This window comes from Pleurodeles waltl, chromosome 5, assembly GCF_031143425.1.
Source record: "Pleurodeles waltl isolate 20211129_DDA chromosome 5, aPleWal1.hap1.20221129, whole genome shotgun sequence".
Lineage (NCBI taxonomy): Eukaryota > Metazoa > Chordata > Amphibia > Caudata > Salamandridae > Pleurodeles > Pleurodeles waltl.
In genome coordinates, this window is record NC_090444.1 from 7,987,074 (window position 1) to 8,058,688 (window position 71,615).

At 50.8% G+C, this 71,615-nt stretch overlaps 1 protein-coding gene across 1 annotated transcript; it reads left to right on the plus strand.

Moving 5' to 3' along the window:
* The first annotated feature begins 11,893 nt into the window (after positions 1-11,893).
* LOC138295238 (zinc finger protein 420-like) lies at positions 11,894-47,877 on the plus strand. The gene is made up of 2 exons (XM_069233430.1): positions 11,894-12,002; positions 43,359-47,877. The coding sequence occupies exon 2, from the start codon at positions 43,776-43,778 to the stop codon at positions 44,808-44,810; it is 1,035 nt and encodes a 344-aa protein (XP_069089531.1). The 5' UTR covers positions 11,894-12,002; positions 43,359-43,775; the 3' UTR covers positions 44,811-47,877.
* Positions 47,878-71,615: the final 23,738 nt, after the last annotated feature.

Consider the following 71,615-nt stretch of genomic DNA (forward strand, 5'->3'; position numbering starts at 1 on the left):
CTCCTCTGCCCTCCTCCCCAGCCCTCCTCCTGTGCCCTGCCTCCTGTGCCCTCCTCCCCTGCCTTCCTCCTGTGCCCTGCCTCCTGTGCCCTCCTCCCCTGCCCTCATCCTGTGCCCTGCCTCCTGTGCCCTCCTCCCCGACCCTCCTCCTGCGCCCTCCTCCTGTGCCCTGCCTCCTTTGCCCTCCTCCTGAGCCCTTCCTCCTGTGCCCTCTTCCTGTGCCCTCCTCCTGTGCCCTGCCTCCTGTGCTCTCCTCCCCTGCCCTCCTCCCCTGCTCTCCTCCCCAGCCCTCCTGTGCCCTGCCTCCTGTGCCCTCCTCCCCTGCCCTCCTCCTGTGTCCTGCCTCTTGTGCCCTCCTCCTGTGCCCTGCCTCCTGTGCTCTCATTCCCAGCCTTCCTCCCCAGCCCTCCTCCTGTGCCCTGCCTCCTGAGCCCTCCTCCCCTGCCTTCCTCCTCAGCCCTCCTCCTGTGCCCTGCCTCCTGTGCCCTCCTCCCCTGCCCTCACCCTGTGCCCTGCCTCCCCTGCCCTCCTCCTGTGTCCTGCCTCTTGTGCCCTCCTCCTGTGTCCTGCCTGCTGTGCTCTCATTCCCAGCCCTCCTCCCCAGCCCTTCCCCTGTGCCCTGCCTGCTGTGCCCTCCTCCCCTGCCTTCCTCCTCAGCCATCCTCCTGTGCCCTGCCTCCTGTGCCCTCCACCCCTGCCCTCACCCTGTGCCCTGCCTCCTGTGCCCTTCTCCCCGACCCTTCTCCCCAGCCCTCCTCCTGTGCCCTCCTCCTGTGCCCTGCCTCCTGCCCTGCCTCCTGTGCCCTCCTCCCGTGCCCTGCCTCCTGTGCCCTGCCTCCTGTGCCCTGCCTCTTGTGCCCTCCTCCTGTGTCCTGCCTCCTGTGCTCATACCTAACCCTCCTCCCCAGCCCTCCTCCTGTGCCCTGCCTCCTGTGCCCTGCCTTCTGTGCCCTCCTCGCCAGCCCTCCTCCTCTGCCCTCCTCCCCAGCCCTCCTCCTGTGCCCTGCCTCCTTTGCCCTCCTCCCCTGCCCTCCTCCCCAGCCCTCCTCCTGTGCCCTGCCTCCTGTGCCCTCCTCCCCTGCCCTCATCCTGTGCCCTGCCTCCTGTGCCCTCCTCCCCGACCCTCCTCCTGCGCCCTCCTCCTGTGCCCTGCCTCCTGTGCCCTCCTCCCCTCCTCCTGTGCCCTCCTCCCCAGCATCGTCCCCAGCCCTCCTCCTGTGCCCTGTCTTCTGTGCCCTCCTCGCCAGCCCTCCTCTGCCCTCCTCCCCAGCCCTCCTCCTGTGCCCTGCCTCCTGTGCCCTCCTCCCCTGCCTTCCTCCTGTGCCCTGCCTCCTGTGCCCTCCTCCCCTGCCCTCATCCTGTGCCCTGCCTCCTGTGCCCTCCTCCCCGACCCTCCTCCTGCGCCCTCCTCCTGTGCCCTGCCTCATTTGCCCTCCTCCTGTGCCCTTCCTCCTGTGCCCTCTTCCTGTGCCCTCCTCCTGTGCCCTGCCTCCTGTGCTCTCCTCCCCTGCTCTCCTCCCCTGCTCTCCTCCCCAGCCCTCCTGTGCCCTGCCTCCTGTGCCCTCCTCCCCTGCCCTCCTCCTGTGTCCTGCCTCTTGTGCCCTCCTCCTGTGCCCTACCTCCTGTGCTCTCATTCCCAGCCTTCCTCCCCAGCCCTCCTCCTGTGCCCTGCCTCCTGAGCCCTCCTCCCCTGCCTTCCTCCTCAGCCCTCCTCCTGTGCCCTGCCTCCTGTGCCCTCCTCCCCTGCCCTCACCCTGTGCCCTGCCTCCCCTGCCCTCCTCCTGTGTCCTGCCTCTTGTGCCCTCCTCCTGTGTCCTGCCTGCTGTGCTCTCATTCCCAGCCCTCCTCCCCAGCCCTTCCCCTGTGCCCTCCCTGCTGTGCCCTCCTCCCCTGCCTTCCTCCTCAGCCATCCTCCTGGGCCCTGCCTCCTGTGCCCTCCACCCCTGCCCTCACCCTGTGCCCTGCCTCCTGTGCCCTTCTCCCCGACCCTTCTCCCCAGCCCTCCTCCTGTGCCTCCTCCTGTGCCCTGCCTCCTGCCCTGCCTCCTGTGCCCTGCCTCCTGTGCCCTGCCTCTTGTGCCCTCCTCCTGTGTCCTGCCTCCTGTGCTCATACCTAACCCTCCTCCCCAGCCCTCCTCCTGTGCCCTGCCTCCTGTGCCCTGCCTCCTGTGCCCTGCCTCCCCAGCCCTCCTCACCAGCACTCTTCCGCAGCCCTCCTTCTGTGCTCTCCCTCCCTCCTGTGCCCCCCTCTCTGTGCCCTGCCACCCCTGCCCTCCTCCCCAGCCCTCATCCTGTGCCCTCCTCCCCAGCCCTCCTCCTGTGCCCTGCCTCTGTGCTCTCCTCCCCTGCCCTCCTCCAGTGCCCTGCCTCCTGTGCCCTCCTCCCCAGCCCTCCTCCTGTGCCCTGCCTCCTGTGCCCTCCTCCCAGCCCTCCTCACCAGCCTTCTTCCCCAGCCCTCCTCCTGTGCCCTCCCTCCCTCCCGTGCCCTCCTCCCCTGCCCTCCTCCCCAGCCCTCTTCATGTGCCCTGCCTCCTGTGCCCTTCTCCTGTGCCCTGCCCTCCCTCCTGTGCCCTGCCTCCTGTGCCCTTCTTCCCTGCCCTCCTTCTGCGCCCTGCCTCCTATGCCCTCATCCTGTGCCCTGCCTCCCCAGCCCTCAGTCTGTGCCCTGCCACCTGTGCCCTGCCTCCTGTGCCCTCCTCCCCTGTCCTCCTCACCAGCCCTCTTCCGCAGCCCTCCTTCTGTGCCCTCCCTCCCTCCTGTGCCCCCCTCTCTGTGCCCTGCCACCCCTGCCCTCCTCCCCAGCCCTCATCCTGTGCCCTCCTCCCCAGCCCTCCTCCTGTGCCCTGCCTCCTGTGCCCTCCTCCCCTGCCCTCCTCCTGTGCCCTGCCTCCTGTGCCCTCCTCCCCAGCCGTCCTCCTGTGCCCTGCCTCCTGTGCCCTCCACCCCTGCCCTCACACTGTGCCCTGCCTCCTGTGCCCTTCTCCCCGACCCTTCTCCCCAGCCCTCCTCCTGCGCCCTACTCCTGTGCCCTGCCTCCTGTGCCCTGCCTCCTGTGCCCTCCTCCCGTGCCCTGCCTCCTGTGCCCTGCCTCCTGTGCCCTCCTCCCCAGCCGTCCTCCTGTGCCCTGCCTCCTGTGCCCTCCACCCCTGCCCTCACACTGTGCCCTGCCTCCTGTGCCCTTCTCCCCGACCCTTCTCCCCAGCCCTCCTCCTGCGCCCTACTCCTGTGCCCTGCCTCCTGTGCCCTGCCTCCTGTGCCCTCCTCCCGTGCCCTGTCTCCTGTGCCCTGCCTCCTGTGCCCTGCCTCTTGTGCCCTCCTCCTGTGTCCTGCCTCCTGTGCTCATACCCAGCCCTCCTCCCCAGCCCTCCTCCTGTGCCCTGCCTCCTGTGCCCTGCCTCCTGTCCCCTCCTCCCCTGCCCTCCTCACCAGCACTCTTCCGCAGCCCTCCGTCTGTGCTTTCCCTCCTGTGCCCCCTCTCTGTGCCCTGCCACCCCTGCCCTCCTCGCCAGCCCTCATCATGTGCCCTCCTCCCCAGCCCTCCTCCTGTGCTCTGCCTCTGTGCCCTCCTCCCCTGCCCTCCTCCAGTGCCCTGCCTCCTGTGCCCTCCTCCCCAGCCCTCCTCCTGTGCTTGCCTCCTGTGCCCTACTCCCAGCCCTCCTCACCAGCCTTCTTCCCCAGCCCTCCTCCTGTGCCCTCCCTCCCTCCCGTGCCCTCCTCCCCTGCCCTCCTCCCCAGCCCTCTTCATGTGCCATGCCTCCTGTGCCCTTCTCCTGTGCCCTGCCCTCCCTCCTGCGCCCTGCCTCGTGTGCCCTTCTTCCCTGCCCTCCTTCTGTGCCCTGCCTCCTATGCCCTCATCCTGTGCCCTGCCTCCCCAGCCCTCAGTCTGTGCCCTGCCACCTGTGCCCTGCCTCCTGTGCCCTCCTCCCCTGCCCTCACCCTGTGCCCTCCTCCCCTGCCTTCCTCCTCAGCCCTCCTCCTGTGCCCTGCCTCCTGTGCCCTCCTCCCCTGCCCTCATCCTGTGCCCTGCCTCCCCTGCCCTCCTCCTGTGCCCTGCCTCTTGTGCCCTCCTCCTGTGTCCTACCTCCTGTGCTCTCATTCCCAGCCCTCCTCCCCAGCCCTCCCCCTGTGCCCTGCCTCCTGTGCCCTCCTCACCTGCCTTCCTCCTCAGCCCTCCTCCTGTGCCCTACCTCCTGTGCCCTCCTCCCCTGCCCTCACCCTGTGCCCTGCCTCCTGTGCCCCCCTCCCCGACCCTCCTCCCCAGCCCTGCTTCTGCGCCCTCCTCCTGTGCCCTGCCTCCTGTGCCCTGCCTCCTGTTCCCTCCTCCCCTGCCCTCCTCCTGTGCCCTGCCTCCTGTGCCCTGACTCTTGTGCCCTCCTCCTGTGTCCTGCCTCCTGTGCTCTCATTCCCAGCCCTCCTCCCCAGCCCTCCTCCTGTGCCCTGCCTCCTGTGCCCTCCTCTCCTCCCCTCCTCCCCAGCCCTCTTCCGCAGCCCTCCTTCTGTGCCCTCCCTCCCTCCTGTACCCCCCTCTCTGTGCCCTGCCACCCCTGCCCTCCTCCCCAGCCCTCATCCTGTGCCCTCCTCCCCAGCCCTCCTCCTGTGCCCTGCCTCCTGTGCCCTCCTCCCCTGCCCTCCTCCTGTGCCCTGTCTCCCCTGCCCCCCTCCTGTGTCCTGCCTCCTGTGCTCTACTTCCCAGCCCTCCTCCCCAGCCCTCCTCCTGTGCCCTGCCTCCTGTGCCCTCCTCCCCTGCCCTCCTCCCCAGCCCTCCTCCTGTGCCCTGTCTCCAGTGCCCTCCTCCCCTCCCCTCATCCTGTGCCCTGCCTCCTGTGCCCTCCTCCTGCGCCCTCCTCCTGTGCCCTGCCCCCTGGGCCCTGCCTCCTGTGCCCTCCTCCCCAGCCCTCCTCCTGTGCCCTGCCTCCTGTGCCCTCCTCCCCTGCCCTCCTCCTGTGCCCTGCCTCCTGTGCCCTCCTCCCCAGCCGTCCTCCTGTGCCCTGCCTCCTGTGCCCTCCACCCCTGCCCTCACACTGTGCCCTGCCTCCTGTGCCCTTCTCCCCGACCCTTCTCCCCAGCCCTCCTCCTGCGCCCTACTCCTGTGCCCTGCCTCCTGTGCCCTGCCTCCTGTGCCCTCCTCCCGTGCCCTGCCTCCTGTGCCCTGCCTCCTGTGCCCTGCCTCTTGTGCCCTCCTCCTGTGTCCTGCCTCCTGTGCTCATACCCAGCCCTCCTCCCCAGCCCTCCTCCTGTGCCCTGCCTCCTGTGCCCTGCCTCCTGTGCCCTCCTCCCCTGCCCTCCTCACCAGCACTCTTCCGCAGCCCTCCGTCTGTGCTCTCCCTCCTGTGCCCCCCTCTCTGTGCCCTGTCACCCCTGCCCTCCTCGCCAGCCCTCATCCTGTGCCCTCCTCCCCAGCCCTCCTCCAGTGCCCTGCCTCCTGTGCCCTCCTCCCCAGCCCTCCTCCTGTGCTTGCCTCCTGTGCCCTACTCCCAGCCCTCCTCACCAGCCTTCTTCCCCAGCCCTCCTCCTGTGCCCTCCCTCCCTCCCGTGCCCTCCTCCCCTGCCCTCCTCCCCAGCCCTCTTCATGTGCCATGCCTCCTGTGCCCTTCTCCTGTGCCCTGCCCTCCCTCCTGCGCCCTGCCTCGTGTGCCCTTCTTCCCTGCCCTCCTTCTGTGCCCTGCCTCCTATGCCCTCATCCTGTGCCCTGCCTCCCCAGCCCTCAGTCTGTGCCCTGCCACCTGTGCCCTGCTTCCTGTGCCCTCCTCCTCTGTCCTCCTCACCAGCCCTCTTCCGCAGCCCTCCTTCTGTGCCCTCCCTCCCTCCTGTGTCCCCCTTTCTGTGCCCTGCCACCCCTGCCCTCCTCCCCAGCCCTCATCCTGTGCCCTCCTCCCCAGCCCTCCTCCTGTGCCCTGCCTCCTGTGCCCTCCTCCCCTGCCCTCCTCCTGTGCCCTGCCTCCTGTGCCCTCCTCCCCAGCCCTCCTCCTGTACCCTGCCTCCTGTGCCCTCCTCCCCTGCCCACCTCCCCAGCCCTCCTCACCAGCCTTCTTCCCCAGCCCTCCTCCTGTGCCCTCCCTCCCTCCCATGCCCTCCTCCCCTGCCCTCCTCCCCAGCCCTCCTCCTGTGCCCTGCCTCCTGTGCCCTCCTCCCCTGCCCTCACCCTGTGCCCTCCTCCCCTGCCTTCCTCCTCAGCCCTCCTCCTGTGCCCTGCCTCCTGTGCCCTCCTCCCCTGCCCTCATCCTGTGCCCTGCCTCCCCTGCCCTCCTCCTGTGCCCTGCCTCTTGTGCCCTCCTCCTGTGTCCTACCTCCTGTGCTCTCATTCCCAGCCCTCCTCCCCAGCCCTCCCCCTGTGCCCTGCCTCCTGTGCCCTCCTCACCTGCCTTCCTCCTCAGCCCTCCTCCTGTGCCCTACCTCCTGTGCCCTCCTCCCCTGCCCTCACCCTGTGCCCTGCCTCCTGTGCCCCCCTCCCCGACCCTCCTCCCCAGCCCTGCTTCTGCGCCCTCCTCCTGTGCCCTGCCTCCTGTGCCCTGCCTCCTGTTCCCTCCTCCCCTGCCCTCCTCCTGTGCCCTGCCTCCTGTGCCCTGCCTCTTGTGCCCTCCTCCTGTGTCCTGCCTCCTGTGCTCTCATTCCCAGCCCTCCTCCCCAGCCCTCCTCCTGTGCCCTGCCTCCTGTGCCCTCCTCTCCTGCCCTCCTCCGCAGCCCTCTTCCGCAGCCCTCCTTCTGTGCCCTCCCTCCCTCCTGTGCCCCCCTCTCTGTGCCCTGCCACCCCTGCCCTCCTCCCCAGCCCTCATCCTGTGCCCTCCTCCCCAGCCCTCCTCCTGTGCCCTGCCTCCTGTGCCCTCCTCCCCTGCCCTCCTCCTGTGCCCTGTCTCCCCTGCCCCCCCCCGGTGTCCTGCCTCCTGTGCTCTACTTCCCAGCCCTCCTCCCCAGCCCTCCTCCTGTGCCCTGCCTCCTGTGCCCTCCTCCCCTGCCCTTCTCCCCAGCCCTCCTCCTGTGCCCTGTCTCCAGTGCCCTCCTCCCCTCGCCTCATCCTGTGCCCTGCCTCCTGTGCCCTCCTCCTGCGCCCTCCTCCTGTGCCCTGCCCCCTGGGCCCTGCCTCCTGTGCCCTCCTCCCCTGCCCTCCTCCTGTGCCCTGCCTCCTGTGCCCTCCTCCCCAGCCCTCCTCCTGTGCCCTGCCTCCTGTGCCCTCCTCCCCTGCCCACCTCCCCAGCCCTCCTCAGCAGCCTTCTTCCCAGCCCTCCTCCTGTGCCCTCCCTCCCTCCCATGCCCTCCTCCCCTGCCCTCCTCCCCAGCCCTCCTCCTGTGTCCTGCCTCCTGTGCCCTCCTCCCCTGCCCTCACCCTGTGCCCTCCTCCCCTGCCTTCCTCCTCAGCCCTCCTCCTGTGCCCTGCCTCCTGTGCCCTCCTCCCCTGCCCTCACCCTGTGTCCTGCCTCTTCTGCCCTCCTCCTGTGCCCTGCCTCTTGTGCCCTCCTCCTGTGTCATGCCTCCTGTGCTCTCATTCCCAGCCCTCCTCCCCAGCCCTCCCTCTGTGCCCTGCCTCCTGTGCCCTCCTCACCTGCCTTCCTCCTCAGCCCTCCTCCTGTGCCCTACCTCCTGTGCCCTCCTCCCCTGCCCTCACCCTGTGCCCTGCCTCCTGTGCCCTCCTCCCGACCCTCCTCCCCAGCCCTGCTCCTACGCCCTCCTCCTGTGCCCTGCCTCCTGTGCCCTGCCTCCTGTGCCCTCCTCCCCTGCCCTCCTCCTGTGCCCTGCCTCCTGTGCCCTGCCTCTTGTGCCCTCCTTCTGTGTCCTGCCTCCTGTGCTCTCATTCCCAGCCCTCCTCCCCAGCCCTCCTCCTGTGCCCTGCCTCCTGTGCCCTACCTCCTGTGCCCTCCTCTCCTGCCCTCCTCACCAGCCCTCTTCCGCAGCCCTCCTTCTGTGCCCTCCCTCCCTCCTGTGCCCCCCTCTCTGTGCCCTGCCACCCCTGCCCTCCTCCCCAGCCCTCATCCTGTGCTCTCCTCCCCAGCCCTCCTCCTGTGCCCTGCCTCCTGTGCCCTCCTCCCCTGCCCTCCTCCTGTGCCCTGTCTCCCCTGCCCTCCTCCTGTGTCCTGCCTCCTGTGCTCTCCTTCCCAGCCCTCCTCCCCAGCCCTCCTCCTGTGCCCTGCCTCCTGTGCCCTCCTCCCCTACCCTCCTTCCCAGCCCTCCTCCTGTGCCCTGCCTCCAGTGCCCTCCTCCCCTCCCCTCATCCTGTGCCCTGCCTCCTGTGCCCTCCTCCTGCGCCCTCCTCCTGTGCCCTGCCTCCTGGGCCCTGCCTCCCCAGCCCTCCTCCTGTTCAGTACTACCTCACCCACTAAAGCGCATTAGTGCATGAGGACATTGATGCTCATAACTATTAGGAGTCACTGATGCTCACTACAACCCTGGGGCAATGAATGTCATTACTTCCTGGAATGGGTGATGCTCATTACCGCCTATGTTCATTGATGAACATTACTGCTTTGGGTCAATGAGGTTAATTACCACCTCGGGCCATTGGGGACTATTCACACGTGACAAAAATAATGTTATTTACTTCCTGAGCCCTACTAAGGGGAATTTACGTTTATTGCCGCCTGTGGACATTGATGTACATTACCATCTCCTGCTACTAAAGCTCCTTGGTTATCACTACTAGCTATGACACTGAGATTAATTAATACCTGTTGAGACTGAGGCCTGTTAGTGGATGGGGACATAAGGACAATGATGATCATTACTGCTTGTGCCCCTCACTACTGGTTAGAGCAGCTTCTGCTCAACCCATTACTGCCTGGGGCCATGGAACTCACTACTGGTTAGAACAGCTTCTGTTCAACCCATTACTGGTTGGGGCCATTGAGTTCAGTACTGGTTAGAGCAGCTTCTGTTCAACCCATTACTGCCTGGGGCCATTGAGCTCAGTACTGGTTAGAGCAGCTTCTGTTCAGTCCATTGCTGCCTGGGGCCATTGAGCTCACTACTGGTTAGAACAGCTTCTGTTCAACCCATTACTGGTTGGGGCCATTGAGTTCAGTACTGGTTAGAGTAGCTTCTGTTCAACCCATTACTGCCTGGGGCCATGGAACTCACTACTGGTTAGAGAAGCTTCCGTTCAACCCATTACTGGTTGGGGTCATCGAGCTCAGTAGTGGTTAGAGCAGCTTCTGTTCAGTCCATTACTGCCTGGGGCCCATGAGCTCACTACTGGTTAGAGCAGCTTCTGTTTAGTCCATAACTCGCTGGGGCCATTGAGCTCAGTACTGGTTAGAGCAGCTTCTGTTCAGTCTGTTACTGCCTGGGGCCACTGAGCTCAGCACTGGTTAGGGCAGTTTCTGTTCATTACTACTCCTAAGTACCGCAGTCCATTACTGGCTGACGCTATTGATACTCATTGCTACCTGTGATCAGTGATTTTCATTAATACCTGTTAACATTCAGCCCTGTTATTGCATGGGGACACTCGTGCCCATCACTGCCTGTGGCCATTGAAAGTCACTACTGGTTAGAGCAGCTACTGTTCAGTCTGTTACTGTCTGGGCCATTGACCTCAGTATTGGTTGGATCAGTTTCTGTTCATTACTACTCATGGGCATCTCAGTCCATTACTGGTTGGTGCTATCGATACTCACTGCTTGCTACCTGTGATCACTGATTCCCATTAATACCTGTTAACATTCAGCCCTGTTATTGCATGGGGACACTCATGCCCATCACTGCCTGGGGCCAATGAAAGTCACAACTGATTAGAGCAGCTTCTGTTCAGTCTGTTACTGCCTGGGGCCACTGAGCTCACTACTGGTTAGAGCAGCTTCTGTTCAGTCTGTTACTGCCTGGGGCCATTGAGCTCAGTACTGGTTAGAGCAGCTTCTGTTCAGTCCATTACTGCCTGGGGCCCATGAGCTCACTACTGGTTAGAGCAGCTTCTGTTCAGTCTGTTACTGCCTGGGGCCATTGAGCTCAGTACTGGTTAGAGCAGCTTCTGTTCAGTCCATTACTGCCTGGGGCCCATGAGCTCAGTACTGGTTAGAGCAGCTTCTGTTCAGTCTGTTACTGCCTGGGGCCATTGAGCTCAGTACTGGTTAGAGCAGCTTCTCTTCAGTCTGTTACTGCCTGGGGCCATTGAGCCCAGTCCTGATTAGGGCAGTTTCTGTTCATTACTACTCGTGAGTACTGCAGTCCATTACTGGCTGACGCTATTGATACTCATTGCTACCTGTGATCACTGATTCTCATTAATACCTGTTAACATTCAGCCCTGTTACTGCTTGGGGACACTCTCACCCATTACTGCCTGGGGCCATCGAAGGTCACTGTCGCCTATGGTCATTTGAAGTGCTCTGCTGCCTAAAATGAATGATCTTCCTGGGTCCAGTGGCAATTATTTTTCCTGGGGCCAGTGTCTGCACAGATCCATAGATATATATTTGACATGGTGATTGTTGATATTGTCTGTCTATCCTACTGGATTAGCCAATGCTTGTTTATTTATCAGTTTGGCGGCTCTCAGGTGTCTTTCACAGACTCAGTGGACACCAGTGGCCACATATAGGCCCTCATTCTGACCTTGGCGGGCGGCGGAGGCCGCCCGCCAAAGTCCCGCCGTCAGGTTACCGTTCCGCGGTCGAAAGACCGCGGCGGTAATTCTGACTTTCCCGCTGGGCTGGCGGGCGGTCGCCTTCAGACCGCCAGCCAGCCCAGCGGGAAAGAGGCTTCCACGATGAAGCCGGCTCGGAATCGAGCCGGCGGAGTGGAAGCTGTGCGACGGGTGCAGTTGCACCCGTCGCGTATTTCACTGTCTGCGCAGCAGACAGTGAAATACATGTAGGGGCCCTCTTACGGGGGCCCCTGCAATGCCCATGCCAGTGGCATGGGCACTGCAGGGGCCCCCAGGGGCCCCGCGACCCCCCCTACCGCCATCCGGATCTCGGCGGTCCGACCGCCGGGATCTGGATGGCGGTAGGGGGGGTCGGAATCCCCGCGGCGGTGCAGCAAGCTGCGCCGCCGCGGAGGATTCAATGGGGCCGCGGTACACTGGCGGGACCCCGCCAGTGGTGCCGGTCCGACCGCGGCTTTACCGCCGCGGTCGGAATCCCCATTGGAGCACCGCCGGCCTGTCGGCGGTGCTCCCGCGGTCCTCCGCCCTGGCGGTTGACCGCCAGGGTCAGAATGACCACCATAGTCTACATACTTCAGCAGGGAGTCTGAGCACCAGACTTCCCTTCACAATCCGATGTGAGGCCAAGAGCTTTCGGCCTCTACAGACTCAGGGGTGTCTCTTATAACATGGGGGGGTGTTCCTGGAAGGTTCAGAGTAAGTCACGTCCACATCGATGCTCAAAAGAAACAATTCACAAACTGCGTCTCCTACAAAGTCTGCTGGGAGGAGGCATCCGGCCTCTGTGTGGGGGCTTGCGGGTGGCACTGTGGCACCCTAGTCACCCCTGCAAACTATGAACCTGTTTATTGAAGGAGCCTTTTGAGGTCCGGGCACAGCAGTAAAAGGACATTCATTGTAGGGTAGAGTGGTTCCTGGGGTGGGATTAGTCTGGCGTTTACTTTAAGGTACATATCTGAGTGTTATGTTGGCATTTGCACTTCATACATGTAACATTGCAATAGCATGCCATGCTTTGGGAGTGTGGGGCTGAGATAGCAATGGTTGGGGTTCAGATAAACGGGGTCTAACCCTGCCTGTGCGTGTTATCAGTAGGTGGATGTGGTAACCACTGAGCTGTGAGTGAGATCTGCTGTTACTCCATAGGGGAACTTGGGGGCTGTGCCAAGTACATATCTTTTAGTGGGTTCCAGTGTGCTGCGGGCTGCCAGAGTAGTCGGTTGGTGAGGGTGGGGCAGGGCAGGAAGTTAAGACATTTGTACAGGATGCTGACAGCCCCTTCCGGTCTTGTGAGCAGCTGCACCACAGATCAGGAGGGGTGGGGGCCGCACACAAACCCTGGATGGACACAGACCGTGGATTATCACCCAGAAGTGCTGTGTGAAGGGAGCGCGCTGTGTGATCTGCTGCAGGTGAGTGAGTTGTGGCCGTGTCTGCTGCAGGTGAGTGAGTTGTGGCCGTGTGATCTGCTGCAGGTGAGTGAGTTGTGGCCGTGTCTGCTGCAGGTGAGTGAGTTGTGGCCCTGTGATCTGCTGCAGGTGAGTGAGTTGTCGCCGTGTCTGCTGCAGGTGAGTGAGTTGTGGCCGTGTGATCTGCTGCAGGTGAGTGAGTTGTCGCCGTGTGATCTGCTGCAGGTGAGTGAGTTGTCGCCGTGTGATCTGCGGCGGGTGAGTGAGTTGTCGCCGTGTGATCTGCGGCAGGTGAGTTGTCGCTGTGTGCTGCCCCTCTCTCCCTCCGTCTCTCCCCCCTCTGCCTCGTCCTTTCCCTCAACCCCCCATCTCTCCCCTCTACCTTCCCCTCTTCCCCCGTCCCTCCCCCTCCCTCTCTCCCACACACTTCCTTTTTCTCTCCTTCCCTCCTCCTCCCTCTCTCTTCCTCTCCCTCCCTCTCTCCCCTCTCTCTTTCTCTGTCTTCTCCTCCCTCCTCTCTCCCTCTTTCTCCCCCTCCGTCCTCCCCCCCTTTGTATGTTCCATCTTTATCTTTCATTTCTACATGCACCTATGTACCGGATTTTATCAGGTACAATAACTATTGCACCTAAAAGGGGCCACTCGTGATCAGGCCCACAGCCTTTGACCCCCAGCAGGGCTGTCTCAGCCTCTCATCCTTGTGAGGGGGATAGTAGTAGCTGCCATGATGAGGTATTGGGTGTGATGTCATCTTACAGTGGATTTGATGGAATGTGATGTTTGTTAAACACACATTTACCACGTACGTGTTGTGTTCGTGCTCCGGTGTTAGCTTGTCTGTGGTTGTGGGTTCACCCACGTCACGGGAATTGTGGGTGGGGTCACTGCATGTGCTCTCGTCCCAGGGGACTAAACAAGACCTGAACTTCAGGGGGGTGGGCCAGTGCAAGGGCCACTATGCACAAACTCCAGACACCACTCTCTGGTCTACGGGGCTTTCTTTAATAAACCTCAGAGCAGGATAGGTTTATCAGAGGGGCGTGTTAAGGATGTGTCAATAAATGGTACATACACTCAAGAAGGAAATCGAAGACTAATTTCTAATAGCAACACATATTTTTATACACCAGGATCATTAAAATCCGGTAAGTACTTTCGGAGTTTGCAATTATAGAAGAAAACGTTAAAATGCCCACTTGTCAGTTCTTGAGGCATGCACCTCGAACGCAGTAATGGTTCCTTCATTGGGGTACTTGTAGACAGAGTTCGGGGTGCCCTGTGGGACTTACGGTGCTGGGGGGCCAAGGTCCGAAGCCCCAGCAGCAGTTCGGGTTCACTGCCCGGGGGTGTCTGGGTGCAGAGGTGCTGGTCGGGTGATAGCCTCGAACGCTACAGGGGGGACCCGTGAAAACAGGACTTGGGGGGCTCAGCTCGTGAAGGCCTTGGGGCAGCAGGGCACAGTCGGTTGGGGTGCACCTTGGCTGTGGGTCTGGGGTGCAGGGGCGTTTGTCCGGCCGCCCCTCTGCGTCCGAGGCTCTCACGTTTCTTGAGGGAACGAGCAGAAGCCTGCGGGATCCCTCTCGGTGTCGTCTCGGCTCCGAAGCCCCGCGTCCTGCAGGTCGGGTTCAGTGCTGGGGTCCGGACTGGTTCCTGCCGGGCCTCAGGAAGTACATGAAATGTAGAGAATACACAGTCTCCGGGCCCCAAAATTCAGGGCCACATCAGCAAAATAGGTTTAGAGCAACCACTCACCAACTTGTATAGTGGGGTAGTGCCTTATTTGAAGAAAGCACCAGGCGCTATAGAAGTCCGCCTCCTTTGTCTTCATCATCTTCCAGCGTAGGTACACAGGCGAGAGGTAAGTATCTGAATGTTGGTGCCGGAGACCGTGTGTTCTGTACATTTCATGTACTTCCCGAGGCACGGCGAGCACAAAGTCAGCAGGGCCCCTTTCACTGGGAAGGTGGAGGCCGCTCTATAGGCGGAGTTGAAATGCACGTTCATTATTTCTATTGAGTCAGAGGAACTGGGAATTCATTCAGGAATGATGAATCACCCCATGCTCTATATATACATTGCCATTGCTAAATTCGAGGATGTTATCTTTAAGAACGTGACACTTCGAGCATGAAGTAAATCCGAAAATCTGAAACTTTGAATGTCACACATCATTTCAATGAACGTGGGGCGGAGAAGCGCCTGTATTTGGCTGGCGGGTGAAGGTCACGTGTGTACTATAAACACCAGCATCGCTGTCAGTCATGACGCAGAAAGCACCAGGAGAAGACGGGTGTCGAAACGCGTCGTGGTGCCACAGACAGCCTCAACTAGTAACGAGGAATAAATGTGCGGTGATTACTACCTCCAGGAGTGCAGCGTTCTGTTTCTTCCTGTTATATTTAGGGTTTGGTCCTTTACCCTAACGCAGCACCGGCACTGAGGCACATCGCTGTTGAGGACCGACAGCTTGGAATATATGTATATTGTATTGTATTGTAATCGTATTTATATAGCGCTTACTACGCCTGACGAGGCGTCAAAGCGCTTTTCGGTGAGTAGCACGCTACTCTGGAACCCAATAAGAATTAGTGAACCCAATAAGAATTAGTGATGGATCAGTATCGGGAAATAATAAGTACAGTTTTAGTATTATTATGAGTTAATGTGAGCCGCGGATATGAGAGTTTGTTAGTTAGATTGACTGGAGTAATAGAGGGGTGGAGGAGGGAAGAAATCCAGAACTGTTAATTGGGAGTATATCCTTCATTTACTCAACCCAAAGGCTTGGGATGAGTAAAGGGGGATGGAGGAGGGAAGAGTCTGTGGAAGGGTTAGGGAGAGCATAGTAGCAGGGTGAGATAAATGAGGGAGAATTTAGTAGGGTTGTGTGGGAGGTCACAGAGGTAGAGTGAGGTTTGGTGAGTTAGATGTGGAGGGAAGAGCTTAGGCAGAGTTATTTAGGAGATGAAAGTGGTAGAAAGGATTTGGGATGAGTCAGAGTGAGAATGGAGGATAGTTTGATAGAGACATGACATATGATGATGGGTAGATAAGTGTGATAAGATGAGAGCAGGAATTCATGGAGATCTAGTATAACAACCCACCCAGGAGCCATGCAATGACCCACGAACATGCCAAGCACAGAAACAACATATACACATACATACATAGATAGATATATATATATATATATACATACACACATACACACATACACACACACACATGAATACACACACATACACACATACAATACATAATTAGAACCATGGGTAAAATATACTTAGTCAAACAGTATGTGTCCCTCTGTGTGAGTTTAGCATAAGGAATGCTGGTGAAGCTCAAGTAAGAGTGTTCGGGGAACTGAAAAAGTCTGTGGCGAGTTAAGTTTACTCTGGGATAGCATGAGGGTGGAGGACAGGTATTCGGCGAATTGAGATTCAAATTCGGTCTGTTAGACCTGGCCCTTTTTTGCAGGGTTATCCCCAAACGTTTTGCCTTCTTCCTCCTATTTTTTCTGACCTGTTTTTGTTGGCTTTAGGACTCTGCCACTGCTAACCAGTGCTAAAGTGCATTTATTCTCTGTCTAAAATGTATTGGTGATTTGTTTTGCCATGATTGGCATATATGATTTACTAGTAAGTTCCTAGAAAAGTGCAGTGTGTGCGCCCAGGGACTGTAATTCAAACTCTACTAGTGGGCTTGCATCACTAATTGCGCCATCCACATGAGTAGTCCTGTTAGTGTGTCACAGACCTGTCACTGCAAGATCTGTGTGTGCAGTTTTAAACTGCCATTTCGATGAGGCAAGTGCACGCACTTACTCGGCCCAAACCTTTCCTTTTACTACATGTAGGTCACCCCTAAGGTAAGCCTAAGGCAGCCCCATGGGCAGGGTGCAGCTTATTTAAAGGTAGGACATGTACTGGTCTGTTTTACATGTCCTGATAGTGAAATACTGCCAAATTCGGCTTTCACTATTGCAAGGCTGATCCCTCACATGGGGGATTGCCTTGAAATATCTTTTAAGTGTAATTTCCCCATTTGGAGCAAATGGAAATATGGAGTTTGGGGTCTCTGAACTCACAATTTAAAATTACATCTTTTAGTGAAGTTGTTTTTTTAATTGTAAGTTTGAAAATGCCACTTTTAGAAAGTGGGCATTTTCTTGCTGAACCAGTCTATGCCTCTGCCTGTCTGCTGAATATACACCTGGGTAAGAATGACAGTTGGTCTGTTTGAGTATATACTCTAGACAGTCACACAGAAGCGCAGAAGCATAAAGTCCCAACTGGGTCATGCTGGACCGGATACCATCTGAAAGTTCAGGCTGAAAACAATGGAGCGCAGGTTAGATATCAGCCCCCTGCATAGTACTGTGTTTTGCGTTGATGTTGAGGGAGATGCGAGGAGCAAGGGAGGGGATATGTCATTGTCGATCATATGTCATTGTCGATGCTTAGGAAGGATGCAATACGTTGGTTCCGAGTTCCGAGCTGCGCAAAGTCAGAGATGTGTTGGAAATGGAGGCAATGGATCAGCATCGATGGGGATGCGCCAGTTCAGAGCAGCGCAATTTCATTGCTATAGATTCTTGCTGGAGCAGCACTTCATACCCACTTCAGAGGGCCCAGGCCTGGATTGGCAACATTTGGCAGGACAAGACCCACAGAGTCAGGTGCTGTAGCAGTGATGAGTTGGAAGTCTTTTATATCCCTGAGACTTCAGAAAATAGACCAGTCAATTGGCTCTTGGAGTCATTCATGGTGTTGGGTTCAAATGATGTGGGTCCAGTTCTCACCCGGGTAAGGAGGACAGCAGGTAAGCACAGCAAGAAAGCAGTTCTTCCAGAGCAGCAGTCCATGAGTGGCAGTCCTTGTGGTAGCACAGAAGTCCTTCTTCCTGGCAGAGTATCCCCAGGTCCAGAACTGTACTGAGTTTGTAGGGTCAGAAGTGCAGTTCCTCTACCCAGTGGTGCCGTTGAAGTGGAAGGAGACTTCAAAAAAGGTCTTTGAACTGCACAGATGTCCTCCCTCCCGGTTAAGCAGTCCTTTGTGTTAGGACAGGTTATTGAGGTGTAAGTGTGACGCTGTGTCCAGCTTCTCCCTCCCACTCTGCCCAGGATGGCCCATTAGGATGTGGCTGGCCTATGAGTCACACCTAAGCTCCTTTTGTGTGTGGCTGTCTAGAGTGAATACACACAACCCAGCTATCACCCATCCCACACACGTATTGGAGGCAGGATACAGGCACACAAAGCTAAGAGCAGGAAAATGCTAGCTTTCTAAAAGTGCCAGTTTCAAAATGTAACATAAATCTGACCTTACCATTAAAGAGGATTTATCATTACAGTTCCATAGATACTAAACATGACAGCTCTACCTCCCCCCTTTCAGGAATTACGGCTTATTAAATTTAATAAGGAATCCCCAATGTATCCTATGAGAGGGGTAGGCTTCACAGAAGTGAACAACGAATTTAGGAGTTTTTCACTACCAGGACGTGTAAAACCTAAAAGTACTTGCCCTACCTTTTAATTATACAGCACCCTGCCCTATGAGCTACCTAGGGCCTACCTTAGGGGTGACATATGTAATAAAATGGGTGTTTAAGGCTTGGCAAGGAGTTTTAAATGCCAAGTTGACATGGCAGTGTAAATTGCACATACAGGCTCAACAATGGTAGGCATGAGACATGTTTTAAGGAGCTACTCAAGTGGGTGGCACAATCAGTGCTGCAGACACTACTAGTAGCATTTAGTTCACAGGCCCTGGGCACATGTAGTTGACTTTACCAGGGACTCATAAGAAAATTAAATAGGCTAATTGGGTATAGCCAATCAAGCCTTGTTTTAGGGAGAGAACACAAGCACTTTAGCACTGGTTAGCAGTGGAAAGGTACACATAGCCTAAAGCAAACAAAAACAAATTCAGCAAAAAGTGGAGGGAAAAGGCAAAACATTTGGGGTTGACCCTGCAGAATGGGCCATTTCCAATGCCCACTTTTAACCATGTGATGCTATTAGGGGCTGTGATCACCCCACACATCCCTAATGAAGATGCAGCCCTTAGAGAGTTGTGTTTTTTGCCATGATTTTGGGAACAGTCAAGTCTCTGTTCCTTTTCTGAACTCTAAATCAGTATTGATGGTCTGTATTCGCTTTGGAAGTTTGCTCCATGGCTTGAGTCTGAACGGAGAAAGACCTCCCACAAATGCAAAGGTTTTACCAGGAAAGGAGCCATTCTTGAAATGAGGTCTCCTTTGAGTGCAAAGGTTTAGATTAGATTAGGTTTAGATTAGATTGTGAGATGGTTGATCCAATCCCATAGAAGGCTCAGTTTGAAATGATCCTAATCACATACATCTTCCTAGTGGATGCCAGTGCAGAGCACCAGGAGCAGGGATAATTCCTTTAATTAATCTGCACAAAACATTTCTATAAAAGTTCATCCAGCCTGGGTTCAGCACTGCAAGTTTTGTGCAGATCCTCCAAGCAGGGGACACCAGTGGTCTTCCCATTTTAATTCCCACAGGAGCCTTTGCTTTCCTGTACGGAAACAAAACTCTGAAGGATTTACACAACTCCTGGCATGAACTTAGAACTTTACTCAAAGAACTGTCTTTTTTTGGATTGGTTTAAGTCGATTCTGTAGCTTTCGAGAAATTATTATTTAAAAGCATTTTTGCTGGGTATGAAATGGTTAGCATATTACATTATTTTGTCCTACAGCTTCCACTTCATCAGTGGGAACTGTGCGTTTGTTGTACAAAATAAACTGTGGGATTGTGCGAGACTAACTCACACACACCCTCAGGATATATCGGCCTATAGTCCTGGTAGCATCTATGGTAAATCTTGATGACAGATCTAGAACCTTTTCACTCAGTCACTCACGCATACCCAGAGAGATACACAAGAAATGCACAAAGTGGCATTTCAATATTTATTAAAGCATCATGATTCTTGCATAGAAGATATGAGCAGCAATAACCAGTACACAGAAACAAATAAGGGTGATTAGCATAATTAAGGCAGTGAAAACAATAAACATTTTGTCATAGTTGCACTCTCACTCCTAGGCTAGACGTCTGGTTTAGGGATGACAGCACTTTTGTTTGTAAGCAACTAAGCCGCTTCTACAACAAGTTGCAACTGTCAGCCTAACCCTCCTGATTCACGAGCAGTCCAGCACCAAAAACCCAAACACTAAAAGGTTATTTCTGGCAGCCTTATGCATGGACTCTTAGATAAGACCTCTCAGGGAAGTCGTGGTGGAACGGAAGTTATCCTTTTCTCAAGTTAGCAATAAGTCTCAGTCTCACAAATGCAAGGAAGGAGACGCAGGAGAGCTTTCAATATATTTCTTGAAAAGGCTGCAATCTACGATAAAATGCATGTCCTACAATGATTAGGATAATAAACACGAATAAAAGCAAATTTGTGAAGATGAGAGTTGTGAATATAAAACCCCCCACCATCTCACAATAAACGTGAAATGGAAAATCCCTAGGAAAGAGAACTTAGGACCTCATTCCAACCCTGGCGGTCGGTGTTAAATCGGCGGTAATACCGCCAAGAGGCCGGTGGTAAAAAAAATGGAATCACGACCACAGCGGAAACCATAAAGACAGACAGCCACTTTAACACTACGACCGCCACGGCAGTAGCAACAAACACCGCGGAGGTAACCGCCAACAGACAGGCGGAAGTCAGTGTACCACCCACTCAATTACAACCCGCCCATCCGCCAGCTTTTCCGGGGCGGTACCAACGCCATCAAAACCACGGTGGAAACAGTACACAGAAGGGAAACCACTCACCTCTCGACACTCAACGAAGAACCAGGACACCATGGAGCCTGAGCTGCACGTCCTGCCCATGCTGGTCTATCTTCTCATCTACCAGAAGTACAAACGGCAGCAGCGACGACGACCACGGTGAGTACTACACCTAGCACACAGGGGAGGGGGAAGGAAAAAGAGAGTGACAAACACACGGAACACGCAACACCCCCACCACCACCCTCACCCACAACACCATACACACAAACACATGCATCAACATTACATTTATACCCCGTAACCCTCTGGAAGAATGCAAGGACAAAAGGAATTGAGTCAAATTAGTAATATATTAGAGATAGTCAGATATACGTAATAACTTGAAAAACAGTATTTACAAAAATATACAATATGTATATGAGGCGGTACATTGTCCATTCAAAATGTCCGTGGGCCACTGGGCCAAAACTCATAAGCCAAGTCCACACTTGACTCCTGCCTCAATACGGAGAGGTCACTGCAGGGGCATCAGGTCAAAAACACACAGGCACCTCAGTGGGAAGGGGAATGGGTGGGACCTCAGCCAGAAGATGGGACAACGCAACTGTTCCTCGAGGGGGCTCCAGGCCCACAGCGATGTCCTGGGGAGTGCAAGGCCACAGTCTCTCAAGTCTCTCAACTGGGTGGTTTGCCCACTGCTTGGTCCTGGGGAGTGCAAAGCCAGAGTCTCTCAAGTGGGTGGTTTGCCCACTGCCTGGTCCTGGGGAGTGCAAAGCCACAGTCTCTCTAGGGGATGCCTTTTTCCACTGGTTCTGGAGGGGGCTTTGTGCCCAGTGTGCTTCATCCTGCCAAGGAGAGGGTGAGTGGATGCCTTTTTCCACTGGTTCTGGAGGGGGCTTTGTGCCCAGTGTGCTTCATCCTGCCAAGGAGGGGCTGAGTGGATGCATTTCTCCACTGGTTCTGGAGGGGGCTTTGTGCCCAGTGTGCTTCATCCTACCAAGGAGAGGGTGAGTGGATGCCTTTTTCCACTGGTTCTGGAGGGGGCTTTGTACCCAGTGTGCTTCATCATGCCAAGGATGGGCTGAGTGGATGCATTTCTCCACTGGTTCTGGAGGGGGCTTTGTGCCCTGTGTGCTTCATCCTGCCAAGGATAGGGTGAGTGGATGCCTTTTTCCACTGGTTTTGGAGGGGGCTTTGTGCCCAGTGTGCTTCATCCTACCAAGGAGAGGGTGAGTGGATGCATTTCTCCACTGGTTCTGGAGGGGGCTTTGTGCCCAGTGTTCTTCATCCTGCCAAGGATGGGCTGAGTGGATGCATTTCTCCACTGGTTCTGGAGTGGGCTTTGTGCCCAGTGTGCTTCATCCTGCCAAGGATAGGGTGAGTGGATGCCTTTTTCCACTGGTTTTGGAGGGGGCTTTGTGCCCAGTGTGCTTCATCCTGCCAAGGAGGGGCTGAGTGGATGCATTTCTCCACTGGTTCTGGAGGGGGCTTTGTGCCCAGTGTGCTTCATCCTGCCAAGGAGGGGCTGAGTGGATGCCTTTCTCCACTTGTTCTGGAGGGGGCTTTGTGCCCAGTGTGCTTCATCCTGCCAAGGATAGGGTGAGTGGATGCCTTTTCCAATGGTTCTGGAAGGGGCTTTGCACCCATGGTGCTTCATCCTGCCAAGGAGGGGCTGAGTGGATGCCTTTTTCCACTGGTTCTGGAAGGGGCTTTGTGCCCAGTGATGCAATACTTGGGGTGTGGCAGTTCACAGTCCCTCACCTGGGTGTCTGAGGCACGAGATTTGCATGGACCAGGATGCATGATAGTCCATGGAGGCAGGGCTAGAGTCCATCTGGCAGCAGCTATGACTGCAAACTGGTGGTAATGCCGGCACTGGTGGGGGTGCTGCAGCCCTTCTCCTGCAGCCTCGGACGGCTGCCCACTGGGGCTGCTGCTGACAGTAGTGGTGCTAGCGGCGGTGCAGGTAGCAGTGCTTGCGGCGGTGTTAGCGGCAGGCTGCTGGCAGTTCTAGTGTTGGTGCTGGTGGCGGTGCTGGCCGCGGTGCTGGCCGCGGTGCTGGCGGTTGTGCTTGTAGCCACCAGGCCGTCACCTGCAGCCTGGGATGGCTGAAGTGCCTTGGCTGATGTTTTGTGCCCCTTTCTGCCCTTGGCAGATGGTGGTGTCACCTTGGGTCTGGCAGCTGGAGTCTTTGAGGTGGCCTTGCTGGGTGATTGTGGCACCTTCCTCTTGCTGGATGCTGTCCCCTTCTTCACCTTGCCAGGTGGCGGAATGGTTTTGGCCTTGGCAGGGGTTGGTGGCACACTGGCTGGGCTGACGGGAGCCCCCTTTGAGCCTCTGACAGCTGCAGGAACCACTGTGGACGTGGTGGCTGAGGTGCTGGGCTGGGTTTTGGCCACCCTGGCCTGAGGTGAAGGACGGTGGGGTAGGGGTAGGGAAGAGGTCAATGTTTGCCAGGAAAAGCTTCTTAGGGACACTGGGGCGGGAAGAGGGAGAAGGTTTGGGAGTGGAAGAAGCGGGAGTGGTTGTAGGAGGTGTCTGTCTGCTGAGTTTGGGTGCAGGTGCATGGGCTGGATGCTGTTGTGAGGTGGATGGCTGTTGGGTGGGTGGGTGCTTGCGTCTGTGTACTTTGGGAGGAGGTGTCACAGACACAGTGGAAGAGGACACAGGGGACATGTGCATGGATGTGGGGGTGGTGACTGTCAGTGAGAGGTGTGTAGTGATGGGCGTGCTGGTGATAGAGATAGTGGATGAGGAGGTAGTGCATGCAGGTGTGAGTGGAGATGCTAGTAGGAGGGAGGTGGGCGAGGAGGAGGAGGAGGAGGGGGACACAGTGGAGGCAGTGGATGTTGGTATGTCTGCATGGGGATGGTGCTTGTGTGAGTGCCTGTGAGATGAAGTGTGGTGCTTGTGCTTGCCTGAGCCACTTCTGTATAGTGATTTAAGTGAATGCTGGCCTGAAGGTGTGCTTGGGATAGGCTGGGGTTGAGGGGATTGAGTCTGGGTAGAGGAAGTTGGAGGAGGGAGGCTAGAGACAGGGACAATGGCTGCCATCAGTGCGGAGGCCTAAGCCTGAAATTCTCTCTGTTGGGACGCCACGCCAGAGTGAATGCCCTCCAGGTATGCATTTGTTTGTTGCAAATGCCTCCTGACACCCTGGATGGAATTCAGAATGGTTGACTGCCCAACAGTGAGGGATCTCAGGAGGTCAATAGCCTCCTCACTGAGGGCATCAGGGCTAACTGGGGCAGGGCCTGAGGTGCCTGGGGCAAAGGAGATGCCCACTCTCCTGGGTGAGCGGGCACGAGAAAACACGCTGAGGGGCTGCTGGGAGGGCGGTGCTGGTAGGGAGGGTGGCGGCTGTACCTGTTGGGGTGGGCACAAAGGTGTCCCCCACATCACCAGGGAACTTCCATCGGAGGAGGAGTCGCTGTCTGTAGTGTCCCCTCCTGTCCCCGTCGTGGTGCTCCCCTCGCCCTCCGTCCCACTGGTGCCCTCACTGTTGGTGGATTCGGCCTCCAGGCCCATGTGGGATGCAGCTCCCTCCATCGCCGGTGCCTCTGCTCCTGATGATGCTAATGCACACAAGGACAGGGTGACAAAACAAAAAGGGGGGGCAGAGGATACACTTGGTCAATGCCAACAACAGCACTACCATTGGCGTACACAACTCACAGGTAACAGCCCTATGCAATAGGTCATGCACTACCAGTTACAATGCTAGTCACCAGCACATGGGGTACAGTGCCTAACGCCATCAGCTGCACACCTGAAACAAACAGGGCTTTGACCAGTAATAGATGCCCACTAACACTATTGGGGTTGGAGTGCTTCAGAGCCTGCCCAACAAGGGACCTACCCTGTCATGTTCGCCCTGGCCTAGGGGCACCCACCGCCCACATCCCCACCCAGGTCAACCCTTAACGCGCGCAAAATAATGAATCTGAATTGGGACTCACCCCCTTGTGGCTGCTGTGAGGCCCTCAAGCGCCCATCCAACTCCGGATAGGCCACCGCCAGGATGCAGAACATCAGGGGGTTGGGCTACGACGGGCATCTCTTCCTCGTTGGGAGGCCAGCCCCAGCTGGACCTCCGCCGTCTTCCTTGCCCAGCGGCGCAGGTCCTCCCACCGTTTGAGGCAGTGGGTGCTCCGTCTGTGAAAGACCCCCAGGGTCTGCACCTTCTTGGCGATGGCACGACAAATACCCTTTTTCTGACGTTCCTGCATGGAAAAGACAGCAGAAAAGGGAATTAGGTAAACGTCCGGACCGTCACAATCATGGCCCACCATATCACTCCCATCCCCTGACTCACATACATTGACCACCATACATGCAGCCCTCGGGCCAGGCTTCCTCAGCCCCCCCACATGTGGCTTACACACACAGCAATCCATACATTCTTGGCCCACACATCATGCTCACAGTGTACTCACCTGTGTGTCTGGAGGACCGTAGAGTAACATGTACTGGGGTAGGGCCCCATCCACCAGTTTCTCCAACTCCTCCGCAGTAAAGGCAGGGGCCCTTTCCCCAGACACATGAGCCATTTTTGCTTCCAGACACAGGTCACAGCAGCACTTGCATTGTAGGTCCTCTCCTATTCAAGGCCAGGTAGCAAGTGAGTGAATAGATAGAAAATGGTAGTCACGTCCGCGTCGGTGCGTACCGTCACCGCCGGCGTACATCGCCATTGGCTCCTGGAACCTATAGGCCCAATGATAACCAATACGAAGTTGTGCAGCGGTCATCGACTGCCTAGCGCAACGGCGCACAATGCCAGCGGAATTATCTCATTTCCATTTGTCGCTCCTCACAGCTCAGGCAGACACCATTTCAGGGGGGCATAGGGCATGGCACCTAACTGCGTCACAGCAGACATTGGCACAGCAACTGACTCTCGGATTCACATACTGGTTCTGTAAAGGAAAATATGCTTCATTATTTCAATAGATGTGTGAATATGACCCTCTGCTCACCGTTTTCCTCCATAGGCTTCAACCGCTGAGGATGAATACGAGAGGGCGACATCCTCTAGTGTACAGACCCCTGGTGGACCTCGCGACAATGGAAGACACACACATTATCCTAACATACAGACTTGATTGGGCCACAATCCAAGAACTGTGTGCCCAATTGGAGCCAGACCTGATGTCAGCTATCTGCCAGCCCACAGGTATCCCCCCTCTAGTGCAGGTCCTGTCAGTGCTCCATTTCCTGGCCAGTGGTTCCTTCCAAACAGTGGCCATGGCATCAGGGATGTCTCAGCCAATGTTCTCCAACGTGGTGACCAGAGTGTTGTCAACCCTGCTGAAACACATGCGGAGCTACATTGTATTCCCACGGGTGGAGGATTTGGCCACTGTGAAGGCTGACTTTTATGCCCTGGGACATATCCCCAACATCATTGGTGCCATTGATGGTACACATGTAGCATTTGTCCTCCCCCCCCAGGAGAAATGAACAAGTGTTCAGGAATAGAAAAAGCTATCAATCTCTGAATGTACAGATGGTGTGTTTGGCGGACCAGTACATCTGATGTGAATGCCAAGTATCCTGGTTCCGTGCATGATGACTGTATCTTGAGCTATAGCAGCATCCCATATGTGATGGGCCAAATCCAGAGGCACCGGGTGTGGCTAATAGGTTAGCCCAAGGTCCCCGCCCAGTATAAGTTGGTGTTTGGGTATGGGGTTGTCCCTAAGGGTTAGTGTGTGTCTAACAGTTGTCCCTCGATGTTTTCAGGTGACTCTCGTTACCCCAACCTCTCATGGCTACTGACCCTAGTGAGGAATGCCAGGACAAGGGCAGAGGAACGTTACAATGAGGCACATGGGCGAACAAGGAGGATAATTGAAAGAACCTTTGGCCTCCTGAAGGCCAGGTTCCTGTGCCTCCATCTGACAGGTGGATCCCTGTACTACTCACTCAAGAAGGTGTGCCAGATCATCGTTGCATGTTGCACAACCTGGCCTTGAGATGCCATGTGCCTTTTCTGCAGGAGGATGAGCCTGGAGGTGGTCTTGTGGCAGCGGTTGAGCCTGTGGACAGTGAGGAAGAGGAGGCAGAGGAAGAAGATGTGGACAACAGAAGTAATATTATACAGCAGTACTTCCAGTGACACACAGGTAAGACACTGTTACTTCACTCAACTTTTCAGTTTTATGTTGGACATTGTACATGGCAGCCTGATTTCCCTATGTCTATGGCCACTTACTGTACCATTTGGCATCTCTATTTGAATATCTCTGTGGCCCACTCTGGCTTCTGGTATGTTTACTGCTGCCCCCTAAAGGTAATTCCAATGTAAATATAACTGTACATATGCTTTCATAATGTCGTACTAATACATTTTGAATCATTTGACAGACTCCAGATTTGTATTTGTTCCAAGGGTGTTTATTTAAGTGATCATAAGTAGAGGGGGATGTGCAGTGGGCTGGGGGGAAGGTTGGAGGAATGTCCAGTTAGAGTGCAGTCTTTTGGTATCACAGGTGCATTGTCCAAGGGGGCATAGGAAGGGGAGTAATGGCAGTTCAAGGTGGACAAGGTGACAGAGTGGGACAGAAGGGTGACAATCAGGAGAGTCTTAGTTCCTGGCGGGGGTCTTGGCAATGTTCTCTGGCTTCTGGCTGGATCGCAGGGACCATTTGTGGGGTGGTTCTCCTTCTGCAGGGGGTGGGGTGCTGGTGGCCTGTTGTTCCTGTGACGGGGCCTCCTGTCCACTAGCGCCGGCGGAGGTGGAGGGCTGTTCTTCAGTGTGGCTAGTGTCAGGGGCCTCCCTCATGGTGTTGGCCCTGTCAGCCAGCACCCCTGCAATGGTGACCAGGATGGTGTAGATGTGTTTGAGGTCCTCCCTGATCCCTCTGGCCCATTGTCTCCTGGGAATGGTGTATGCTCCCAGGATGTTGGTGAGTGCCTCCTGGAGAGTGGGTTCCCTGGGCCTGTCTTCCCCCTGTCGCACAGCAGTCCTCCCAGTTTCCCTGTTGTCCTGTGCCTCTGTTCCCTGAACCATGTACCCACTGCCACTGACCCCAGGTCCCTGATCGTCCTAGGTTTGTGGGGTTGCCTGGGGTCCCTGTAGTGGTGGACACACAGCTGATTGACGTGTCCTGGGGACAGTGGCATGGGCCCGCTGGGCGAGTGCTGTACTGGTGTTTCCTGAGGAGGGAGGCTCTGTGGTGGGTTGGGACTGTGGCTGGGTAACTGACTGTCCAGCGGTCCCTGATGGGCCAGGTTGGTCATCATGATCCAGACGTGCAGAGCTGCTGTCATCACTGTGGGCCTCTTCTGTGGGGGGACTGGATGTTGGTGGCAACTCCTCTCTGGTGACGTTGAGTAGGGGTCCTGTGAGGATGACAATGCAGTGTTATTGTATCTGCCTGTGCCATCTTGTGCATTGGTGTGTTTCCCTGTATTGTTGTGATAGCCCTGTCAGCTTTGCCTTGTGTCCATGGTGATTTTGTGGGCTAGGTGATTTTCTTTAATGGGCATGCTGTGGTGTCGGAAAGTACCATCTTGCCTGGCATGTTACCCCCCAGTTTTACTGTATGTATGTTTGTTTTTGCCTGTGTCACTGGGATCCTGCTAGCCAGGACCCCAGTGCTCATAAAGTGTGCCCTGTATGTGTTCCCTGTATAGTGCCTAGATGTTTCACTGAGGCTCTGCTAACCAGAACCTCAGTGCTTATGCTCTCTCAGCTTTTAAAATTGTCACTAGCGATTAATTTTAACAATTCTAATTGGCACACTGGAACACCCTTATAATTCCCTAGTATATGGTACCTAGGTACCCAGGGTATTGGGGTTCCAGAAGATCCCAATGGGCTGCAGCATTTCTTTTGCCACCCACAGGGAGCTCAGACAATTCTTACACAGGACTGACTCTGCAGCCTGAGTGAAATAACATTCACGTTATTTCACAGCCATTTTACACTGCACTTAAGTAATTTATAACCCACCTACATGTCTAACCCTCACTTAGTGAAGGTTAGGTGCAAAGATACTTACTGGGAGGGCACCCTGGCACTAGCCAGGGTGCCCCCACATTGTTCAGGGCAATTTCCCCGGACTTTGTGAGTGCGGGGACACCATTACACTTGTGCACTACATATAGGTCAATACCTATATGTAGCGTCACAATGGTACCTCCAAACATGGCCATGTAACATGTCTAGGATCATGGAATTGTCACCCCAATACCATTCTGGTATTGGGGGGACAATTCCATGCATCCCCGGGGCTCCAGCATAGAGCCCGGGTACTGCCAAACTAACTTTCCGGGGTTTTCTCTGCAGCTACCGCTACTGCCAACCCTCAGACAGGTTTCAGCCCCCCTGGGGCCAGGGAAGCCCAGTCCCAGGAAGGCAGAACAAAGGATTTCCTCTGAGAGAGGGTGTTACACCCTCTCCCTTTGGAAATAGGTGTGAAGGGCCTGAGAGGAGTAGCCTCTCCTGGCCGCTGGAAATGCTTTGAAAGGCACAGATGGTGCCCTCCTTGCATAAGACAGTCTACACCGGTTCAGGGATCCACCCAGCCCTGCTCTGGCGTGAAACTGGACAAAGGAAAGGGGAGTGACCATTCCCCTGACCAGCACCTCCCAAGGGGAGGTGCCCAGAGCTCCTCCAGTGTATCCCAGACCTCTGCCATCTTGGATGCAGAGGTGTGAGGGCACAATGGACACCTCTGAGTGGCCAGTGCCAGCAGGTGACGTCAGAGACCCCTCCTGATAGGTGCTTACCTTTCTCTGTAGCCAATCCTCCTCTGAGGGCTATTTAGGGTTTCTCCTGTGGGTATCTCCTCAGATAACAATGCAAGAGCTCACCAGAGTTCCTCTACACTTCCCTCTTTGACTTCTGCCAAGGATCGACCACTGACTGCTCCAGGACGCCTGCAAAACTGCAACAAAGTAGCAAGAAAAATACTAGCAACATTGTAGTGCCTCATCCTGCCGGCTTTCTCGACTGTTTCCTGGTGGTGCATGCTCTGAGGGCTGTCTGCCTTCACCCTGCACTGGAAGTCAAGAAGAAATCTCCCGTGGGTTGACGGAATCTTCCCCCTGCCAACACAGGCACCAAACTTCTGCATCACCGGTCCTCTGGGTCCCCTCTCATCCTGACGGGATGGTCCCTGGAACACAGGAGCTGGGTCCAAGTGTCCCCGACAGTCCGGTGGCCCTTCTGTCCAATTTGGTGGAGGTAAGTCCTTGCCTCCCCACGCCAGACAGTAATCCTATGTACTGCGTGAACTGCAGCTGCTCGGGCTTCTGTGCACTTTTGCAAGACTTCCTTCATGCAGAGCACAGCCCAGGTCCCCAGCACTCTCTCCTGCATTGCCCAACTCGCTGAGTTGGACTCCGACTTCGTGGAACCCTCTATTGTTGTGCTGAGTTGACTGTCGTACTCAGATCTTCTGAATGCCTGTTCAGGTGCTTCTGCGGGTGCTGCCTACTTCTGCATGGGCTCTCCATGTTGCTGAGTGCCCCCTCTGTCTCCTCCTCCAAGGGGCGACCTCCTGGTCATTCCTGGGCCTTGGCAGCACACAAAACCTTCAACTGCTACTCTTGCAGCTAGCAAGGCTTGTTTGCGGTCTTTCTGCGTGGAAACAACTCTGCATCCTCCAGCATGCCGTGGGACATCTTCTGACCAAAGCAGAAGTTCCTGGCCCCTTCCGTTGTTGCAGAATCTTCAGCTTCTTCCACCTGGAGGCAGCCCTTTTGCACCTTTATCCGGGGTTTAGTGGGCTCCTGTCCCCCCTGAACACTTGCGTGACTCTTGGACTTGGTCCCCTTCCTTTGCAGGTCCTCAGGTCCAGGAATCCGTCTTCAGTGCTTTGCAGTCAGTTGTTGTCTTTGCAGAATCCCCTATCTCGACTTTTCTGTCTTTCTGGGGAAGTAGGGTAACTTTACTCCTACTTTTCAGGGTCGTGGGGCGAGTTATCTATGATACCCTTAGTGTTTTCTCACACTCCCAGCGACCCTCTACACACTACACTAAGCCTGGGGTCCATTTGTGGTTTGCATTCCACTTTTGGAGTATATGGTTTGTGTTGCCCCTAGGCCTATTGTCTCCTATTGCATTCTATTGTGTTCTACAGTGTTTGCACTACTTTTCTAACTGTTTACTTACCTGATTTTGGTTTGTGTGTATATTTTGTGTATTTTACTTACCTCCTAAGGGAGTATATCCTCTGAGATACTTTTTGCATATTGTCACTAAAATAAAGTACCTTTATTTTTAGTAACTCTGAGTATTGTGTTTTCTTATGATATAGTGCTAAGTGATATAAGTGGTATAGAAGGAGCTTTGCATCTCTCCTAGTTCAGCCTAAGCTGCTCTGCTATAGCTACCTCTATCAGCCTAAGCTGCTAGAATACCTCTAATCTACTAATAAGGGATAACTGGACCTGGCACAAGGTGTAAGTACCACAAGGTACCCACTATAAGCTAGGCCAGCCTCCTACATGTGGTGATGGGTGTCCATGTAGGTCTGTGATGGGTGTCCATGGATTGTTGTGGCATGCAGGGCTTGGTATTGGGATGGGTGGGTTGTGATAGTGGGGTACGTATGAGATGATGGGGTGATGGGGGTGCGAGTAGGGGGTGGGAGTTTGTGATGGCATGTAGGTAGGGTGGGGGATATGATAGTAAAGATTTGACTTACCAGAGTCTAGTCCTCCTGCTACTCCTGCAAGGCCCTTAGGATGTATGATCGCCAAGACTTGCTCCTCCCATGTTGTTAGTTGTGGGGAAGGAGGTGGGGGTCCACCGCCAGTCCTCTGTACGGCTACCTGGTGTCTTGCAACCACGGAACGTACCTTCCCCCATAGGTCATTCTACCTCTTCCTGATTTCATCCCTTGTTCTGGGGTGCTGTCCCACAGCGCTGACCCTGTCCACGATTCTCCGCCATAGCTCCCTCTTCCTTGAAATGGAAGTCTGCTGCACCTGTGATCCGAATAGCTGTGGCTCTACCCGAATGATTTCCTCCACCATGACCCTTAGCTCCTCCTCTGAAAACCTGGGGTGTCTTTGGGGTGCCATGGATGTTGTGTGAATGGTATGTGTGAGGGTGTGTGGGGTGATGTTTTGAGGTGTGTGGTGTGAGGTTGGTGGATGGTGTATGGATGATGAGGTTCTGTGGCTCTGATTGAGTGGGTGCTCCTGGCTTGTGCCTCTCTCTGTTGGCAATCCTTTTTTTTTGTTGAAAGGGTTGTGGGTAATGTGGGTGTGTGTTTTATAGTGGTGTGAGTGAGTGGGTGTGGTGTGTGTATGTGTGTCAGGTGTGTGTAGTTTGAATTGTCCAATGAGGTCGTGTTTTGTTAGTCTGTGTGTATTTTTAGCCTGGCAGTGTGTACCACCAATGGTTTACCACGGTTGAAAGACCGCTGCAGTGATTCGTGATTCGTGAGTCCTGATACTATGGGCGTATTCCTGTTGGCATAACGGTGTGGGATTTGGTACCGCCAATTTATCACTGACCTTTGGTCTGGCTGACTTGTGTGGGTGTCTGTATAGTGGTGGATTTCTCTGTGTGGGTCATAATACCCGTAGCGGAATACCGTCACGGTCATGGTATGTTGGCGGCCGTCAGCACGGCGGTAGGTGGCATTTACCATCAGGGTTGTAATGAGGGCCTTAATCTGTAACCTAGGGAGAGCTAGGTATGATAAACCTGATCTGCCAGGACCATGTCCATGAGAAGAGCCCCCCATCACTCATTACCTTGGAATGAGGTCTCTAAGTCAGACTTCATGGTGACACGAAGGCTGAGTTCTGCAGCAAGGTGACGTGCAGCGTTGATGGCATCTGGAAGGAATCCCTATAACGACCTTGTCTGTGTGAGGTGTATTTATACCAATCATGTATGAACCCTGACGCAAGTATGTTCCCAAACATGATACGGAGTCAGTCTTGTGGCGGCAATTTTATAAACAATCCCCAACAAGTGTACATTATGTCCCTGTCACACGAAAGTGAGAAAGGGACATGGTGTAATTGGCTACGTATAACAGTTGATCATGCCACTGATAATGATGCCTTCACAGAGTAGTACTGATAATGCAAATCAAAACATTTCTATAACTATAAACAAAGGCAGCCATCTTAAAAGAAGTAATAAAATAAATTGACTAAAACAGAGCAAGCTAAGCAGGTTAAAAGTCACTAGGTGAAGGGGAAACAGGCCTGCAAGCCAAAGGGCTAAGCTAATCTACTGAGTCTGAATCAAAACAAATTTGGATTCACCACAATTTCCTTCACCTTACTAAAGCAGTGTGTGTGTGTATATATATATATATATATATATATATATATATATATATATATATATATATCTTGTGTAGAGTGTACTACTATGCTTCCCTAACCTACTTACCTAGGTCAGGTAATCTGCCAAATCCCCCTATAGGTGATCTTACTCCCCATTACCTGTGTGTAAGTGTGCTCCGGTCCCCTCTTGGTTACAAGCTGGACATCTCTCCTCGCAGAGGGTAAACAGAGGTCAGCTGGGCTGAGATTCCGACGTGCAGTGACAGCAAAGTGCTCCTCTCACTAAACACGGAAACAAATCTCATATTTATAACAATGGCACTGATGCCGGTGCCTCGAAGCCTCAGGCGGGCTTGACATTGTTTACCAACTTGTGATAGCATTGTCACCTCATTGAGGATCAACAAATAACCACATCTGCACAATGTATGCTCTAGTCTTGTACTGAATGTTCAAGGTGCGCTGGTAGTGTACCCACAAAGTGGAGATGTAAGCAAATGTTGTTTCAGAGAAACTAGTCCTACACTGTCACACAAGCAAATGTGTATTAACATCATTGTAAAAGAAGAGAAGGCAGCTTAAGCAACGTGGGCCTGAAAATGGTGGCACTTCTGCTTGGGCCCAGCTCAGCCACATGACAATTTAAACTGTTAATGCATTGAGATTCACAAATCTGTGTTGGTGGACATCCATGCACCCACAGTTTAAAAGAATAACTCAATCCTATTGGATGAGGGACCTATTTTTCATGTTGTCCATACCTGGTTCCAGAAATCGTTTGTGAATCTGATTGGCTGGCTGCAACATGAGAAAAATGTTGTGGCTGTCAATATAAGAATCAGCCACTTGCTCCCAGAGTCCTGAATAAAAAAATAATAGAAATGGCATACTAATGGAGAGTAGTAAACCCTGATCCCTGGGCCATGTTGGGGGCCCCAAAGGGTTCCCCTTCAATAAACAAACTTTTAAAAAGGTATATTTTGTTTGGAATTTGCAGACCCCCTTGCAGGAATAGCACGCTTCAGCAAGGCTCCCGAGGTATGCAAACATGCAGCAAGAGGTAGTGGTCCTTTATTGGACCTTATGGAGTTTTGTGAACTCCATGGAAAGTTCGATAAGGGTCCAGGACCCTGCAAGAGTTTTCAAATCCTTGACTAGAGTCCATAACCTCAGAAACATTTATAAAGAGCTCCAGAAATTCACTGAAAAAGAAAAAAGTTTAAAGTGAGGTTATGATTTGTGTTTGGTTATAAGATCTCAATATATGTTAATAAAATTAGACGTTTTCTGGAGGACGGGCTAACTTCTGTCATCGTGGTGGAAGACTTCATGCTCGCCACCCTGACAGACAGTAGTTCATCCTATATAGAGCTGACCAGCGGTCAGCTCTGTGTTGCTCAAATATGAATTTACCTTGAATAACAAAAGACAAGAGGCGTTGGGCAAAACAGGAACAGTTGGTTTAATCAAACACTTTGGGTGGGAGAACATTTACAGAAACTGGGTCTGAGGACTGTCTCAAACTACAATCGATCTGAGCTGTATTTTCTAAGGGCATCATAAAATAATTTCAGCATTCCTTTTTAGGTAAAGAATGTGGGCCACTGTCTTGGAGTCGTAAATAAGGTCCCTGAAAACAAATTCAGGTGGGCCTCAGGCTTGCGTGGACACAATGTGGGCCAGTGGGTACCTTCTCCAGATGCCCAGCATGAGGGGCGCGTGATCACCGCATGTACTGTGTGTGCTGTGTTCTGATTGGCTGATGTTCCTAACTTCATGTGGCATCTGACTTTATGGTGTTTTGGGAATGTGCGCACCTCTCCTGCCCGCTACGTACCATCCCACCTGTGACCGGTCTAGACCTAGGTCTTAGAGGCTGCCTGACACGTATTTCTGAGTCTGCCCACCATATTTTGACACAACAATCTGCCACGTTTTCCGGGGCGGTACCAATGCCATCAAAAGCCTGGTGGAAAGGCATCACAGAAGAGAAAGGACTCATCATCGGAGACACAGGGAAGAACAATGCCGCCATGGAACCGGAACTGCAAGTCTTCTTGATGCTCATCTACGTCATGTTCTTCCTCGAACACCAACGCCGACGAAGACGACGACAGTGAGTACAGCCACCTAGCACACAAGGGAGGGAGGGAGGAAAATGAGAGTGACACACACACACACGCACGACACACACCCGACACACACACACCATACACACAACCAGCTGCACACGAAAAACAATGGCACACAATACACGGCACAATGATGCAAGGACAACATCAATGCATGAATGAGAATGTATTGATATAAACAGCTACTAAATAATCCAATTGTACGTGAAACAGATATGTACAAATGTACACAAAAAGCCAATTCCCAGTCCAATGTACTAAGGGCCCACATGGCCACAGGGCACAGTCCAAGGCCCAACTCGAATCCTGACTTCATCCGGATAGAACTCTGCAGGCACCTCAGGGTGATGGGGGGGTGAGGGGGACCTCAGCCGAATACGGGAACATGCCCACTGGTTCTGGAGGGGGCTCCATGCCTATTTCTCTCTGCTGGGGAGTGCAAATCCACAGTCTCTGGAGTGGGTGACTTTCCCACTGGTTCTGAAGGGGGCTCCATGCCCATTTGTCAGTCCTGGGTAATGCAAGGCCACAGTCTCTCATGTGGGGAACATGCCCACTGCTCCTAGAGGGGGCCCCTTGTACATCAGCCCCTGGAGGGTGGCCTACATGCCCTCCACCGGTGGTGATGGCTGCACTGTTTCGTCTCGAGGTGAGGGCTGAACTGTGGTGGCAGGTAAAGGTGCCTCCTGGGCAGCCTCTGATGGTGGTGAGGGCTGAACTGTGGTGGCAGGTGAAGGTGCCTCCAGGGCAGCCTCTGCTGGTGGTGAGGGATGAACTGTGGTGGCAGGTGGAGGTGCCTCCTGGGTAGCCTCTGCTGGTGGTGAGGGCTGAACTGTGGTGGCAGGTGGAGGTACCCCCTGGGCAGCCTCTGCTGGTGGTGAGGGATGCACTTCCTCAGCTGGTGGTGGGGGCCCCGTGGCCACTGTTGGTAGTGGATGAGTCACCCTGACAGCCTCCACTGGAGTCGAGGGCTCCTTCCCCTTCATGGCATAAGGCGTGGGATCCTTACCCTTCCTGGCAGGCGTTGAGGGCTTCTTCCCCTTCATGGCAGGTTTTGCATGTTCCTTAGCCTTCTGGGCAGAAGTTGAGGGCTTCTTCCCCTTCATGGCAAGAGTTGCAGGCTCCTTCCCCTTTATGGCAGGAGGTGTGGGATCCTTCACCTTCTTGGCTGGTGGAGTGGGATCCTTCACTGACTTTCCACCATGACTACGTGGTGTCACCACTGTCCGCGTGGACTTTTTGGCTGAGGGGCTGGTCTGGATCGTTGGGATCCTGCTCTTACGGGCAGGACGGGGGGCAGAGGGAGGAGGTAAATTTGGGCAAGGAAAAGCTTCTTAGGGATTGTGGGGTGGGAGGAGGGATGGGAGTGGAGGTTGAGGGAGTGGTTGTAGGAGGTGTATGTCCACTGGATTTGGGTGCAGGTGCATGGGAGTATGGTGATGTGAGGTGGATGGCTGTTGGGTGTATTAGTGCTTGCATTTGTGTCCTTTGGGGGACAGACAGGGTGGGAGAGGACACAGGGGATGTATGCATGGATTTTGTGGAGGTGTCTGCTGATGCTGGTGGTGTACGTTGATGCAGTACATGCAGGTGTGAGTGTGGATGTGACTTTGAGGGAGGTGGAGGAGAAGGAGGAGGGGGAGACAGTGGAGGCAGTGGATGTGGTTGTGTCTGCAACTGTCTGGTGTTAGCGTGAGTGCTTGTGGGATGAAGTGTGGTGCCTGTATTTGACTGTGCCACTCCTGGGTGTTGTCTTGTGTGCATGCTCATCTGTATGTGTGCATGGGATGGTTTGGGGTTGAGGAGACTGGGACTGGGAAGTGGTAGTTGGAGGGGGGACGGTAGGAACAGGGACAATGGCTGCCATCAGAGAGGAGGCCAGAGCCTGAATCGATCTCTGTTGGGCTACCAATCCACTGTGGATGTCCTCCAGGAATGAATTGCAGGTTAGGTCACCACCAGTATGTGGGCTATCAGGGGGTCAGGTTCCGATGGGCACCCCTTCCTAGTTGGGAGGCCATCCCCAGCTGGGTATCCGCGGTCTTCCGTGCCCAGCATATCAGGTCCTCCCACCCTTTCTGACAGTGGGTGCTCCGCCTGCCATAGACCCTCAGGGTCCGCACGTCCTTGGTGATGGCACGCTATAATCTCTTCTTTTTATGGGTGCTGACCTGCAGAAGTAATAGAGACAGGAGAACACCATTACACATAAAATCCTGCCTGTCACACATATGGCCCACCAATCCCGTTTCCATCACCATTGGCACACACATCGGCCGACGCACATCATGTACACCACCACCAGACATTCCCCCCTGATGACACGATGCTTGCACACACATCTGCATGCATACTTTCCACATGCATTGTGCTCAAATTGTACTCACCTGTTGGTCTGGAGGCCATACAGCAGTCCGTACTGGGGTAGGACCCCATCCACCAATCGCTCCAACTCCTCCAAAATAAAGACTGGGGCCCTTTCCCCGGTCACACGGGCCATGGTAGGTTCCAGACACAGGTCCCAGCAGGACACGCAGTGTAGGTGTTCTCCTGTTGAAGGTCAGGAAACAAGTGAGGAATCAGATAGTAAATGGCAGTCACATCCGCTGCGGTGTACACCATCACTGCCAGAGCAGATCCCCATTAGCCACTGTACTCCCTAAAGCCCCATATTATCCAATGAGGAATTGCACGGCGGTGCAAGACCACCTTCTGCCACGACACCCAACGTCAGGGGAGTTACCTCACTTCCACCTGTCCCTACATATAGGACAGCCGGTCGCCATTTCATGGGGGAGGACAACGGTCATATCGACCTTAACTGCGTCACAGCCTAGATTAGCACATTCCTCGCTGTTCCCACTGTCCCATCACATAAATGCACTATGCACACTGAAGTTGTGGTTCCATTGTTCAAATTGTGACAGCCTACTCACTCTTGTGTCCCTTAGATACCTACCGCTGTGGATGAATAGGAGGAAGAAACATACCCCTGTATAGAGACCCCTTGTGGAGTTGGCTACACTGGAGGACAGGCACAATATACTCACCTATGGTCTTGGCAGGGCCACAATAACTGAGCCGTGTGCCCAATTGGAGCCAGACATGATATCTGCTATCTCTCATCCCACTGGGATCCCCCTCTTGTGCAAGTGCTATCAGTGCTCCATTTCCTGGCAGCAGGTTCTTTCTAAGTGACAGTGTGCTTGGCAGCAGGAATGTCACAGCCAATGTTCTCAACCGTGCTGGCAAGAGTTTTGTCTGCCCTGGTAAAACACATGTGCAGCTGCATTTCTTTCCCCCAGGTGGAAGATTTGGCCACAGTGAAGGCCAGATTCTATGAAATGGGAAATATCCCCAATATTATTGGGGCGATTGATGGAACACATATTGCGTTTGTCCCCCCCCCCCCCAGAATGAACAGGTGTTCAGGAATCATAAGAGTTTCCACTAACTGAATGTGCAAATGGTGTGCCTGGTGGACCAGTATATCCCCCACGTCAATGCTAAGTATCCTGGGTCGGTGCATGACGCCTTTGTTCTGAGGAATAGCAGCATCCCAAATGTGATGGCGCAACTACAGAGGCACAGGGTGTGGCTAGTAGGTGAGCCATGGTCCCCACCCACTGTATGTTAGTGTATGCCTTCAGGTGTCATCCCTATAGCATTGTGTGAGGCTAAATGTTGTCCCTCAATACTTGCAGGTGACTCTGGCTACCCAAACCTATGGTGGCTGCCAGGACAGGGGCAGAGGAATGTTATAATGAGGCACATGGGTGAACCAGAAGGATCATTGAGAGGACCTTCGGCCTCCTGAAAGCCAGGTTCAGGTGCCTACATCTGACAGGTGGATCCCTGTGCTACTCACCCAGGAAGGTCTGCCAGATAGTAGTGGCATGCTGCATGTTGCACAACCTGGCCCTCAGATGGCATGACCCCTTTCTGCAGGAGGAAGAGACTGGAGATGCCCCTGTGGCAGTAGTAGACCCTGAGGACAGTGAGGATGAAGAGGCTGAGGACGAGGATGAGGACAACAGAACATCAGTTGTCCGTCAATACTTCCAATGACACATAGGTGAGACAGTGCAACTGACCATTCCTCTGACAATTGGTGTATTCTGTGTGGCTGTAGCATGATGGCATTACCTTCCTTTGCATCTCAACTTACTGTCACCTATGGCTTGTCATTTTAAAGATGTTGGTGATGTAACAACTGTGTACTGATGTTCTGACTACAGACAGCTAGAGGTCATTATTTCTATGCTCTCAAAGTGTTTGGATCATTTACACTAGATGTGATTGATTCCATAAATGCACATTTCCGAAACATAGAATACTAGTAGTCAAGTTGTGTTAAAGGGTGTTTATTGTAGTGCTATAAAACTGGGAGAAAAGTGCAATGCAATGGGGTGATGATGGAGGGAGGTACAGGGTATTGTTCCAGTCTGTTTGTAGCACAGGTCCAGAGTCCAAGGGGCCATAGGAAGGGAAGTAAAGGCAGTTCAAAGTGGACACAGTGACAGGGTGGGACACAAGGGGGACAATCAGGAGAGTATAATTTCCTGGCAGTAGTCTTGGCAAGTGTCCCTGGCTTCTATCTGGTTTGTAGGGAATGTTTGCAGAGTGGTTCACCTTCTGCAGTGGGAGGGGTGCTGGTGGCCTGTGGGTCCTGTGGTGGGGCCTCCTGCCCACTAGCTGCAGCAGAGGTGGAGTGCTGGTCAATGGACTGGCTAGTGGTAGGGGCCCGCTGCTGTGCTGTTGCCTCCCTCATGATGTTGGCCATGCCTGCCAGCACCCCTGCTATGGAGATGAAGGTGGTGTTCAAGGCCTGCAAGTTCTCCATGATCCCCTGATACTGTCCCTCCTGCAACCACCTGTTCTCCTGCACGTTGTCAAGGATCTGGCCCATCGTGTCCTGGGAATGTTGGTAGGCTTCCAGGATCTCGGAGAATGCCTCATGGAGAGTCGGTTCCCTGGGCCTGTCCTCCCCCTAGCACACAGCGGTCCTCCCAGTGTCCCTGTTGCCCTGTGCCGCTGTCCCCTGAACGTTGTGCCCACTGCCACTGACCCCAGGTCCCTGATTGTCTTGGGTATGAGCTGTGGCCTGGAGTCCCTGTACAGGTGGGCACACTGCTGATTGATGTGTCCTGGGGACAGAGGTGTGGGTACACTGGGTGGGTGCTGTGGTATTGGATACTGATGGGAGAGGCTCTGTGGTAGACTGTGAGTGGGCTTGGGTGACCAACTGTCCAGTGGTCCCTGATGGGCCAGGTATGCTGGTCCAGATCCTGAAGTCCTGAGTTACTGTCATCACTGGGGGCATGGGGACTGGTTTGTCGTGGCACCTCCTCTCCACTGACATTGGCTGAGACACCTGTGAGGATGTAAGTGATGTATTATGATTCATGTCTGTGACATATTGTACATCCCTGGCTTCCCCTCTATCATTGCTGTTGCTCTGCCACCTTTTGCTTGTGTATGGTGATATATTGTGTGGTTGTTAGTTTCCCAATGCTGTGCATGTTTTGGTGATGGGTGTCCATGCAGGTCCATGCATTGGTATGGCATGCAGGATTTGGCACTGGGGTTAGTCATATGTGTAGGTGAAGTGTGTGGGATGGAGTGGAGTGATGGGAGTGAGGGTGATGGTGTGAGATGGCATGCAGGTATGGGGGGTGGTAAGTAGTAAATGTTAACTTAACATGTCCAGTCCTCCGGCTACTCCAGCGAGTCCCTCAGGATGCGGTAGTGCCAAGACTTGCTCCTTCCATGCTATGGGGGAGGAGGTGGGGTTCCACCACCAATCCTCTGGATGGCGAGCTGGTTCCTTGCTGCTATGGAAAGTACCTTCTCCCGTAGGTCGTTCTACCCCCTCCTGATGTCGTCCCTTGTTCTTGGGTGCTGTCCTAAGGCGTTTACCCTGTCCACGATGTCATAGCTCCATCTTCCTTGCAATGGATATTTGCTGTACCTGTGCTCTAAACAGCTGTGGCTCTACCCTGACAATTTCCTCCACCATGACCCTTAACTCCTCATCAGTGAAACGGGGGTGCCTATGTGGGAACATGGGTGTTGTGTGGTGTGTGTTGGTGAGAGTGTATTGAGTAATGTGGTGGGGTGTGTGATGTGGGGTGGGTGAGGGATGTATGGGTGTAAGTGGTGTGTGTCTAGTTTTCTCTGTTCTGTTCTTGTCAATCTCCTGGCAGTAATTGTTGTTCGTAAAGGGTTGTGGGTACTGTGGGTGGGTGTTTTATAGGGCTGCGGGTGGGTGGATGTGGTGTGTGTATGGGTGTCAGGTGTGTGTTTTTCTTATTGGCCAATGTAGTGTTGTTTTGTATGTGGGTGTCCATTCTGAGTGCTGCGGTGTGTACCTCCAATGGTTTACCGCCGTTGAATGTCCACCATAGTGATTCGTGGGTCATAATGTGGTGGGCATTGTTCTGTTGGCGTAACGGTATTGGTGTTGGGACCGCCACTTTATCACTGACCTTTGAGCTGGTGGATTTGTATATGTGGCAGTATTCTGTCGGTTTTGTGTGTGTGTGTCATAATATGGCAAACGGATATTCGCCACCACGGCGGTATGTTGGCGGCATTCACCGCGGCGGTAAGCGGGATTTACCACTAATGTCATAATGAGGGCCATGATATTGTTTGTTTTTCAAAAACTAACTCCAGATGTAGGTATTGAAAAAACCTAAGGACCCCCCTCATCCCACACTCCGAAACACCCTGGGATCTCTGTTCCACGGTGTGGGACTCCATGTGTGTTTTTTTTTTCTTTTCCTTTGTCACTCCCAACCAAGCAACACAGGCAGGCCTGTGGCCATGTTGCATTGTCACTCTGGAAATGCTGCAGTCCAGGCAAATGTTGCCTTTCTAGTGAATGGCACTAAAAATGCTGCTGTCTAAGCCTCAATCCACGTTTTACTGTCACTCTAGTGGATGGCACTATAAATGCTACGGTCCAGGCCTGAAGCCACGTTTCATTGTCATTCTAGTTGATGGCACTAGAACTGCTGCAGTCCAGGCCTGAAGCCATGCTTTGTTGCCACTCTAGTGGATGGCATTATAAATGCTGCAGTCCAGGCCTGAAGCCATGTTTCTTTGCCACTCTAGTGGATGGTACTATAAATGATGCAGTCTAAGCCAACAGATGTGGTGCTGGCTGCCAGCCTTTTGACTTTGGCAATTCTTGATTTGTTCTGTCATGGTTTTTGCAAAACGTTATTGTTGGGGAAGCTACCGGGCCCTCATCAATCTAAAAAACACAGAGTGAAGGAAAAATACTAAAATGTGAATGACACACAGAGTTATGGATGACGTCTCACTAAAAGCCACTATACGTAACTATGTTTTAAACATACATTTGGTAAAATCAAAAGGTGAAACTAACAGCCAACCTAAGCAAGCCAATTGATTTGGTGTTGGCTGCCAGCCTATTTGCCTTTGCTAATACTTTTCTGTAATTTTATTGTTAATCATTATTACAAATAGAGAGATAAATAGAGAAGCGTGCAAAAAGGATAGAGTGGCTCATAAAGACAGGCAGACAGGGTTGGATAGATAGAATGATAGAGATAACCCTGGAGACAGAGATAGATACACTTGAAAAGATAAAAACATTGATAGATAGAATTACAGATTTGCAAAGATAGATAGTCAAAACGATAGAAGTCGCATAGAGGGACAGACTTGTGGATACTAGATGAGTAGGTTGATAGACAGGTAGACACATATATAGAAGAACAGACGATTAGATCGACACACACATAGGTAAATAGATAGGATTGCAAAGATAGATGACAGCGCAGATTCAATTAGTAATGTAATAGTTAAACATCTATATAAGCACAACAAACAAGATCACTGAAAGCAAACTAGAAATACATACAAGTAGGACATGCAGACTAAGTTGGTTGAAAACTAAAATTAAAATACATACGGGAGTGCGGTTATAAGTGCATTTCATTGCGAGCATTCTAAAAAGTGAATTACGTTATAAAGAATAGATGCAAATGGACATCATCTGATGTACTCTGTTTATCTGATTGCTGCTGTATCAAAGGCAGCTCCAAAAGGAATTTACAGCATCATTGTCAGGAGTCAGGAACTGATAAAGGTGGAATGTGTCCTGTGCTGTGAAGAGCTGGTAGAAAGCGACCTGCTATCACATGAGCCTTTAGACACAAAGACAATGCTAATGTAATTATTATGTACAAACAAAAACACTGGCACTGAAGGGAACTACCTCTTTGTGAAAGAGTAAAATGCAGTCACTCAAAGTGAAGTCAGCCTATGGCTGAAGTAGGCAGACCCACTGCCCCATGCTGTAGTGAGCAAAAGCAAAATGTGAATGGCACAACAACAGACCAATGGATGGAGAGCTGAAAGCTCCTTTAATAAGTTATACATGTAACTTTTACAAAATAAAAGGGCCACCAGACCAGAAACAGAAAATGGTGCATGTGTCATTCTGCAGGTGTGCACATTTGGGGAGAAACATCAACATGCCTACAGAATGATGCAACAGTAGCCACATCATTGCACATTTTGTTTTTCTTTTTTTCTGATGTTATTGACTGTGCCAATGTGTGTTTAAAAAAGGTTGTGAACCTCCTGTTCCTTGAGTAGATCTGGCCAGAGCCTCAGATCTCTGGAGTTACAATTTGTAGAAGATGCTCAGACTACCTCTCTGAGTCCGAGCCCAGGCTCTCTGATAGTATAAAGGACTCCCTTGCAGCAGTTGCTTATGTTTCCTGCTGTTATTGTGATGCTCTGTGTTGCATGGCCCATTCACTAGAAAAGGCTCCATCTTGTATTATGTGTTAGACTGTGTGATAATAGGAAGCATTCCCTGGATAAAAAGGGAGGCATCTTGTCTCTATGGAGTTAACACTGTAGTGTGTCGTGTGGAGAGGCTCTCCCTCACTGAACAAGGAACCTTCTTGGGTGTCTTGGTTACTCCTTGAGGCCACACTCCTCGACAGAAAGAGATCATGGAAGGATCGTATTCCCTTACTCTTCCAGTTGCATCTTTACATTGAAAGTGTTATCTAGAATTTCTTCAGCGCACTTGTCTATATGGACAATTAAATGTCCCAGTGAATTCCAATAGATTTATGTGATTAATTATGCATTTCAGCTTACTCTGTGTTTCTTTTTCTCAATCTAACAGGTGGAATATTTGCAGTAGTAAATGGAAAACGTAAAAGTATTAAACATCACTTGTGTAGGAAGTTATGTAAAAACAGTATTCCTCAAATTCTCTTCCCTTGAAGGCTAAGTCCTCACCGAAGTCTTCTACAGCAGAAAACTCAAACGATCCAATGAGGTCTGTATTGGCTCTCAGGCATCAGATGATATACGTAGAAGACATGACACACTGACATACTGAAGCAAAGCTGATGAGGTGCAGATTACGAAGGAAAAGCTAACCTGGTATCAGAAAGAACACACAGGAGAGAAACCGTATGAATGTCTAGAATGTGGCAACACATTTATTAGTCAGAGAAAGAGCAAGAGAGACATCAGAAACTGCATACTGGAGAAAAAACCATATGGATGGACTGACTGTGGAAAGGTGTTCTTTGTAATGAAAGACCTAATGCAACATCAGAGTAGCTACGTAGAGGAGAAACCATACAAATGTACAGAATGTAATAACGTGTTCCAAAGGAATGAGACTCTAAAGCGTCATCAACAAATTCATACTGGTGAGAAACCATATAAATGTACAGAATGTAATAAAGTGTTCCCTAGGAAGGAGAATCTAAAGCGTCATCAACAAATTCACACTGGTGAGAAACCATGTAAATGTACAGAATGTGACAAAGCATTTATAACAATTGGAGAGCTAAAGCAACATCAGAAAGTCCACACCAGAGAAAGACCATTCAACTGCACTGAATGTGACAAGGCATTTATTAGAAAGACAAATCTATCACAACATCAGAAAGTCCACACCGGGGAGAAACCCTATGAATGCCCTGAATGTGATAAGGGATTTATTGCAAAACAAACATTAATTCATCACCTCAAAGTTCATACAGGAGAGAAACCATATCAATGTACAGTTTGTAATAAAGCATTTATAACAGATGGAGAGCTAAAGCAACATCAAAAAGTCCACACTGGAGAGAGACCATTCTACTGCACTGAATGTGACAAGGCATTTATTAGAAAGACAAATCTAACACAACATCAGAAAGTCCACACTGGGGAGAAACCCTATGAATGCACTGAATGTGATAAGGGATTTAATGCAAAACAAACATTAATTCATCACCTCAAAGTTCATACAGGAGAGAAACCATATCAATGTATAGATTGTAACAAAGCATTTATAACAAATAAACAGCTGAAGCGACATCACAAAGTCCACACTGGAGAGAGACCATATCAATGTACAGATTGTAACAAAGCATTTATAACAAATGGAGAGCTGAAGCAACATCAGAAAATCCACACTGGAGAGAGACCTTTCAACTGCACTGAATGTGACAAGGGATTTATGAGAAAGTCACATCTAAAGCGACATCATAAAGTCCACACTGGTGAGAAACTGTATGAATGTACAGAATGTAATAAAGTGTTTGAAAGGAAGCAGACTCTAAAGCAGCATCAATAAATCCACTCCGGTGAGAAACCGTATAAATGTACAGAATGTGACAAAGCATTTATTAGAAAGTTATGTCTAATGAAACATCAGAAGGTCCACACCGGGGAGAAACCCTATGAATGTACAGAATGTGACAAGAGAATTATGACAAAGGAACATTTGACACACCATCTGAAAATTCACACAGGAGAAAAACCACATCAATGTACAGAATGTGACAAAGCATTTATAACAAATAGAGATCTAAAGCACCATCAAAAAGTCCACACCAGAGAGAGACCATTCAACAGCACTGAATGTGACACGGCATTTATTAGAAAGTCACATCTAAAGCAACATCATAAAGTCCACACTGGGGAGAAACCATATCAATGTACAGTGTGTGACAAAGCATTTATAGCAAATGGAGACCTGAAGCGACATCAGAAAATATACACTAGGGAGAACCCATATGAATGTACAGAATGTGACAAGGGATTTATTACCAATCCATACCTAATGAACCATCAGAAAGTCCACACTGGGGAGAAACCACATAAATGTACAGAATGTAATATAGTGTTCCACAACAAGACAAGCCTAAAGCAGCATCTACATATTCACACTGAGAAGAAGCCATGTGGCTGTACTGAATGTGACAAGGCATAAATTGCAAATTTTAATACATCAGAAAGTTCACATAAGAGAGAAACGACATACATTTACTGAATGTGACATTGCATTCATAACAAATGGAGAGCATTTATTAACAATGGAGAGTTAAAACAATATCAGAAAGTCCCCACTGGGGAAAATGTGTAGGAATATACAGATGGTGACAAGGCATTTATTATAAGGGGACACAGCACAGCACACGTACCATCAGTCCACACAAGTGAGAAACCATATCAGTGCACCTACTATGACAAGGTATTTGTTTAATAAAACAAGCTAACATGACATCGTAAAGTTCACACAGGAGAGAAATTATATAATTGTACTGAATGGAACAAAGCATTTATTAGAAAGGCATCAAAGTCCACACACAGAAGAAAATCAGGACACAAAGAATGCATATCATATCAAATGTACGCAGGTATTTGTGAGAAAAGAAAGAAGTAACACAATATCAAAAAGACTGCCAGGGGAGGAACAACGTAAATGTACTGAATGTGGCAAATCATTTATTGGCAGGGCACAGCTGACACAATAAGAGTAAGCCAACACAGAGAAAAACGTCTTGACAATGGAGAATGCATATCACTGCACTCAGTGTGGCAAGGCATCCTTTACAAAGGCTAAGCTATCGCAACATCAGAAAGTCATTACTAGTGGGTCACCATCGCAGGCTTCAAAATCTACTCACCCACTCGCTGTGGCGAGTCAGATTTGACCAGGTTGGATTATTTTTAGGACCTACTGGTCAGTTCTTGCAAATTAACTTAAGCTGGAAAGGAACAGGTGTTCTTTTCATTCAGAAGTGAATGAGCTATAAAGATACCTTTAAATCTTATTTTTATCTTGACACATTTGGTGTCTGTTCATGGACCGAGGTCAAAGGTCAGGTTGTCTTTTTACTAACTGCTGCTTATCTTGGATATGGTGTTTACTTTTCTTTCTCTTACTACAGTTAGAGGTTTTTGTCAAGTGAGCTGTCGAACAATCATTGTGAAACAAAAGGCTGTAGGATGTCAGTTTTTTCTAACAACAATTAAATAGCTTACAAATGAATAGCACAAATATTCAAAATGTCTGAAATTATGAAATCACTACGCTGTAGGTTGTTCAAGGTTGAACCCTTTAAAATGATTTCTCCCTATTTGGTGTTCCATCTCTGCACCTATTATTCAACATGGCTAATTCCACAGACATTTCTGAAAATGTCAGACATGCATTAAAACAACATTTAGTAGCACATGGCTTAACAGATGAGGGCGGGGATGTCACATTTATCATGGAAGCTCACAAAAATACAAAACAGAAGCACTCTATTCCTGGGTCACCTTTTCTGAAGAAGATGACACAACACATACATTTTACACATATAAAATAGTGAACATACAGCAGCGGTACCCGGCTTACTGGTATTTAGAGATACAGTTTTCCTATCAAGAGCATCAAAATTGGTTCAATGGCGCCCTACCACATGTGATACAACCTGTGAGATCAGGTCCCTAAAGTAATGAAGGACCGACGTGGCCTTGGTTTGCCACATACACACTGTTAGAAATTGAGGGGCATATTTATACTCCGTTTGCGCCGAAATTGCGTCGTTTTTTTTGACGCAATTTCGACGCAAAACTAACTCCATATTTATACTTTGGCGTTAGACGCGTCTAGCGCCAAAGTCCATGGAGTTAGCGTCATTTTTTAGCGTGGACACCTACTTTGCGTTAATTATATGCAAGGTAGGCGTTCCCGTCTAAAAAATCGACTCCGAGGCATGTGCGTGGGATTTATACTCCCGAGCAAAAATCACGCCCGGGAGTGGGCGGGTCAAAAAAACCTGCATTAGCGCCGGATTTTAACGCCTGCAAAAGGCAGGCGTTAAGGGACCTGTGGTCTCAGAATGAGCCCAGAGGTGCCCCCCCATGCCCCCAGGGACACCCCCTGTCACCCATGCCCACCCCAGGAGGACACCCAAGGCAGGAGGGACCCATCCCAGGGACATTAAGGTAAGTTCAGGTAAGTATTTAAAAAAAAACAAAATTTGTGGCATAGGGGGGCCTGATTTGTGCCCCCCTACATGCCACTATGCCCAATGACCATGCCCAGGGGACAGAAGTCCCCTGGGCATGGCCATTGGGCAAGGGGGCATGACTCCTGTCTTTGCTAAGACAGGAGTCATTTCAATGGGGGTTGGGAGTGAAAAAAAATGGCGCAAATCGGGTTGAGGCGATTTTTTTGCCTCAGCCTGACTTGAACCATTTGTGGACGCCCATACGCCATTTTCCACCTACGCCGGCGCTGCCTGGTGTACGTTGTTTTTTTTAACGCACACCAGACAGCGCCGCCGGCTAACGCCGGCTAACGTCATTCAATAAATACGGCGCCCGCATGGCGCTTCAGAATGGCGTTAGCCGGCGCTAATTTTTTTGACGCAAAACTGCGTTAGCGCAGTTTTGCGTCGAAAAGTATAAATATGGGCCTGGGTCTCTAGTTGCAGAGGTATACACCCTGGTTCAAGTAGGGACCACAATCCTAGTCAGGGTGAGTCACAACACAATCTAAGTTACCCTGTGCTCACCCTCTGGTAGCTTGGCAAAGAGCAAGCAGGCTCAGCTTAGACGGCAATGTGTAAAGTATTTATGCAGTAACTTCTATAGTAACAATGAAAACACCACAGAAATACCCCACACAGGTTTAGAAAAATAGATAATTTTTATCCAACTAAAATGAGGTCAAAATGACAAAAAAATCCAATGTACACGAGCAAACTTATGAATTTTTAAAGATTAAATCCCACTAAAGTGCTTAAAAGCACAATAGCTCCAACTGGGCCTATCATGACGTTGTTGATGGAGTCGTTCCCAACAGTCCGACACCACAGACGCCGGTCACTGAGTTGCATCGACCCCGAGGCACAGTACCTTTGAAAACAAAGAAACAAATGCTGCACGGATTTGTGGAGGTGATGCGTTGCTAGACCCAGTGTGGCGTCAGTTCCCTATGGCGTCCTGGAAGGTGAGGTGTTGTTTCCGTACAGCAAGGCAGGGGAGGCGAGGCGAGGCGTCAGTTCCGTCCAGTTGCAGGGGAGCTGGTGCAGCATCAGTGGTGAGGTGACAGTTCCATGTGACCCCGCGGGGTTGATGAATCCAGTTGGTCAATACATGAAGAGTCGACTTTGCAATGCACCAATCACACTGCGGGATGTCAGCAGCATCGTGGCAACATCAGTCTTGTATTGCAGGCCGCGGTTGTTGCATGCAGCGAGGACCACGGAGCTGGAGCAGGCAGCAATGTTGTGGCAAACAGTGACGGGGGTGCTGGAGTTGCTGAAGTCAGTGAACTAGCTAGAAGCTAGTAGTTGAAGTCTGTGTTGGCCCTGAGACTTCAAAGCAAGAGACGAGCTCAATTCAAACCCTTGGAGAGCACTTTTGGGGAAGGCAGAGTCCTTTTAGCAGAGTCAGAGACCAGCAGGCAGCAGGGCATCAAGCAGGGCAGCAGTCTTTCTCAGCAAAGCAGTCCAGAAGAGTCCTTTGGGCAGCCAGGTAGTCCCTCTGACAGAGCCCATGTGTATATCCAGAGGTGTCTGACTTGGTGGAGTCAGTGGCCCATTATATATACCCAAAAATGCCTTTGAAGTGGGGGACACTTCAAAGAGTGGTTTTGAAGTGCACAAGTTCCCCTCTCAGCCCAGTCCTGTCTGCCAGAATCCCTGTTGAGACGGGGGGGGGGTTATCAGCCTTTTGTGTGAGGGGAGGCCACTGGACTTTGAAGTGTAAGAGAGACCCCCTCCACCCTTCCTGCCCAGGAGACCCATTCAGTATGCAGATGAATGTAGATATGGCTGAGTGTTCTGTATATATGGCTGTCTGGGTGGAATGCACATGTTGAGTTGTCAACCAGCACAGACCAGTCATGGATTGGATACAGGCTGTAAGGCACAGATGGCAGTAAGTACAGAGAAATGCCCACTTTCTAAAAGTGGCATTTCTAAAATAGTTATATTAAATTCAACTTCAAAAGTAAGCAGGATTTTCTATTACCATTCTGGCCATACTACACATGACAGGCTACTCCTTCCAGATCGTAATCTACCACTTAAAAGTATATGGGGGCAGTTCTAATGCTAGTCTATGAGAGGAGCAGGCCTCACAGTAGTGGAAAACGAATTGCTGAGTTTTTCACTACCAGGACATGTAAAACACATAAATACATGTCCTGCCTTTTACTTACATAGCACCCTGCCCTATGAATTACCTAGGGCCTACCTTAGGGGTGACATATGTAGAAAAAAGGGATTTTAAGGCTTGGCAGGTAGTTTTAAATGCCAAGTCAAAGTGGCATTGAAAGTGCACACAATGGCCTTGCAATGGCAGGCCTGACGCATGGTTAAGGGGCTACTTATGTGGGTGGCACAATCAGTGCTACAGGCCCACTAGAAGCATTTAAGTTACAGGCCCTGGCTTAACCCAAAAACAGTACCATATGGGGTACAGACTTGGCTGCTATTTAAACTACCACACATGGTCCCCCAACACTTGCTAACTTACCGGAAATGTTAAAATAAATTTTAAATGATCACAGGACTGCTTAAGCCCAAATTTGGGGATGAAACTGATGTTTAACTTCGACACAGTCTCCTCAATAATACTCAGTAACATTAAAGGGGAAGCAGTAGCGTTGGCTATACGCCAGCAGCTCCAGTAGATTCCACAGTTGGAGCATATTCCGTAAAATCCTGCATTAAAATTGACATTCTGTCAAACTTTAGTTATTCTTACTTACTTCATACTCTTTTTTTTTATGCGCACCGCTCTTCACCTTCTTCCTTCTGCCTGCTTATTTTGTATACACGTGTCTCTAAATCTGATGCCTATCCATCTTAAGCTCTTTTGGAAACCATAACTGTCTTAAAAATTCCAGCAAGCAATTGCTTCTGTGTCAATAAAGTACCACAAAGAAACTGGCATGAATGCATGGAATGAGCATGCAAAACTAACCCAAAAAACAAATGGACTGACCACTGACTGGACTTTGGTAGTGTGCTACACGCTAAAAAGCTCTTTGATGCCTTGTCAGGGGTAGTAAGTGTTCTATAAAATATAAATGCAATTTAAACTTAGGTGTGATCATCAAAGCCATTGTCATTAACAAATGTTGACAATAAAATACTAGCCTAAATTATTGCTAACAGGTTACTTTTCCTTTTGCCTTGCCTGGTCCAGCCAGAACAGTCAGGTTTCATTCCTGGGCGATCAACCGCAGATAACCTGAGCACACTTTTTTTGGTTCCTTACTGAATCGACGCAGAGATTGAGGCAGTCCCAGTGTTTTTAAACACAACCAAAGCTTTTGATTCCATAGAATGGCCCTTCTTACTCACACTAATAGAATCGATGAGAGTAGGAAGATTGTGCTGCTCCCTAAACTGTTGTACCTATTTGAGAATATAAAGCTAAATAAAGATGGATCTGGATATTCTCAGTCGATAAAAATCGGTGTTGGGAGGTGGAGAGTCCTGAATCGTGTGGAGCAAGATGCAATTGCCATGTGATCATGGGAGATTCGAGCTCTCAACTTTGAAGTATATTACCTTACAGCCCAGGCATAGTTTGGCCATCTGCTTCCACAACACCAGATCAATATATTGTTTTCTTTTTTAGTCCATGCAACTGCAATTCTTCCTATTATCACTAGAGAACACCACACTGTGACATTGAAGTGGAACGAGCAGCCCCAGTCCCACTGCGTACCGCACTGGTGCAGAAGGTCAGGCACCCATGTGGTGAAGTCCTACGGTAAGATGACCCTGCTGTCCATCAGATAGGTTGCCTAAACTGGTGGGAAGGATAGGCCATACCCACCACACTTCCCTTTGCTTCATTACGGTAGATGAGAATTAATTAACCCTGGGGCGATTAGACAGGTGCGTAACAGAAAAACTGGTAATATTGGGGGCCACCTTCAATAATATCACATTTATCGTGCTATCACAATGCTTACAAGGTGATGCTATCACAGCTACAGTTATTCTGACATACCACCAACTTCAATGCCATATGAAAGAGTTATCCCTGGAAATGCCAGATGGCCCATTAGATTGGGATCTTCTCCGTTTTTTCGTTGCGATCCCTAGCCCCGCAAAGCTAATTACACGAACGTATAGTTGTGGTATGGACAAACTGAATGTGATGATTTACGCATGAATACAAAAAGGAAACTAGAATTGGGCCATGAGATTGCAGAAGTGAAGTGAGTATAATTCTGAAAACAGATTAAATATATTTCCCCCAGAGGGAAATTTAGACTAATGCAGGTAAAATATACACATGGAGCAACTGTAAAAAAATAATTTAAAAAACTGCCCCAGTAATATTGGGGTCGAGGAAGCAGAGCTGAGGTAGGCTTGACCGCAGGACGCTACATTGTGTTCCTCACATTAATTAGCTTTTACTTTCCCTTTACTGAAGGATAACTACAGATACACAAATAGGGCAGTTTGGTATAATGATAAGGTATCAAACTACCCAATTTTTGGTGCTGTGTGATTGATAATCTCTAGAAACACATAAATTAAGATTCCAACCACTGTGTATATTAGACAAATTTGTCCTGAAGAATTGCCGTAGATCAGCAGTGACTTCAACTGGCACGAAAGATGATGCCCCACTAAGCTATTGAAGATCATTGTTTCTTCTGATAGCAATCATCCTTTGAACTAGACAGGTGGACTCATTTATCCAAAACCTCCATGAGGACCACTTTCTTCTATTTTAGCCTGCACTTTCCTCTATATTCACCATTTCTACAACAATCTACGCCATTAGCCCCACACCCACTTCTCATACAGCATTCTATATAAAAGATCTCCGGCAAAGAGCCCCTTGTGGTGGCCTGTCGGGCGTTACAGCACCGGCTCGATGAGGAGCATGCCCTATGATGAAGTATTACTGTATTCTGGGTGTGTATGGGCTCTTGCTGCTGAAGTAATTCATAACCTACCTATTTCTTTAATCTTCATCTTTTCTATAAAAGGAACTGCATACCTTTGCACATGAGTGTCCACAGATATTTTCATGCTGGCGGCAGTCAATACTGTGCTCTCTGCCGAGATCGTCACCTCTTGCATGATGGCACTGCTAGGATATGTAAAGGATGTCCCCCAAGTCATCCTGGAAACTTACAGCCCCTTCCCTTTCTACTGGCTAAGGGCAGGGTTGCTATGAACTGGAGAAAGAGAGGGGTCCGGGGTGGCTTGGAGATCCTACCACATGCTGTGAGCAGTCCAAAGTCTTCGGATCCTTATTGCCTCATGCTTCCAGCCCCAGAGGTATTTAGGGGCCTTTACAAAGTTACCTGGCAGCCTTGAGTGTGCAGCACTAGATCTGTGCATGTAACATCAACATGAACTGTAGGAATTTGTAGGCTTCTGTTGTTTGCACGTATATGTAATGTTACTCTGATTATTAGAAATATGAACCCTCTTGCTGTTAAACTGACCAAATAACTGTAAATTGTATGTTGCTGAGATTGTACGCCTTATGTGTGCTTTCCTCTGCCATTGGAAACCTGTGTTGTGTTCCAAAAGTCACTGCATAATTTTGATCTGGACTCTAACTTGTCACCTTCTTAAATATAAAGAAAGTATAAAACAATTCTCTTGAACATGAAATGCACAACATCTGTGAGTCACAGTTCTCACAAGAGAAGTTGCAATTATTGATAAACTGGAAAGGGTGCCCTGCTAGTGTGTTGGAACGTAAATGTTAGTAATGCTTTCAGTGCACCTGATGTTAGTATTTAGCAATAAATATTCATGTTTAAATCCTTACTTAGAAGAGATTGTCCTGACGCGCACTTTGAAAGTGTCCCGTTTATAAAGTGCTTTTGATTTTGGCTGCCTGTGATATCCTGCTCCCAGACATGCATGTCTTAATTTGAATAGCTGTAGGGAGAACCTATGTCCGAAATTCCTGATAATTCTGTGAATTTTAATTTGATTAATGAATTCCTAGTCTGATGCTCAAGTACCTACATTATCAATATGTGTTATTCTTATTAAATGTCTAATAGTGCTAATGTTGAGTAGATTAAATTTGTTTCGTAGATTTGGTCAGCCATTGGCCTTCATTTAACTCTCATTTGATTTTGCACAGTATTTACCTTACTTTGGTTTTGTGGTTTTCAAATAAAGCTTTGAACTTTACCGATTCAAGTTTTTCTTCTATAGCCACATTGGTCATGGTGTCTAAATTGTTGATTGTCATGTTGATGTAAAATGTTGATGTTTGTGCTTGACCACATTCTGCACTGGGTCAAAAGGTCAGTCGGCCTTGGTGAAGCATTCAAGTCCTACGAAAAATGAAAACGGATTCACAATAACAATCTTGGGAAGATGCTTCTACTGTTTCTGCTCCAGACTTGATCCATTAGTTTTTTAAACAAACCCAGATAAACCAGGAGAGGGTTGTATTGTCATGCCTGCCCCTGTATTATGCTTGAGATTATGACCATGAGTGTGTCAGAGTTGTGGGTTTTGTAGCTCTTACCCATGGGTGCTAAACTTCTAGGAAGCGTGCTTGTCCATTTGTTAAGGTCCAAGCTTATTTCCAGTGTGTCTTCTGTTTGCATTCCTATAACATTTGGGGCCTGAATCTTGCTGCTTTTCTGGGGATACTTGGCGTCCATGTCTTCTTTCCAGCTGAGCTTGCAGGAAGTGATGGAGAGTCTTTTTCTGTGCCCCCATCCTAGATGGCTGGTGAGCTATGTCACTTACTGTGTGACTTCCTTGTGTTTGTGTGACTCATGGTCACAGCACAGATTGATTTAGCTTAATTAGTGTCCATCCGCTGCTCCCACTGTAAATTGAGGTGTGCATTTTTATATAGTGCGGCCTGACTGGAAAGTATTGGGTGCTTTATGAGCAACAGCTCTATTACCTTCATTCGTTTTTTATGCCAGGATATTACGTGATTTGCTTAGAATCACAGATGTTGAGCCGACGCAGTGTGTTTTTTCAGCTAAAGCCCTCCATTGTTGCAGTTGTTGAGCCATTAATGCACCACTTTGGGTGGGCTTCAGGCGGTACTGTTTTCAGTCAACAGCAGTAAACACGCTACCCATCTACTTTCACTGTTCTCATTTCCAGGGCTGGACTGAGACAGAAAAATAGGCTAAGGCACCAAAATAAAAGTGGCCCTGATTAGTGATCCAGGTAGTTAAAAAAGTTTTCCCACATTTGCAATTTAGGTCAGTTTGAACTTGTAAAGACACACTGTATTTTGCAAGGTATAAGAGACTACATGAATTTGTGGTTATTGCAGGCAGTGCTTGTGCTAATATCAGGGAAGTCATTGGTAAACACTGGCCCACCTGGCCCTAAAACAGGCCCACAACCAGCAAAAAAGGCCCCCACAGTTACCTGTCAGACCAGCCCATCGGTTATTGCCTGATTGCCCTATACGCCAGTCCGACCCTGCCCATTACAAGTCCTGTCATGGGGACTGCGTTGCTGTGGCTGGAATACAACACAGTTTTTGGATGGCACCCTGTTGTAGGACCAGCATGGCATAGCCCCTCAAAACATGGCATAGCTCCTCCATTTCATGACAGAGCTTCCTCTCCACAGACCTGAACCCACCTGGTAATGCTCCAGCTCCCACCCTAATAATGTCTCACTTAAGGCCTGTAGATAGTCTTGTACCTCTCCACACAGCTCACTGATAATGTGGGTAATCCTACTTTTATGCAAGTCAGGCAGTGTGTGGCCTCCTGACATTACTCTGCTGCCCCTGCGCTGCCTGCATTTCTTAATGCATGTATTACTGCAGGTCTATTCACACTTGTAGGACCCAATCAAGTAACTGCTCTCATGCTGATTATATTAGTAACAGTATGAAAGCAGCACCAACATTTGCATGAAAAGGAGAACACAGCACTCCAGCGGAGACCTGGAGGCTGCGTCTGTACTTCCCTCAGGACCCTGACACACAGCAAATTGCTGAGGCCTTATGGATAACATACCGGTCACCCTGACATGCACAATTCACTTAAGTTGCATTGCCACCTAATTCTGCCGATAAACATGATTGACCATTCCCTACCCAACACCAGGAGAGAGTGTGGTAACCCTAGAACTTTACATATGTTCATACGGGCCAAACCATTTTAATTTATGAAATGTGAGGTAACATAACTGGTTTGTGGTGGCTTTTGTGGCGGGGGTCAATGCTTCAGCACTTGTATTGGTGAGTCCCCTCGGGATGATCACATCCATTCTTTATTTGTCCGTCTCTTCTGTGACCTTCCCAGACACTTGGAAACATGCAACTGTCCTCCCACTGCTCAAGAAACCCTCTGCAGACCCTTTAACCGCAACTGCATACTGCAACACAATTAATCTTGTTGGTGCTCCCAGTAATGCAAATCATGCATTTACTTCAGTCTCTTTGTGGTAGATTAAATTAAAAGGAGGTAAATGGGATCATTAGATAAATTCCTCCGTCTGGTTCCAACACCTACACAACATAGGAATCCTAGGATTTGCACTCCGATGGATCTTCGCCTTCCTGACTGGGAGGAGCCAGTCAGTCAGCCTGGTACCATACTTCTTGGATGCCCGCAACCTCATCTGCAGGGGTTCCCCCTGGATCCTCCCTGAGCCAGACTCTATTCAACATGAAATGCCCACTGTTTGAAGACCATCGGTCCAAAGCTGAAAACCGACAAGACTGAAATTATGATCTTCAGGAAGAGCACTACACTGTGGGATTCAAACTTGCAGCCAACAGAGCTGGGACCGACAACGCCAAGCACCTCTGGGTCATCATCAGCAGCAAACTCAAAATGACTGTCCAAGCCAATGCGTCAACTTCTCATGCTTCTGTAGGAGGCTGGCTCTTGATGTAGTGTGGAAAGCTGGCACACTGTGTAGAGAGTCCAGGAAACCACACGTTGATTGACAGAGGTAAAAACTAGACCATCTAATGCTCTAATTTTCATTGTAGCTTGGTCGAGCAGTTAGGCTAATCTTGGAGAAGTGCAAAGCCTTTGTTGTACTCACAGCATCAATAAATGACACCACACACTGAAAAGAATAACTTGAGACCAATTTACAAAAATACTTAGAGATTTTTATAACATTTTTAAGACTGATATCACCAAAATCGAGTAAGTACTTTTTAAGTTATTAATTGTTGAAGTTTTAATAAAAGTAGTCTTTTTGTGCTTAATTACACTCATAGAAATCAATGGAGAAAATAATTTGAAAAGGCACATAAAATCAGGCAATGCGTTTAGCAATGTCTTGTTTTGCAGGTATGTCGAGGGCATTGGTAGACACTTTGGACCAGCTGGAGAAGTTTGGGTGACTCCCGATTTCAGCAGGAGCAGCAGCAGAAAGTCATTGGAGTTAGTGCCAGACAACTGCAGGGAACCACTTGGAATGGCACTGCACAGGTGGACTTAAAGGTAAGTCCTGTGGGTCCCCTTGGAGTATCGAGGTTGCAAGGGGTGGGGGACCCGTAGGGCACAGCTGGTTCTTCAGTGCAGGGCACAGGGTGGCCGGGTGCAGAGCAAATAGGTGAGCCAGGAGATGTGTGCAAAGATGTCCTTGGAGGCAGAAGGTAGGTCACTTTGATGGTCGCTTGCAGGTCAGCAGGGGCACTCTGGTGGGAGGTCCTGGTGGGTTCTGAAGTCCCTCGACTGGGGCTTCCTTCTGGTACTTTTACAGTCTGGAGTGGACTGTCCTTCTTGGTGTCCGACATGAGGTGACCAGTACCTAGGACTATTGTACGATTTGGCCACAGGAGGTCAGAGTGCCACCAAACTTGGCACACTTACAGGGTGTGTCCTCACGGTCTGTCAGGTGGAGGTTGGTCTGGCTGCAGTGTCCAGATCCTTGGTCAGCAGCTGGTCAGTGAAGTAGCCTTCACTGGGTCTTTGGCCTTGGGTTGCAGGAGAGTGATGCCTTCACTCTGGGGGGAGATCTTTGGCGATTTTTAAAGAGTGGAGGTTATCTGGTGGTTTGTAGAGTCTGTCTAAAGTCCAAGCAACCTCTCAGCGGCAATTGGCGAGTCCTTGGCGCAGCAAGCAGGGTTTGGCACCTTTTCTTGGTGCAGCAGAACTTAATTTCTTAAGCCTTGGGTCTTCTTTGTTGCTGGTCTTTTTTTTCTTGCAATCTGATTCCTTGGTTTAGGAATGCACACTAAATACTGACTTTAGTGGGCGTTTAGGGGAGTACCTAGTAGTGACCAATGGGTCATCTACCTTAGGGTGGCTACACCAACTAAGTGACCACTTCCTGTGGGCAGAGGTCACTTCCCTATACCTGATTGGCTATTTTCCTTCAATGCAAGATGGAGGAAAATGAAATGGAAGGGTCACCTCGCATGCAACACCTTAGGGGTAGTGCAAGCTGGGGATGACCATTCCTCCTGACCTTTGTGTGTTTTCCCTCCGTTGCTCCCGCCAAAAGTGGGGGTGTGCAACAGGGACAGCCATCTGCTGCAAGCAGCAGGCTTGGGGTTGAGTTTCAAGGGCAGTAAGCCCTTTAAAGCTTGCTAGCAGGGCAGTGCACATTCCTGAGGGAGGGGGGTGTTGGCACCTCCACCCAGGAAGGGCTTTGTTCTGGGACCCAGAGAGCAGGATCTCCCACCCCATGGTTCCAGAATCTTGTCTGGTGGTGGCTGTTGTGACCGGCAGCAACCATACCTGGCTACTTATCTTTTGCAGGGGACACCTCTGAGGTGACCCCTGTGTACATTTTGTAATAAGTCCAATACTGGTACCAGATTGGATTTATCATTCTGAGTTATTTGATACCAAACAACCCACGGTTCAGATTAGCCATCATGTAGCTGTGAAACTTGTACTGACCTGTGTCCAGCACATGTATTAAAATGGTAGCCCTGTTTACTATATCTCAGGTTTGGCAAGGACACAGTAGGAGCATATTGCTCATGCATCTATGCCCACACATACAGTATAGTGCACCCTGCCTTGGGGCTGCAAGGCCTGACAGAGGAGTGACTTACCTAGAGTGCATGCATTGTGTAGTGGACAGGGCACACAGGCTGTGTGCCATGTCATGTTTGTCTTTTAGGATAGCATCAAAACAGTCAGCTTGCAAAGGCAGTGCTGGGTGCTTCTGGATGCATGGCCCTAGAGGGTGGCACAATCTGTGTTGCTGCCCTCAGGGGCCTGCCCTTAGTACCCCATGCCTTCGGTACCTACGTACCATTTACTAGGGACTTATAGTGGCAGCTAAAGGTGTTGCCCATTGTGCCAATGCATCACAAAAGTTTTAGGGAAAGAGATCTGGCCCAGGGAACATGGTTAGCAGGGCCTCTGGGCACTAACAATTTTGAGACTATATCAAAAACCGGGCAAAAAGTTGGGGCTACCCATGACAAAACAGGCCTTTTCTCACAGCTTCCATACACCGAAGATACTGAGAAAGATTTTCAAACTGCTCCCAATCAACGCCCAGAAAACCATTGTGCACGTCCTCAACACAAGCAAGCTGGAATACAGAAACACCCTCTAAGCCGGGATGAACACAAATCTCACCAGAAGGCATCAGACCATTAAAAACTCAGTGGCCAGAATGGGTCTCCATCTCCCATGTTGAACTCACATCACACCACACCTGAAGGAGCTCTACTAGATCTCCATACACAAACGATCCCAATTTAAACTTCTCACCCACACTTTCAAGGCACTACATACCACTGGCCCAGCATACCTTACCAACCTTCCAGGCACCTCTGCTTGTCTATGCATACAGAAAACCAGATCCTGAGCATTCTCCTACATCCCTCCTAAAGAGTGGAACGACTTGCCACTGCACGTAAGAGCCTCCTTCTCAACCCTTGAATTCCACAAGAAGCTGAGGAACTGGCTTTTTTTTAGTAGTCCCACTAGGCCTTAGATTTTGTTACACTCACACCTACTCAGCACCAGGATATCCTTCCGGGTGATAGTGTGCTCTACAAAACTGCATACCATTACAGGATACGTTACTAGGTGACACTGTGTAGGAGGCTGGCCTGGTATGTGGTGGGTACCTATGGTACTTACACCTTATACCAGGTCCAGTTATCCCTTCTTATTGTAGTGTAGGCAGTGTCTAGAAGCCAGGCTCTCTGTGGATGAGCAGCCAAGGCATAACTAGGAGACATTCAAAACTCATGTAATACCACTGCAGTCACACAGTAGTCACACATTTGAATGAAAATACTCAGTGTTACAAAGATAAAGGTACTTAATTTTGGTGACACAAATACCAAGAATACCATAGAGACTATACTCCTTTAGGAGGTAAGTAATACACAAATTATATACACACAGTGCAATTAGTGAAAATCACAATAGTTAGAAATGGGCCTAGGGGGAGCACAAACCATATACTAAGAAAGTGGAATGCGAAAGTCGGTCCCCCACCTAGCCAAGTGTAGTGTGTAGAGGGGAGCTGGGAGTATTAGAAAAACCCAAAGGTAAGTACCACAACCCACCCCAGCGACCAGAAAAACAGGACTAAATCACAGTAAGTTTCCCAGGTAAAACACAGAAATGAGAAGAAGAATTATGCAAAATCCAGAGGAGACTGCAAAACACCAACATTGGATTCCTGGACAAGAAGACCTGTAGTAGAAGGGGACCAAGTCCAAGAAGCACAGAAGAGTCTAGGAAGACAGAAGCCCCTGCTAACCTGGATGAAGGTGCAAAAGGAGAACCACCAGTGGAGAAGAAAAGTCAGTATTGCACACAAGAAGATGAAGTCGGGTTCCTGGAGGGTGCAAGTGATGTCCCATGCCGGATGGAGGATTGCAGTTGAGTTTTCATTGTCAAAGTCCACCAAGGGGCCTTGGCACATGCAAAGCTTGCGGTTAGTGGGAAATGGCGCTGCCTGGGACCAGGAAGGACTAGGTGGACCCTACCCAGGAGTGGGAGTCAGAGGAAGTCCTCAGCAACACAGAGAGCCCACAGAGCACCAGGCAGTGCACACAGGGGTCGACAGGATGGAGACAAGAAAGTTGCAGAAGAGGCCCATGCAAGAATACGACAAAGGCTTCCATGCCACTGGAGAACCACTCAGGAAGTTGTGCGTCCCAGGATAGAGTGCTGGGTGCCGGAGCTATAAGATGCACGAAGATAGGAACCCCAATGACCTGGGTACCTAGATACCATATACTAGGAACTTATAAGGGGGCACCAGTGTGCCAGTTGTGGGTGAAATACTGTGATAACAGTAACCAACAACCAATTTTAAGGGAGAGCGCATAACTACTGGGGTTCTAGTTGGCAGGGTCCCAGTAGGCACAGTCAAACACACTGAAAAACAGGCCAAAAGAGGGGGTAACCAAACTAGAAAGAGGCTACTTTCCTACACACCGTCACCAAGTATACAATCCTCCAATTCTTTTACAAACCATTGTATATTCAGGTGTGTGTTTTATTGCCCTCTGTTTCTGCTGTTATGCTTGTTTAATGCTCATTTTCTGCCCTCTGTTTCTGCCTTTCTGCCTGTTACTTGCCTTGTTTCTGCCTTTCTGCTCATTTCTTGCCCTCTGTTTCTGCCCTTCTGCTCGTTTTATGCTTGTTTCTTACCCTCTGTGCTTTTCTGCCCGTTTCTAGCCCTCTGTGCCTTTCTGCTTGTTTCTTGCTCTCTGTTTGTGCCTTTCTGTTAGTTTCTTGCCTTTGGCTTCTGCTTTTCTGCTCGTTTCTTGCCCTCTATTTTTGCCTTTCTGCATGTTTCTTGTTACTATTATGCTGTGGGCCATATCCCCATCCCTTGTTGCTTCTTTTCCCTACCACCCACCCGTTCTTTCTTCTTCACCCCCACACGCCCCTGTTTCAGCTCTTCATCACCTGCCCCCCTTCATGTCTGAATTTTACAACTCTTTCCGTGGCTTCTGAGTGATCCAGGTGACCCGAGAGCACTTACTCCCACAGTGCGACTATCTTTGGGGCCCAAATGCAAGCAAAGTCTTGATGCTGCTCTGCCCCATCCATGATCCGCCCTCAGCACTGCAGCAGACACTCCCTCCGCCCTCCCGTTCACCACCTCCACCCTTTTGCCAAAGGCAATAGGTCGCCACTGCTGCGGCCTATTGGCTTTGCAATGTTTGTTACATTTTATATGTCCTAGTAGTGCCAAACTCCTAATTTTGTGATTGACTACAGTAAAGCCTGTCACTCCCACTGGATAACATTGGGTTACCTCATTAAATTTAATAAGTGATAACTTTTCATTTGAAACAAGTAAGAGCTTCATGTTTACACTCTAGTGAATTGTAATTTAAACCCCTCCATTTCCTATGCATGTGGTCTCATATTCTGTCTTTATGCCCCCATCTCGTGCTCCTGTGGCCCTATCTCATGTCCCTGTTTCCAAATCTTATGTCCCTGTGTTCCCATCTCCTCTCCCTGTTTCCCCAGCTCCTTTGTTCCCATCTCCTGTCCCTATTTCTCGAGCTCCACTCCCTGTGCCCAATCTCCAGACCTTGTGTCCCCATCTCCTGTCCCTCTGCCTCCATATCTGTGTCTTTGCCTATATTGGTGCAGCAGACAGAGCCACTTGTTCCCGAGTCCCCATTTCATGTCTCTTGTCTTGACTTTTTCTGTTCCCCTTTCGGCACATATTATGGTACCTCAAGCTCAGATGATTTTCCACAGTGCAGGCTCAAAAGAGAGCTAGATTTGCTCCCAGGGTACCTGTTTTTATAAGAGCCAGACCTCCTACATGTAGATGTTTGTCCCGAGCCTTCCGCAATTTGCTGACTTTCACATGTTGTACCTGGCAATATCCTAACCACCCATCCTTGGTCTGTGCCCACTCCGGATGGTTGAGAATGATGTCAGCCACCTGGCAGCCCAAACATCTCAAACTTGGAGCTCTGCTCACATGAGGGATTTGTCCATACTTCCCCAGGGAGTAGGCGAGGTCCCGCTGTACACTTTGGTCAGTAGCCTGCACTATTTGGATTGCTTTCACCAGAGTTCTCTTGAAACATTCAAATTCCCCATTCACTTGCTGTCATGAGGTGTAATCTTGCGTGTTTGATGTTCTGGGATTGCAGGGACTTGGTAACCGCTTGCCCATTGAATGGAGGCCAGTTGTCTTTGCAGAGTTTGGTAATGAGACCATGAGCAGCAATAACCTTTTCGAGCTTTGGGATTACTTTGCTAGCCACTATTGACATTACCACCTCTACATCTGTGTATTTTGAATGTTCATCAGTGACAACTAACATATACCATCCATCAGGCAGACTGCCTAAGTCAGCACTAGATCAATGCCAGGGGGTCTGTGGGATCTCTTCTGTTAAGATTGGTGCCAGCAGTTCAGGGCTTCCAGCTGCTTGACACAATTCACATGTCCGAACTGCCTGTTCAACACTTTCCTATGGCTGCGGAAACTAGACTTTGCTCCTGATTCAGCATGTTGGTCTTGACCATCTATTGGTGTGACCTATAAGCCAAGCTATCCACCCACTGGGTCAAACTCTGGGGAATGACTAGCCTTGGGCCTCTCAGGAGGTAGCCCTCAGCTGATACTCTCAGTTCATGGCTTGCATTGTGGAGTGTGACTAGCATTTGTTTGACTGTGTAGGTTGTTCCAGAGCATCTTCCAGTCACCTGACTTGACTTCCACTGCTAGCTGTATACAATCATCAGATTCGGTGGCTTTGATAATTTTCATAGTGACATTGGTAATGGTCTGGGTTGTTCCACCACAACTCTCACATGTTCTTCAGTGCCCAAAGCAATTGCTTCTTCTTTGGTAGCGGTCTGCGCATGGTGGAACAGAAAATCCACGAGTTTTTAGTTTCCAGCTTGTACTTGATGGTGAATTGGTACTGTTGGATTTGGAGAATCTATTTCTATATCCAAAGTCAACTTTTGGGGTGAAGTGTAATTCTGACATGATGGCTAGCATTCGGGATACGCTTGTCTACATATGTCCTTATGGCACCTGGTTGCTTCAGCTTCCTCGTTATCACAATTGGGGATACCCAGGATTAGGCCTTACACTGTTTCAATGATGCCTGCTGCCTCAAACGTCTTTAACTGTTTCTCCACTTTAAAATGGAGATAAAAAACTAAGACTGTGACATGGGCCACTGGCTGGATACATCGGTAGATGTGGAGCTATTCCATCTTCTGCGTCAAGCACCGTATTGCAGGGAATAGGGTCAGAAATTCTTCCAACAACTTATCCAAACTTAGGGTGCGTATGCTGACAGTAAATTGTATTCAGTTAAATCTTTCCACATTCTGACAACGGAGCAGCATGCCATTGGCTTCATTAGTGATACACATGTTGGCTTGAGTGGAACGCACTTCATAGATGATATGGTTTGCAAATATGCTGGCCAGCAGTAAGCATTTGGCATTGATGTATGTGTGTACTTTCACTGAGGTTGCTCTGAGCTTTGGCTTCCTGTCTATAGCCTCAGAAACTCATAATGTTTATAGACAGCCCAGTATCAATGACGGTCTCAGGGTCTGCCCCTCTTCTTGCACTCTGCACTTTGGGGTGGCCTTCGCCTGTTGCGTAAAATGAATTCACCACCTGAATGACATTTAGAGTACCTTCCTCTAGTTCATCATCCATGTCTTTATATTCGAGGGCGCTCAACGGGGCTCTATTTTGCTCACAGCTTTCTTCAGATTGGTTTTTGGCACTGGGATTGACTGGCACACCGTCATTCATTTTGCCACATGAGGAGCACTTCTTATCCATGGAAGGGCATTCTCCCATGTGCAGGAATAGGCTGGATTTGGCCACCACACCATAGCTTCCTGTGGTCTTATAGGAGTTGCTCTCTCAGTTTCACCAGTGCACAGCCCTGTATGGGGTCTGATTTCCTCCATCTCTTCAAGGAGAGTACAAGTGCTGGCCATCTCTTGGAGTTGTATGTAAAATGCATCTACCATCATTCAGTTCTTGTTTGGGGCAGTAAGAATTGTTCACAATCAAGATTAGCCATTGCATTCACATAGTTGCTGAGTGCAGCCTTTACCAAAGCATACATGGAGGGTGGTCCGACCTCCACAACGTTCCTGGAATATTTGATGATTTCTCCCCCTGCCAGGTTCAGTAGCATAGGCCTCTTCCGGCCATTATCGAATGCCATGTCTGCAAAGTACATCTCTAATAGCTCGACTCATGCCTTTCATCTTAGGAGCCTTAGCGAATGGAGGCCTGGTCATGACAAAGGGCTCAGTTGCTGGGAGCGATGCCAAGACGGTTGGAGACGGTGTCAGCCCTGGGTGTGGGGGTGTGCTTGACCCCACCACAAAGACAGTATTAGGTACCCTCTCTTACTGTGGGGTTCCCTCAGTCGGTGCAGACCAGCTACAAACTTTTTCAAAAGTCTCTGGCAGAATCGATGTAGTGTGATTTGAGGGCTGCAGTTGTGATTGCACATCAGGGCTGACCACACAAGGGGACGTTGCTCTGCCTGGTGCCTGCTATGCTGCGGCTGCGATCAACCTAGAATGTGTTGCTACATTGTGGGCAGTCAGTAGGCAGAAGGTTTGCATTGTCATCACTGTGGTAACGCCGCAGGATGAGGGTCGGAGGGCCATGGAGACTGCACCTCACCACGCATGGTCAGGCATCCTCCACAGCCGTGGCCCACTGGACCACGAACGGAGGGGGCTGCCTGCTGTGGCGGCACAGGTTTAACGCGGTGGGGGCACGAAGTGAGAGATCTCCCCCTCGCATCGACGAAGCAGCGCAGGTGAGAGTAGGGGCGGCCTGCCTCGCCGCCCTTTTGTGGTGTCTGGCTCCGGCCCTGGAGCCTGCGAAGAAGACACGCAGACTCCGTATATCCCGTCACTGGCTGTACCCCCCGTGGGACAACAGCGCCCTCATATTTATTTGTGACATCACCGCAGAGCATACTATCACTCTACGCTCCGCGGGTGAGTTCCCACTGAACAGCCCTCACTCCACCTGTGTTGGATCCAGCCCCTCCAGCAGCGCCAGGAGCTGCACCACTGAGGGGCACCGTCCGATGCCAGTCCTGGCTGGCATCCTCCTGCGCCCACAGCCAGTGATGCTGTTCACAAACTAGTGCGGGCGAGCTCGCCTCGAGGGCTCGTGCTCCGTGGACGCTCCGACGGGACTGGAGACTGCGTCTGTCACTCAGGCAGCCCCAGAGACCCCCTAGGGGCGGAGGGGAGCTCGCCCCAGAAGCAGCTGCTTCGGGGTCACTCTCTAATTCACTGGCCTCCGAAGCAGAAGCAAGGGAGCTGTGATCCTATGACCCCCTTCACCAAGGGGCAAGGGTGCCCGGGTTCAGGGACACCGTGCCCGCGCCAGGAAGTCTGGCCAGTCTGCAGTTGTAGTGCACGTCTGTGCTAGAATGAGGAGGGGCTGATGCAGGTCAGTACAAAACAAACAGCCCCCACCTGGTCTTAGGCACCGGCCTAATGCCCCCCTCCCCAATCCAACCCTGGGAACGCCTCATGATCCAGTGTTGATAACTGAGGCCTTCATTTGTCAAAAGTCACAGGTGCACATTTAATCTTTTTATCACTGATTGTGGGCGCTTTTTCTGTTTTTAAGCGCTAGCACCTGAAACTTTAAACAGGGTTTTTGCTGTATAAGCGTCTTCATGGAACAACAGAAAGGAGATGGGCAGAGTGGAGAGACTAAAGAAGGGACAGTGCCACGAAGGGAGGAGAAAGGGTGATGGAGAGGACAGGACACAGACAAAAGGAGGGGGAGGTGGTGGTAAGGGAAGAGGAGAGACAACAGAGGAGGAAACAGGAGAGGTAGAGATGTGGAGCAGAGACACAGAAGCAAAGAAGATAAAAGCGGATCAGGAGAGAGGGAGGATGGAGAAGAAAGGTGAGGGAGAAACAGCTGGTGAGCGTGTAACGTGAAATGGAGAGGAGAAGAGGACAAGGTAGGATGAGAAGGATAATTGTCAAGCGGGAAGAGGGTAAAGAGAGACGTTGTTAGAAGTTTTCAGAGAACTGTGGCTAGTTTATGTGAGGCAATATCTGTCTCCTACCAGTCTAGAGTCCTGATGTAGAAGTACGTAATAAGTGAGAATCCTCACATTTATAGAAGAAGTGCTAAATGTGAAGCAAAAGTCACTGAGTGAACTTTCCTGCAACCTAGGGATAGTACGGTCAATCAATCAATCAATCAATCACTGCATTTGTAAAGCGCGCTACATACCCGCGAGGGTCTCAAGGCGCTGGGGACGGGGGGGGGGTCGGGGTCAGGGTCAAGGAAATTCAGGGGGCTTATTCTCCTCTAGTGTAGGGGGCTGGCCTAGTTTGTAGTGGGTACCTTGGGCACTTACACCAGGTCCAGTTATCCCTTATTAGTGAGTGTAGTAGTGTTCTAGCAGCTTAGGCTGAACTCGGAGACGTGCAAACCTCCTGCAATACCACTTATAGTTACACAGTACTTATACACAAGTAAACACAATACTCAGTGTTACCAAAAATAAAGGTATTTATTTGGGTGACACAGTACCAGAATTATCTTACAGACAATACTCCTTCTGGAAGTAAGTATTATACACAATAGATACCATAGGACACCAAAATTAGACAAGTAAATAGTCATAGAACAATGCAAACAGTAGGAAATCCTATAGAATGCAATGGGAGAAAATAGGTCTAGGGGCAACACAAATCATATATTAAGAAAGTGGAATGTGAATCACGAATCCCCCCCTAGACAAGTGTAGTGTGTGCAGAATCGCTGGGAGACTAAGAATACAGTAAAGGTAAGTAAATTACCCCACCCCAGAGCCCAGAAAAGCAGGAGTAAAGTACTGCAAGTTTCCTTAGGACACACTACACCTCGTGGAAGAAGCCGAAGATTCTGCAACAACGAAAGGTGCCAGGAAATTCTCCTTTGGTCAGAAGATGTCCCACAGCGTGCTGGAGGATGCAGAGTTGTTTCCACGCAGAAAGACCGCAAACAAACCTTGCTAGCTGCAAGAGTCGTGGTTTAGGATTTTGGGTGCTGCCAGGGCCCAGGAAGGACCAGGAGGTCACCCCTTGGAGGAGGAGACAGGGGGGGCACTCAGCAACACGGAGAGCCCACACAGAAGCAGGCAGCACCCGCAGAAGCACCTGAACAGGCACTTAGAAAATCTGAGGACTCCGGTTGACTCAGAGTCACAACGGCGGGTCCCACTGTTGAAGTAAGCCTCAGCAAGGCCTACTAGTGCAAGGGGTTCACCTTTCTCTGCACAAAGTCCTCAGACCATGTAGGAAGAAGTTGGCACAGAAACTGGAATAAAAGACAAAAGTTTATTAACCTTATGAGGTGGTACTACAGTTCAAACAGCACCCTAGGGTAATGTCTGAAGTAGCACACTGAACTGAGAGAGCATGGTCCTTTTATACCCACACAGGGGCTAAAAGGAGATGGTACAATTATGGAAACAAGACTTGTATACATGTAAGGTCATGTGGAAAATGCACAGTCGACAGGTAGGAGGAGCTAACAGTTTCCAAGGACTAACAGCTGCAGACCTTACTGAGCATGTGCGAAAGTAAGAGATGCTAAATATAACTTGTCACTAGGCAGATTTCAAGAGCAGTTAACAGAAAGGTAGGACAGAGCACATGGTGAGCACATGGCAGCATGTAGCAAAGAAAATGGCTGCCATGAATACAAAATGGATTCCGCAAAATGTTCACAATAGTTACTAAATACAAGATGTCTTCTGCTAATGCTTAATCTAATCACTGCTAAATTACAACACCACGACGTCGGAGTCCAACTCAGTGAGTTGGGCAATGCAGGACGGAGTGCTGGGGACCTGGGCTAGGCTGTGCACGAAGGAAGTCTTGCAAAAGTGCACAGAAGCCAGAGCAGCTGCAGTTCATGCAGTACACAGGATTACTGTCTCGTGTGGGGAGGCAAGGACTTACCTCCACCAAATTTGGACAGAAGGGCCACTGGACTGTCAAAGACAGTTGGACCCAACTCATGTGTTCCAGGGACCACGCTCGTCAGGATGAGAGGGGACCCAGAGGACCGTTGATGCAGACGTTTGGTGCCTGCGTTGGCAGGGGGAAGATTCCATCGACCCACAGGAGATTTCTTCTTGGCTTCCAGTGCATGGTGAAGGCAGAGCATGCACCACCAGGAAACAGTCGAGAAAGCCGTCAGGATGAGGCACTACAATGTTGCTGGTAGTCTTCTTGCTACTTTGTTGCACTTATGCAGGTGTCCTGGAGCAGTCAGCCGTCGATCCTTGGCAGAAGTCGAAGAGGGAAGTACAGAGGAACTCTGGGAAGCTCTTACATTCGTTATCTGGTGAGATGCCCACAGGAGAGACCCTAAATAGCCCTCAGAGGAGGATTGGCTACTGAGAAAGGTAAGCACCTATCAGGAGGGGTCTCTGACATCATCTGCTGGCACTGGCCACTCAGAGCTGTCCATTGTACCCTCACACCTCTGCATCCAAGATGACAGAGGTCTGGGACACACTGGAGGAGCTCTGGGCACCTCCCCTGGGAGGTGCTGATCAGGGGAGTGGTCACTCCCCTTTCCTTTGTCCAGTTTCGTGCCAGAGCAGCGCTGGGGGGATCCCTGAACCAGTGTAGACTGGCTTATGCAGCGAGGGCACCATCTGTGCCCTTCAAAGCATTTCCAGAGGCCAGGAGAGGCTACTCCTCCCAGGCCCTTCACACCTATTTCCAAAGGGAGAGGGTGTAACACCCTCTCTCAGAGGAAATCCTTTGTTCTGCCTTCCTGGGACCAGTCTCCGCAGGCCCCAAGGGGGCAGAAACCTGTCTGAGGGGTTGGCAGTAACTGCAGTGGAGACCGCAGAAAGTTAGTTTGGCAGTACCCCGGCTCTGTGCTGGAGACCCGGGGATGCATGGAATTGTCCCCCCAGTACCAGAGTGGTATTGGAGTGACAATTCCATGATCCTAGACAAGTTACATGGCCATGTTCGGAGTTACCATTGTGACGCTAAATATAGGTATTGACCTATATGTAGTGCATGGTGTAATGTTGTCCCGCACTCACAAAGTACGGGGAATTTGCCCTGAACAATGTGGGGGCACCTTGGCTAGTGCCAGGTGTAGGAGGCTGGCCTGGCTTGTAGTGGGTACCAGAGGTACTTACACCTTGTGCCAGGTCCAGTTATCCCTTATTAGTGTAGAAGAGGTGTTTCTAGCAGCTTAGGCTGATAGAAGGTAGCTATGGCAAAGCAGCTTAGGCTGAACTAGGAGACATGTAAAGCTCCTACTATACCACTGGTGTCATATGCACAATATCATAAGAAAACACAATACACAGATATACTAAAAATAAAGGTACTTTATTTTTATGACAATATGCCAAAAGTATCTCAGTGAGTACCCTCAGTATGAGGATGAGAAATATACACAAGATATATGTACACAAACCAAAATTATGCAGGTAATAGCAAAAGGAAGTAATGCAAGCAATGTAAAGTTACAGTAGATTGCAATAGGAGCATATAGGTATAGGGGCAACAAAAACCATATACTCCAAAAGTGGAATGCAAACCACGAATGGACCCCAAACCTATGTGAGCTTGTAGAGGGTCGCTGGGACTGTAAGAAAACAGTGAGGGTTAGAAAAATAGCCCACCCCAAGACCCTGAAAGGTAGGTGTAAAGTGCACCTACTACCCCCAGAGAGCACAGAAGTCGTGATAGGGGCATTCTGCAAGGAGAACAAACACCAGCAATGCAACAACAGTGGATTTCCTTACCTGAGTACCTGTAAGACAAGGGGACCAAGTCCAAGAGTCGCGACAGTGTTGAGAGTGGGCAGGAGCCCAGGAAATGCCAGCTGAGGGTGCAAGGAAGCTGCCACCGGATGGAAGAAGCTTGGTGTTTTGCAAGAACGAAGAGGACTAGGAACTTCCCCTTTGGAGGATGGATGTCCCACGTCGTGAAGAAGCTTGCAGAGATGTTCCCACGCAGAAAGACCGCAAACAAGCCATGCTAGCTACAAGGGTCGCGGTTAGGGTTTTGGGATGCTGCTGTGGGCCAGGAGGAACCAGGATGTCGCCACTTGGATGAGGAGACAGAGGGGGCGCCCAGCAAGTCAGGGAGCCCTCACAGAAGCAGGCAGCACCCACAGAAGTACCTGAACAGGCACTTAGAAGAAAAGTGAACCGGAGTCCACCCGAAGTCACAAAAGGGAGTCCCACGACGCCGGAGGACAACTCAGAAGGTTGTGCACTGCAGGGTAGAGTGTCGGGGACCCAGGCTTGGCTGTGCACGAAGGAAATCCTGGAACAGTGCACAGGAGCCGGAGCAGCTGCAAATCACGCGGTACCCAGCAATGCAGTCTAGCGTGGGGAGGCAAGGACTTACCTCCACCAAACTTGGACTGAAGAGTCACTGGACTGTGGGAGTCACTTGGACAGAGTTGCTGAGATCCAGGGACCACGCTCGTCGTGCTCAGAGAGGACCCAGAGGTCCGGTGATGCAGTCTTTTTTTGCCTGCGGTTGCAGGGGGAAGATTACGTCGACCCACGGGCGATTTCTTCAGAGCTCCTGGTGCAAGAAGGAGGCAGGCTACCCCCAGAGCATGCACCACCTGGAAACAGTCGAGAAAGCCGGCAGGATGAAGCGATACAACGTTGCTAGTAGTCGTCTTGCTACTTTGTTGCGGTTTTGCAGGCGTCCTGAGCAGTCAGCAGTCGATCCTTTGGCAGAAGGTGAAGAGGGAGATGCAGAGGAACTCTGATGAGCTCTTGCATTCGTTAGCTGGTGAGATCCCCAAAGGAGAGACCCTAAATAGCCAGAAAAGGAAGTTTGGCTACCTAGGAAGGAGGATTAGCTACCAAGAGAGGTAAGAGCCTATCAGAAGGAGCCTCTGACGTCACCTGCTGGCACTGGCCACTCAGAGCAGTCCAGTGTGCCACAGACACCTCTGTTTCCAAGATGGCAAAGGTCTGGGACACACTGGAGGAGCTCTGGGCACCTCCCCAGGGAGGTGCAGGTCAGGGTAGTGGTCACTCCCCTTTCCTTTGTCCAGTTTCGCGCCAGAGCAGGGCTGGGGGATCCCTGAACTGATGTGGACTGGCTTATGCAGAGATGGGCACCATTTGTGCCCATCAAAGCATTTCCAGAGGCTGGGGGAGGCTACTCCTCCCCAGCCTTCACACCTATTTCCAAAGGGAGAGGGTG

Excerpts from the sequence above, each read along its gene's own strand:
- LOC138295238 (XM_069233430.1), top strand. The coding sequence starts at position 43,776 with ATGAAAGACCTAATGCAACATCAGAGTAGCTACGTAGAGGAGAAACCA.